Raw genomic sequence first — 72,089 nt, forward strand, 5'->3', positions numbered from 1 at the left:
TGATCTGCTAGGCCACATAGGCGAAAGCTGTCAGGAGAACTACATGCGCCCATGACGTGGGATGTTGCCAAGCAGTTGAAGCAGTTCTTATGTGCCAGCACCGATTCGTAGAGTTCTTACGGGATTATGGCCATGAACGCATGACAATAGCGCAGCGAGAGCTTTTGGCAACATAGCCGGCATGTGCTGAAGTTTTCGTTTCGTGCTCTTCAAAGAAAGGTTAATAGAAAATGTTTGTTAGGTGAGTAAATGTCTTCAGAGCGGGAATTGATGGGAGTCCCTAGACCTGACTTATTATGGAGAGATATACTGGGTGAGGATGGAGATTCTATTTTGCTGGGGGAGTACGCATAGCATTGATATTGGGCGTATGTATATGCCGGCTTGAGTGCGTACATCTATCACCCGAACGTTTTCGTCCGAGCCGGCGTGAAGTTGAATAACTCGTCAGAGTTACCATTCATTGGGGGAAAGTAGGTCATCCTTGGCACAGACTAGATCACCTTGCCTGATATTTATCTTCTGGGTTTTCCAATTGCTCCGTTTATTGAATTTTTTGAGGTATTAATTCTTCCAGCTTGTAGTGAACTGATGGTGTGGAACTTGCAGTAAGATCGTGAGACGGATTAGACTGCCACGATAGCCCGTTAATAGAATATTTAGCAGCTATGATGAGACAGCTTCCTGGAGGAAAGAATCCAAATGGTCCGCCTGGCACCAAAAATATGTTCCCATTATCTGACATAACTTTATGCGGGACTCCGTGTCGACTGAAAAAACGTGCAAATGTTGCTTAAAGTGGCAGTTGTCAGGTCTGAGCACATTTCGAGGTGGACTGCTTTGGTTGAGAAGCAGACAAATACACGGGCATAAGCCCCTGCATAAGATGCTTTTCGCAGAGTAGACGTTTTAGCTTGGAAAGGTCCAGCGAACTCGAAGCCGGTGGTGTGAAATGACAGAGATTGTGGACCTTTGAGGTGGTAGTGCCGCCGTTATTTGCATTTTCGCTTGTCCTTTGTAGATAGTGCACGTTTAACTGTGGAAGATGCACTTCTTCACCTTTCGTTTTAGTCGAAGGATATAATATTTTGTTGTATCCTCCGTGTCATGAGCTGATTTTTAGCACACAACAAGATAGAATGAGTAAAATCCAGGAGGAAGGAGCAGATCGATCAACTCTAAGGAATAATGATAGGGTAGCGCTCGAGTGCTCGGTTTCGTCGATCGTAGGCTTCAAAGATAAGAAGACATTTTTTAACCAGTAGTTTTTGGATTGTAAATTGGCAACATCGCACGGTGGGGTAGCTCATCAATTTAGCTGGCCAAAAGTCAATTTTTCAACATATGCAATTTTTTGTTTAATATACTCCCTAGCGTTCCTAGATGTCCACAAAAGTATACATACCCCAAAACACATCTTTAACGTCAACGGAGCTGACCGCGGTCATCTAAAGTTGTATAAAAATTGTTTGCAGTTCGATGTATTTTTGGATTAAAAATCTTAATACCCTCCTAACCTAAATACTTGTTCACTTGTTTAGCCTTAGTCAAATCTAGTTACATTTTCTTTTAGGACAGATAAATGTGTTTTTAATTCATATGTTAGATTTTTTATACCGCATGTTTTAGCTGAGTTATTCTACTTGTATACTACAAATTTTCAATATTAAATTTTTTTAAATTCTTGAAAACAAAAAGATCTACATATCTTTTTTTTCATGGCATATCATGTCAGTAATTTTTTGGTAATACATAAGATTGTGTTTGTTTTAAAATTTAATAACAAAAACGGTTGCGCATACCCACCATTTTTTGAGTGATGATCAATCTTTTAAGATACTGTCGTTAAAACTAGCGTTTTTTAGTTATCGTGATACAGTTTTATATTCTCCGACAATTCTGTTTTGTGTTCTATTCTTAATAAATGGCTACATTTACTCGTCTTCAGTTGTACAGAATGATGGAGCAACATAATGACAAAACATTTGACGAAAAGTTAGAATTTGTGCATAATTAATTATTGTTACTGAACTATAATAATTCTGAAAGAGAAAGAAATTTTACATCAGTTTCATTCCTAAAGTAGTGGATATACTCAGATATATTTACAACAATGTGAGGTGACAACCCTACCTAAAAATATATTTATTGGAAAGCGGGAGTGAAACACCTTTCCTTTGATACCCTTATTGGCATATCTCAATAAATTTTTTTTTAACTTAAAAAAGGTGGCAACCTTTTGAAAACAACCTCAGTGGTACCACCTAGGTGAAAAGTCTTAAAATGTAATACTATATCGATGTACCAAATTTGATTCAAATCGGTTAAGCCGTTTCCGAGATGGTAGTGGATATACAAAGAAATATAAAAAAGAAGGTAAGGTGGCAACCCTACTTAAAATGTCAAATGCGGAGTAAAATACAATTCGTTTGATACCCATATTGACATACCTCATGTAATGCCAAAAAATTACCCCGGGTCCATCGGAAACCGGCGCCCGATCCTTAGTAATTCTGCGCGGAACACCGTGAATTTAATGCCAAATATTTCCTTTCATAACAATGAAATGAGACAACCAATTTTTGAACATATGTAAATAACTGCCGTTTTAGTCTTCATTGATCAAATACCCCAAGGTGCAACGGAAGGGTAATATTTTTGCTGTATAGCCAGGATAACACGGCCCTTTGCCCGACGAACTTCCTCTTAGGTTAAGATGAATGATTGTGGGATGTCCAGTCCCCCTGCCCTATACAACGACTCGTAGACCCCTTGCGAAGAAGAAAAGCGTTTTAGCGGATTAGGGGTCTTTACTGCATTGAGTTCTTGAGTACGCTTTTTTTCGGTGGTGTGGTAGTTGGGGTCTCTATTTTGGGCCAGAAGGTTGTAGCTTTTAAACCACTTTCGGCCTTTCCACCACTGAGAGCAGTTTGGTAGATCAAGTGGTTTGCATCCTCGTGTTCTAAGATCTGCGGCGTTATCTCCGCTGTGTAAATGACACCAAGTAGCTTTACTAACGTTGTGGATAATTTGTCCGATTTTCCACATAGGTCTTTCAAGTGTAGGGTGGTTTTTCCAGCCATGCTAACACGATAGCGGAGTCTGTGGGATCAGGTTTAACTGGGAACCTTTCGTTTTATTAATTAATTGGAGCGGTATCCACAAACTTCTAGACGTGGGAAACTCACTGATTTTAAGGGAACGACTTTGCTTTTTCCAACAAGAAGATGAGAAGAAATCGTGGTGTCGCTATTCTTTACGCGCAGATAAACACAAGCGGAGAATGCTTTACCTGAGACTCTGAGAGCCCCTTTAATTGAAAGGGTTGTTGGGTATTCGTATGTCGATTATTGCAGAGAGGCTTTCGTGAAAGCTGTTCCATTTATGGAAAGAGTCGGGTTTAACTTTTTATCCCAGCGTTCCCTCTAGCTAAAGCTCTTGCAGGAGAGTTTTATCCAGTATCATTATTTACGATATTTGGTTATTTAGAGTTCTCTGATGGAACAGGGTCATACGAATACGAAAATGAGTCGTTTATGGTATTCCACTTTATTCCGAGGGCCTTTGTTGAGCTTGTGTCGTAAAATCTGCGAAAACCCTTAACAAGAAGGTCAGATTTAGGGATGAATTTTAATATACCTTGAGGATTTTCCATTATTTTCTTAAGCTGAAAACCGGAAGATTTGAATGCTCCGATAACTTGGTGAAGGAAGTCAATAATGGACTGTATACTATATTCGACTGTAGCAATACATTATGGGAGAGTGTGTGGGTAGCACAGTGTTCCGTGTAGAACAAGCTAGCTGGACAAAAACAAAGTTTTTCAGTTATCTGACGGGTAGATCCCAGCTTGTCAAAGTCGGCTCCGAAACTTCAGGTCTAAAACCACTATTGGCAGGGGTACCCCAAGGCTCTATCTTGGGTCCACTACTTTTTAGTATTTTTATTAATGACATTTAATGCATGCCAGCATGCTCATATGCATGCATATGCTGATGATGTCCAACTATATTTGTCGGGAAATCATGAGGGGACAAACGATTTATGCTCAAGATTGAATAATGACTTAACATCCATATTTGAATGGGCAAGGAAAAATTACATGCATGAACAGTGAGAAATCATACGTGTTGCCTATATCTAAAAAACGAATAAGTTTCTCAAGTATTCCGCCCTAAATGTCTCAAACTCGTTTCAAAAGTGACTAATCTTGGTTTTGTTATTAACACGACGTTGTCATGTGATGATCATGTAAATTCGGTGGTTAAGAAAGTATACTATATCTTAAGAAACTTACGAATGTCTGCTATTTATACTCCGGTCAATGTTAGAAGAAAACTTGCAATTCAATTGATTATGCCGATCATTTGCTACTCTGAGCTAGTGTACAGTAAACTGAGCTCCCAGTCTGCTCATAAAATTGATGTAGCATTTAATCGTGTTACACGTTATGTATTCGGCTTAGCCAGATTTGATCATATATCCAGCTGGTGAGCGCGTCTACTGGGCTGCGAAATCTTCGAATATCTGAAAGCTAGGAACAGCATTTTCCTTTGTCAACTTATCATGTATAAGGAGCCTAGTTACCTATATGATAAGCTAATATTCCCCAGGTCTGCTCGAATCAACGACCTAATAGTACCAACTTATAAATATCTAACATCTGGACGGCTATTCCTTGTCAATGCCATTCGCCTATGGAACTCTATTCCAGTATCCGTACGTAGTAGTCTAAATAAAAGCAACTTTAAAAATGTTCTTTATGCTCATTTTAGTTGAAACCATTATACTTCTTGAGTTTTCGCCATCAATATGTATGAGTGTATACAATGTTTTGTTATTGAATTTAATTATTTGTTTATTTTAGATACTACTAAATTACGATAATTCTCTATGTTTGATGTGATTATTTAACCTACATAACCCTTGTTATGACTTTTGTTCTTTTTTACATTGCGATTTATCTTTTTGTTGTACTATAAAAGATCCTAGATCTTATTGTACTAATACTATTTTTGCAATAAATGATGATGATAAATGATGATTAAATATTGTAATGGAAAATGAAAGAAAACAACAAAATAACAGGATTTTTGCATTTGTTTTTTTCGCTTATTATATCTTGAGTAATTGAAGTAAGTAAGCACGAGTGGCCGTAATTTGCGTTCATTAATTTACAAAAATAGTGTTGAATATTACTTTTCATAATAGTTTTAACTAAACACTTTTACATAACTTTTCTGATGGATTCTAAGCTCGAAGGTAAGTTGAATTTTTTAATAGCAATCTCTTCGCAATTAGAATATTTTCAATATATTTAAGATTCCGCTATTAGGAAGAAAAGGTACTTTTACCTACATTTTTAATTTTAGAAAGGGAAAAGTTATATGTACCCGCGTTTACCCGCGCCAAATGTTACATATGTTATAGTCCCAAGTATTTTCTAAATAGTCGAAAGAAAAAACAATTGAGAATTCTTTGCACATCTATTTTTAATTTTTTTTTTGTAGATTTAGTATTAACCATACCAAGAAGGGAGTTTTTTGAAATTTGGTTGAAATATTCGAAAGAATCGAGAAATAAGGAGTTATTGAGTTGTAATTTACTTAAAGCTGATTCAAGAGAAGTAGCTGAGCATTCGTTAAGAAACTTAAGTCAACAAATTTCAAAATATTCGTCCAACATCGATGAGAAATGGAACAGCTCTGGAAGACATCGGGAGCGACTTTGTAATAAAAACTCGGAGTTGCTTTCGAGAACAGATTTATAGTTTACAATTACGATGGATTCAAGGTTGCTATCAGAGCAACCAGCTTCGTCTTCAGGTAACCCAGGACCCGGAAGACAACAGAAGGACTTTCTGCTTTCCAGTCAAAAGACCAAACGTCGTCGAGTGAACCACCTACTGTAACCCAGAAGTGCTGATGAGTTAGTTTATGCGGCAGAAGTATCAACGCGGATGTCCGGAAACAGGAATATTGCTAATATTATAAAAATTTCACAAAAGACCACACAAAAAACGACGAACAAGGTACATGTGAGCAAGGTGCAAGATACTTGAGCAGTGTAGAAGCTTTGGCATACTATGTAGACAGCAAGTCGACAACTCATGGGTACAAAACGACTCGGAAGTGGAGTATCAAGGCAGGCCATAAGATTTATCCATCATTTTATAGTTTAAGAAAAGCTAAGGCAGAATGCTACCCAAATGAGATTGATGTGGGTGAAACAAGTGCCGAAATTAAAGTTCAAGCCATATTAGATAAAACTGTTGAACGTCTAATTTTAGCAAATCAAGAAGTTCTTGTTAGTTTGTTACCTACATCTGTGTCATTTACTTTAATCAGCAAGTGGGGTTGCGATGGAAGTTCTGGTTATAGTACATATAAGCAAAAATTCACATGCACTGCTGACACTGATGAGTTTTTGTTTATATTTTCTTTCGTTCCTCTTCAGTTACAGGACGAAAAGGGTAACATTGTTTGCAGAATCCTCGACCTTCTTTTACGATGTATTGTCGTCCAATTAAATTTGTTTTCTCTAAGGAAACAAAAGATTTTATTGTTTCTGAAACGAACAAAGTTTTAGAGGAGGTAAATGCTTTGTTGCCAACAAAGTACTTTCTCGAAGAATGCGAGGTTTCTGTAAATCACAACATGCTCCTAACAATGATTGACGGAAAAGTTTGCAATGCTTTGACTGAAACTTCTTCCGCACAAAAGTGTTATATTTGTGGTGCCACTCCAAAAGATATGAATGATGACCGAGATAACCTTGGTTTTGGATTGTCTACTCTCAATGCCTGGATAAGATGTTTTGAATGCGTGCTTCACATAAGTTATCGCCTCGAATTAAAAAAATGGCAACTTAGGAATGAGACAGATGAAAAGAGTGTTAAGCAACGTTCCAACGAAATCCAGAATAAATTTAAAAGTGAACTTGAATTGATAGTAGATCAACAAAAACCAGGATTCGGCAATACCAGTGATGGTAATACTGCTCGAAGGTTTTTCGAAAATTCGGAGGCTAGTGCTGAGATTACGGGATTGGATGTAACGCTCATCAAAAGATTCCTTCACGCATTAGCATCTGGGTATAATATCAATATCCAAAGATTTGAGATATTTGCGAGTGAGACTAAAAAACTATACATAGATCTCTATCCGATTCAGGGATGACAACACACAAAAGCCGTCGCGTGTAGCCACTAATAGAGATCTTATGAATATGTTACTTATAAAATCGGATCCCTTAGTTAACAGCTTAAGGGAGATACCCAAGACAAAATTTAAAAGCCTGACTTCAGAAGTCTTACATTTACTGTCCTCCGATAATGTTGAGGAGTCAATAAAATATATAAATATATTGCTGGGGAATTTACTAAATATCGGCCATCTTCTTGGCTTGTCGGTAGAGTTCCTCTCAAAATTGGTCTTCTTCCCAAAAAGCTTATGTGAATGGTTTTTCTTCCTGATACCAAAATTTCTGCAGTAAAGTGCTTAGTGTGTCATCTGGTTTACTTGTTCTTTAATGTGTCCGCTAAGTATCCACCAAAATATGATATTTTAGGCTCTAAACCAACCACTTGTTTTGGCTTGTAGTCTTTGGAGCAGTATATGGGGGGTAGGATCGCTGCCTATCACCATGTCAATTATGGAGGGGGTGAAATGAATCCGATCCTTGTTCTATCAGAGCACGCATCTTGTGATATTCGCCATTGGCTGTCACTGTGACTTACGCTGTTGGAAACAGAGTAGATTCTCGTAAGTAGTGAATAGAGTTGAGGTCATGCATCTCTTACCGGGGCTTTGATTTTGACGGTTAATTTGTATCTTCAACAGGGAGTGCTACCCCTTGGGTTGTTGTATGCTCCTTGCTTCTTTGCTGCCTCGATCCGGACTTTTGAAAGTAGAGTTTTGTTTGGAGGTGAAGTAGCAAATGATGCCGTTTTTACCATACACATAAGTGAAGTAGCTACTACGGTACCTTTCCAAGTGAGAACAAGCTAGAAAATTTGTGCATAATTGTTTCCTTTCACAAATTTGCTTCAGTTTTGGGTGGTGAGAATTCCGAATTTTACACAGCTCATCAATGAGTGGTTTGAACAAGAGAGTTTGCAAGAGGGTTGCCTTCTAGAGTTTTCATGGAGTATTTGGCTCTTATTCCTAAAGTTCGAAGGGTTTTGGGATTTAAAGATCTGTGGGAGCAGCTAAACGTAGAGCTACGGGATTTGCTTGGCCTATATGTACCAAACCTTTCTACTGCTTCGTACCTTGTCTTGATAAATTTGTTGATCTCCGACCAAAGTGTTAGTTCTTTCCTAGGGTCGACTTATTGTTCCTACAGTGCCAGGGTTTCATAAGGGAGTTAAGATGAAGAGAGATAAACGAGGATGGGGTTCCAGTAATCATCTTCAGTTATTAATGGCGGCTTGAATCTCTTGCACTCTTTCACTATTTTCAGAAAAAACTATTTGCATATTGAATATGGCTTTTAACTGACTATTACAATTCTCGTTGCAGAATTTGAGTGCTGCCCAGGCCAGATCGAAGCTCTGGAAATTAAGGGCATATTTTTTATGAATTAGCGCTTCTGCGCCTGAACCAATTTAGGGTGATTTAGGGATACAGCAGTAAACATGTCTTGGAATGGTGGCCAGTCTTCATAACCGCCGTAGAAGGCCTATACCCCATATGCGGGGACTTTCAAGCCGGGCTGATGATTTCCAGAGGGAAGTATGGGGTTGACGTTGACTAGATTAGGCTAATGGTGTTAATCAATTCATTCATTTAGAGTTTTTGTGTCAACGCTATGAGGAGTGTCATCTGTTTGCTCGCATATTATCTTGCATTTTTCCTCCGTTCTGCTGCAAGCTGCTGCTTCATATGCAGATTCCACTGCGTCTACACGTTTTGCGAGTTCTTCCAAGCACATCTTAAGGCTTGCTTCGAACTTTTCTAATTTATTTACTTCAAAGAGCAATTCTTCTCAATAATGCCGTATTCATCATTTTCCGACTAAGATTTTGATGGGGTATTGGGGTCTGCCTGGCAATAGGGTTTGGGGCTTCCTGTTTGTCTGGAATTTTAAATTCTGGTGTATATTCTACCAAGATTTAGTAAGTTTTATCCCATTGTAATTTTTTAATGCTTTTTTAAGAACTTAGTACCACTGTGATACTTTGCAAAGGGGGAATTGCTTAAGGAAGTGGGTATGAGCAGCCATGCGCAGGGCGTCTCTATCGTCCCGAGAGAGTAAAAATGCATGTACGTATACAAAAAGGCGGAGAGTTTGATTTCAGCAGTTAATTCATTCAGTTTGCTTACAACAATGAATCAAGCAGGTTCACGCCATACCACATATTTATTGTGCGTGGTACGCAAAGTTTGCAGCACATGTATGCAATTTTTAATGGTTGTTATAGGCCCCATGGAAAGGGTCGTATGAAACGATTGACAGTCGTTCAGAAGGTATTGTGAGAGATGTCCTACAGCTGCTGCGTGTGCACTGGCTTGTTCCCGGAGCTTCAGCCTGGGGCGGGATAATTAAGCAACTGCAGGACCAAGATTCCCTCTCCCTAATCCATAGTCCTAACAAGAAATCTTTACACTTGCACACTACACAAAACAGCTAACAACTTACCCAGAGGTGAATGTACTTACTGTTCCGAACTCCAACCCTGATCACCTGGCAGCGCACGCATGTATTTTGGACTGCTCTTCACACACCCTACCATGGACTTAAGATGGTAAACAGGCCCCAATAAACCACCCTCACTACCTTCGATCAGACCAAACAAATTTAATTTAGAGGAACATTACAAAAAGTGTATTTATAGAATTCAAGGCATAATCTTAGTATAAGTGTAATAATTGATAGCAATAATTATAACAATTCAAATTCTGGTCTCATGTATTTAAGTGCTAACAATATTTTCTTGTAGGTATTTAAATATTAAATTCCTGGCCTACCTCAACAGCTGATTTGTAAAAAGGGTCATTGGCCTATACTTTAATGTATGTATATAACTTGCACCAAATGCAAGTTACATACCTTCATATATACATTAGTAATGACAGGCACAAGAAGAAAAAAAAAAGTAAGAAAAGGGAGTGAGAGAACAAAGTCTCAGTCGAATTTAGAGAGAAAAAAATCTTCAAACAAAATAGAAGATGTCTAGCACATCCATATGTACATATATATGTATGTATATGCAAACGCTGATAATCCAAACGAAAGGATCAGGAAGGCAAAAAGAAAATCTAAGCCCACATATCTCAGGTGCGCAACCGCGCATAGATCGATATGTGCATATTGATGACAAACAAAGGAAAGTATTTAAATTATGATACTACAAATTGGAAAATATCAATATCATAGAGGAAAATAAAACATCTTCACTTACAGCTTCATACCATAATCCCACGTAGCGTTGAGGCCTCCTCGCCGTGTAGTTATGCTGTAAAGAATTTGCTAATAACGCCTAGTTTCCTACTAACTTTAATATTTCAGATATTTTCCACTTTCTCTTTAGTTTTTATACGATTTCGAAAGTAATACGCAAACAAAAAAAAAAAAAAATTTATCGCTTTGTTAGCATTAATTTTCTCGGGCTATACATGTGTACGGCACTGTAGGCACTTATTTAAGTGAGCGCGAAAAGAAATGAAAATTGAACTTATGCGAGAAACCAAAGCAACAAAGGAAATAGTTTATTAAATGGAAAAGGTAAATGCTTTGATCTCGCATGCTTCCGCAATTATGTATATATATATGTATGTAAATAACTATATGAAGACATGCATATGGGATATGCAATCGATCAAAAACAAAACTTGAAATTAATTTAAGAGATAACAAGAGAGACCGTATGTTGAGGGAGGCTAATTAACATGTACTCTTATTATGAAATACAAAGATATTATTCTAATTAGAATTTGTTTTTATTTTTGATGATTAACCTAATTAAGTTTTCTTAGTATAAGTGTAATAATTGATAGCAATAATTATAACAATTCAAATTCTGGTCTCATGTATTTAAGTGCTAACAATATTTTCTTGTAGGTATTTAAATATTAAATTGCTGGCCTACCTCAACAGCTGATTTGTAAAAAGGGTTATTGGCCTATACTTTAATGTATGTATATAACTTGCACCAAATGCAAGTTACATACCTTCATATATACATTAGTAATGACAGGCACAAGAAGAAAAAAAAAAGTAAGAAAAGGGAGTGAGAGAACAAAGTCTCAGTCGAATTTAGAGAGAAAAAAATCTTCAAACAAAATAGAAGATGTCTAGCACATCCATATGTACATATATATGTATGTATATGCAAACGCTGATAATCCAAACGAAAGGATCAGGAAGGCAAAAAGAAAATCTAAGCCCACATATCTCAGGTGCGCAACCGCGCATAGATCGATATGTGCATATTGATGACAAACAAAGGAAAGTATTTAAATTATGATACTACAAATTGGAAAATATCAATATCATAGAGGAAAATAAAACATCTTCACTTACAGCTTCATACCATAATCCCACGTAGCGTTGAGGCCTCCTCGCCGTGTAGTTATGCTGTAAAGAATTTGCTAATAACGCCTAGTTTCCTACTAACTTTAATATTTCAGATATTTTCCACTTTCTCTTTAGTTTTTATACGATTTCGAAAGTAATACGCAAACAAAAAAAAAAAAAAAATTTATCGCTTTGTTAGCATTAATTTTCTCGGGCTATACATGTGTACGGCACTGTAGGCACTTATTTAAGTGAGCGCGAAAAGAAATGAAAATTGAACTTATGCGAGAAACCAAAGCAACAAAGGAAATAGTTTATTAAATGGAAAAGGTAAATGCTTTGATCTCGCATGCTTCCGCAATTATGTATATATATATGTATGTAAATAACTATATGAAGACATGCATATGGGATATGCAATCGATCAAAAACAAAACTTGAAATTAATTTAAGAGATAACAAGAGAGACCGTATGTTGAGGGAGGCTAATTAACATGTACTCTTATTATGAAATACAAAGATATTATTCTAATTAGAATTTGTTTTTATTTTTGATGATTAACCTAATTAAGTTTTCTTTAAAAATTCATTACCAGTATGTGGCATAAGGGTACTTCGATACGAATTCGAAGGGAGCGTGTCATTATTCTGTATTACAAAATTCTGTAAATTAAAAAAACAATTTTGCTTGAACAAAATTCTGTTTTTAAAATTCTGCTTTCTAAAATTCTGCTTTCTAAAATTCGGCCTTTTCAAAATTCTGCATGTTTAATTCTGGAAGTCAAAATTCTGGAATCATGGCATGGCGTAGCCGGTGTTGGATCGGCTAAGGCTTATTTTTTTTAAGTGCGGCCGAAGGCTGCCTACGCATATACGCAGAAGAGCATCACAGCCACGGTTATACCACACGCTCGGACTTGGCATGGCGTAGCCCAGGGTTATTTTTTATAAGCGCGGCCGAAGGCCCCCTATGCAAAAAGGTGTTCTACGCAGAATTAGTGTGCATGGCGCACTTTTTCGAAATAATTACATGACCTCTTTAACATTGTTAACATTATATTTTAATACAGAATTTTGTAATACAGAATTTTGAAAGCAGAATTTTAGAAAGCAGCATTTAAAAAAAGCAGAATTTGAAAAAGAAGAATTTTGTTTTTAGATTTTTGTACATACAGAATTTCGACACCTACCCGAATTCGAATTGCATTATTCTTTTTTTCTTTTTATTATTATTATTTTTATGCATACTAATAGAAGAAAAATTTATTAATGGAATCAAAATTGTTTTCTGTATTAAAATAATGCAATGTTGCATATATTGGATTTTAACTTCTTTTGTGGTCTCAATAAAAGGTTAAATGTGAGGTTATATTTTCCTCTTAACTCAATAAAATTTCAGACTGTAATAAATATAAAAATTATGCAAAAAAACTTCACCAAAATGATGGCCGGCTGGATGGGAGGAAATAGTCTCCATGTCCGATGCGCTGGGTATTCCGCTGGTCAGGATGCATGCGTCTCGTTTCGATGTGGAGTTGATTGATGCTGAAGGCAATTTTATTTGTGAGCCAGCAGAGATTATAAGCGCGAACAAGAACTAGGTGTATAGAGTTTTTTTGCTGTACAAACCTTTGTTGCAAATTTCTTTTAAATTTACGGAAATAACCGCGTACAATTGCTAAACTATTCGCACGATTAAAAAAGTTGGCCGACGAATTTTCACGTAAAGAAAAAAATCTCTGCTGGTATTACCACGTTCGAAGCTCGATCCAAAAAAAAGATCGATTTACACCGGAAACTTAGCTGAGGTTTTTTTTTGACAGCCAGTCAATCAGCTGGTTCTTAAATAGTATAAAATGAAGAGTTCGGACTGAGGTAGGGTGAGTTGCGCTTCAGTGCATGTACGATAGTTGTACAACGCAGTATATCTGTGTTTTATTCGCCTTTCATCAAGTAAACCATTAAGTTGCGAAGATTTAACTGTTTTCCGATATCACTAAGAATTATTTCGGGAGTTCCGAAAATACTGAAGACATTTTCTCTCATAAACGGACGTATTAAAATTTCTTACAGGTTTCAATAAACGGAATTTCGTCAAATGGTCAAGGACAATCAAGATGCCGATATTGCCTTGCCTAGAGCGAGGATATGGGCCAAGTAAATCTATATACAACTTTTGAAATGGACGTTCGACGGTGTATTGTGCAGTCATTGGATCGTAGCGTGACATTAGGTGATTTACTTTGGCGACAAATATCGCATTTGTTTACGTAATCTTTTACGTTTGAAACCATGTTCGGCCTGTAAAAATTCAATGTAAGTCGCTCTAACGTTTTAGCTATACCTCCATGACATTTATTAGGTGGAGAATGAGCATCTTGCATAACTTTATCTACTAACGTTTTTGGAATCCATAGTTTCCAATTAAAGGCTTCCCGTGAAGGGTTTCCATCTGGATGTTCAGTTCGTTTGTATACACGATCATCCACAATCTGAAGATCAGGAAAACGGCTTTCATTCTCACGGACTTGACTTAATAGCTTTTTATATTCATCGGACGAAAACTCGGACGAATTAACATCAACCAACGGACGGACTCAAAATTCATTAACATATTCAAAATTCTGTCGTGACAAACTCTCGGGTACCACATTTTGCGAACCTTTCCGATGTTCAATTTTAAATCTGTATCTCTGAAGCTTAAGAGACCATCGATCTAATCGGCTGGACAGATCTCACTGACGCATGAGCCATTGCAAGCTGGCATGGTCTGTGATGATGGTGAAGTCTTGGCCCTCCAGATAGGCTCAAAACTTCTTTAGGCTAAGCATTGCCGCAAGGCACTCTAGTTCGGTAATACTATAATTACTTTGAGCCATGTTAAGCTTTTGTGAGAAGTAAGCGAAAGGACTTCGACGCCATCGTCGTTCTTCTGCGATAAAACAGCACCAACACCAAGCTTACAGGCATCGCACTGAATAATAAAAGGTTTTTCATAATCAGGGCTGGCCAAAAGTGGAGCACTACATAGCTTTTCTTTAAGGGTTTCAAACGCTGTTTCGGCTTCATCATTCCACTCAAAGCTTTTACTTTTCTTCAACAAATTTGTAAGAGGGGTGGTAATTGTAGCAATGTTATCAACAAAACGTCTGTACCATCCAGCTATACCTAGAAAACGCCTTAACTGTTTTACATTAGTGGGTGGAGGATAGTTGGTAACAGCAGATATTTTATCGGGATCAGTTCTCAGTGTGCCATCACCAACAATGTAACCGAGATATCTTACCTCCTTTATACAAAATTTACTTTTTTCGGCATTAATTGTCAAACCAGCTTTCCTTAAACAATGAGCAACGTCGGCCTAAACGGAAATGTGCGTGTCGAAATCTTCCGACACGATCAAAAGGTCGTCTAAGTAGACAAACACCTGGTTCTTTAATTGGGGAGGGATTACGCGATCCATCAAGCGACAGAGTGCTTGTGGGGCGTTGCATAAACCGAAAGGCATTACACGGTATCGGTAGAGCGGGCGATTAGGGACTGTAAAACAGGTGTAATCTCTGGAGTTTTCTGCTAAGGGTATTTGCCAAAAGGCACGTCGCAGATCAAGAGAACTAATGAATTTAGCCTTAGGTATTCTACTCAATATACCATCTATATGTGGAAGGGGGTAAGCGTCCTTAACGGTAACATTATTTACTTTCCTAGAATCTAAACACAGACGGATTTTGTTAGGCTTTTTCACTAGGACAATCGGACTGGACCATGGACTATTTGGGCACTCCTCAATTACACCTAATTTAAGCATCTCATCAATCTCTGCATGGAAAAGCTTTTCCACTGCACGAGATATAGGGAAATATCTTTGCTTAATCGGACGGACATTTGGTTGGAGTTCAATAACGTACTCCATTAACAAAGTTGTTCCCAAGCCTTCTTTCTCGAAACTTGGGAAACGATTTTTGGTTACTTCCAGACGTTGGTGTTCCTCAATACTTAAAGGGAGACTGTTTTCCTCTTCTTTCAGTGAAGAATTTGATATCTCGGATACTATGTGGGGTGCTATTTGGAACTTAATCCAAAAATTTATTCCTAAAATTACTTTTTGCGAAAGACTAGGTATCACAAAAAACTTTATTCTTTCATTCTGGTTTTCAAATTTGACATCTAAATCTACTGTACCAAAACATTTCCATCTGCGGTGCAAACTGGTGTTGTATGTTTACGTAACTTAGTTTTCGTGCAAATCTCTTCTGCTAATTCTGAACCTAGACAAGAGACTTGGGCTCTACTATCTAGTAGCGCTAAATATTCTACGTCACGTATACGGATTTTCGCATAAGGTCTCAAGTCGAAGCTCTTTTGTTCGATAGAACAGACAATGTTGTTTAGCTGTTTACGGTTTTGCCTAACTTCCTTCCATAACTCTACAGCGCGGGATGACGAACGAATAAAGAGGGAATTTGCTTTCCGACTAGAAATAAATATATTTTCTCTTATCTTTTTGTAGTTTTGCATGCGTATATCATAGGGTATAATTGTATGAACGAATGGTGGATTTCGAGTATTGTTGTTGGATGGCAACGAATCATCACTGGTATTATTAAAATGAGTTTGTCGTAGTGCTGGATTTGGTAATTTCGTTCAGAAGACTTTCACCTTTCAGGTAAAGTCTTCTCAACTCCGCTAGTAAACCAATTGGCAAGTACAGCAGTTGTTGCCGCACACGAGGTCTTAAGTTGTGCTGCAGGATTTCCACTAACTCAGGTTCAAGCAATGGTGTTTGTAACGATTCTGAAATTTTCAGAACTGCGTCACGATAATCGTCGAACGTTTCGTTTTGTCCCTGTTTTCTACTACGTATCGATTCCTTGATTTCAAAATCACTTTTGTGCTGTTGGAAATTGGTTCGCAGTGCCTGGCAAAGAGAAGGCCAAGTAACCCTATCAACCGACCGACGGTATCGCCAATACCAGTCTTTCGCTTCATTGATAAAACGGCTTTGGACATGCTCACACAACAAACTATAATTACTTCCAAGAGTATGGACTACTTGGCATTCAATTCGGTATATAAAACTGTCAACTGAAAGACGAGATGAACCATCAAATTTAATATCCCAGTTGGAAATAAGTTGGGCTATTCTTCCTGAATTAGGGATACTATTACTGTCACTAAATCGTATTTGATCAATATTTCTGTGAAAGTTCTGATTATAGTTACATCCTAGCTGAGGAATTGCCCTGGGCTAAGAAGGAGTGGACATGTTTGGTTGCGCATTATGAGGCTTGCATTTGCAGGACTAGTGTGGGTAACAGGTTGCGGTGGCTGTGCATTGATATTCAACCTCTCTATCAAATTCGAAACGATGTTGTCAAGCCTTTGGTCTAAAATATGTGAAACGCGTGTTTCCAGATCGCCAAAAAGAGCTGCATGCCTTGCGGATATAACAGCCGAAAAAATGTTTTGGACTCGGTCATCCTCCTCAATGTTGTTGTTGGTTGCTCCTTGTAATGGGACTGCTGGTAAACTTGCTGCGCCCTCCTCTTCGATTCCTGACGTTGGAGACTAGCATTCTGACAATGTTGTCTGCCATTGGAATGATTTCCTTTCTGGTATATTGTTTGACTTTTCGCATTTGGTTTCTTATTAAATACCTTACTGCTGCAATTCGCGTTGTATTGAGGACACGAACTCTTCTTTTTAGGCCACGTCAACAAGCATGTTCAATGGAAAGTATGAGAACAGGCTGTCGTTAAGAGTTCATCATGCTTACGGAAAATCGATCTACAGATCGTACATCCATTACTTTGTCCTTGTGCAGCCATATTTTCGCTGCTATAACGCATAGCCCTCTTCGTAATACAAGACGAAAAAAAATTATCAAAAAAAATTAGAGCTTAGTGCTTCGACTTCGTTCAGTCGCAAAAAATATATATAATTTTCCAATCAACAAACAGTTGGACTTGCTTAATCAAAACCTCTTATCTGTTTCGACTAGCTCCGAGCAGTTAAAAAAAAATCCAAACAAACAAGGTAAAAATTAGCTCAACATCGATTTCCAAAAAAGATTATAAGGGTTATCTAAAAAAGCATCAAAAGCAAAAAAAATCAATCAACTTGAAATAAATTTAAGCATACATTACGATGTATGGGCGCGAAATTCACAGCCTAACATCAAATTTCAAAAAAAAAGCAAAAGCAAAATATAAAAAGGTCTTCAAAAAAATCTGGAAATTTTCTTCAAAAATTTTGGTCTGATAGTCCGGTCGTGAGAGTGTCAGAATTGGTGTCGGATGGTTTCGGAGTAGTGTCGGTACGTATCCATGGGCATTGGTTACAAGGTTGTAGAAACCTCAAAAAAATTAAAAGGAAAGAACAGATATTTTAAAATTTGAATAAATATACAAAGTATATAGAATTATGGGTTATGGAGCTTGTTTACACATATTCACACCGTTCAGAAATTGTTGGTAAGCCAGCTAGCATTTAGCTATACTGCAGCTCAATTCCTAACAACTAAACAATATGAAAATGTACAAAAAATAATATAAGAAAAAAATTAGAGTCGCACTTTTGTCTAAATGCTCTAACACTCGCGGTCAATTCCCAAGGTATTCAAACTAGAAGAATAGCAATTCCAGCGAATATATGTAGATGTATATTAACAAAAGTACTAAAATAAAATTTCAGCAAAAGTATAAAATTTAAACATCTTATCGTGAAGAAACCTGGTCAAAGTCGTAAGCATGGAACTACTAGACTTGAATTCCAAAGATTTTCTTCACTTCACATAAGATTTATCAAAATTTAGCAAAACGGATGGACATTAAAAACATTCCAAGACAGAATAACGAGTAGAGGCCAAAGATTTTTATAGACATTCTCCTCTCGGGCCCCACGTTGGGCGCCATTTTCTGTTATGGGCCCTATGGAAAGGGTCGTATGAAACGATTGAGAGTCGTTCAGAAGGTCTTGTGAGAAATGTCCTACAGCTGCTGCATGTGCACTGGCTTGTTCCCGAAGCTTCAGCTTGGGGCGGGGTAATTAAGCAACTGCAGGACCAAGATTCCCTCTCCCTAATCCATAGTCCTAACAAGAAATCTTTACACTTGCACACTACACAAAACACCTAACAACTTATCCAGAGATGAATGCACTTACTGTTCCGAACTCCAACCCTGACAACTGGCAGCGCACGCATGTATTTTGTATCATGGTCTTAAGATGGTAAGAAGGCCGCAATAAATCACCCTCACTACCTTCGATCAGACCAAACAAATTTAATTTAGAGGAACATTACAAAAACTATATTTGTAGAATTCAAGGCATAATCTTAGTATAAGTGTAATGATTGATAGTAATAATTATAACAATTAAAATTCTGGTCTCATGTATTTAAGTGCTAACAATATTTTCTTGTAGGTATTTAAATATTAAATTCCTGACCTACCTCAACAGCTGATGTGTAAAAAGGGTCATTGGCCTATATTTTAATGTATGTATATAACTTGTACCAAATGCAAGTTACATACCTTCATATATACATTAGTAATGGCACGCACAACAAGAAAAAAAAGTAAGAAAAGGGAGTGAAAGAACAAAGTCTCAGTCGAATTTAGAGAGACAAAAAAATTTTCAAACAAAATAGAAGATGTCTAGCACATGCATATCTACATATAAATGTATATGCAAACGCTGATCATCCAAACGAAAGGATCAAGAGGACAAAAAGAAAATCTAAGCACACATATCTCAGGTGCAAAACCGCGCATAGATCGATATGTGCATATGGATGACAAACAGAAGAAGGTATTTAAATTATGATACTAGAAATTAGAAAATATCAATATCATACAGGAAAATAAAACATCTTCACTTACAGTTTCATACCATAATCCCACGTAGCGTTGAGGCCTCCTCGCCGTTGTTGTTGTTGTTGTTGTTGTAGCGATACGGTTGCTCCCCGAAGGTTTAGGGAGTGATCGATGTGATGGTCCTTTGCCGTTTACAGATCCGGTACGCTCCGGTAACACAGCATCATTAAGGTGCTGGCCCGACCATCTCGGGAACGATTTATATGGCCACATTAAACCTTCAGGCCAATCCGGTATTTTAGTCGCCTCTTACGACAGGCATACCTACCGCGGGTATATTCTAACACCCTGACCCGCTGGGTTACCCTCCTAGCCGTGTAGTTATGCTGTAAAGAATTTGCTAATAACGCCTATTTTCCTACTAACATTAATATTTCAGATATTTTCCACTTTCTCTTTAGTATTTATACGATCTCGAAAGTAATACGCAAACAAAAAAACAAGTTTATCGCTTTGTTAACATTAATTTTCTCGGGCTATACTTGTGTACGGCACTGTAGGCACTAATTTAAGTGACCGCGAAAAGAAATGAAAATTAAACTTAATCGAGAAACCAAAGAAATAAAGGAACTAGTTTATTAAATGGAAAAGGTAAATGCTTTGATCTCGCTTGCTCCCGCAATTATGTATATATGTATGTATGAAAATAACTATATGAAGAAATGCATATGGGAAATGCAGTCGATCAAAAAAAATTGAAATTAGTTTAAGAGAAAACAAAATCAAGAGACCGTATGTTAAGGGAGGCTAGTTAACATGTACTCTTATCATGAAATACAAATATATTGTGACGAATATTAGCAACACTAAGGGATACTATCATCTCTAAGCCGATGCTAAGCAGTGACTTGTGTGCACATCAATAGATCAATCATTATGTCTACATATATGTACGTACACGCAGCGGAGAAGAGACGCACAAACACATGCAGATATCTTATCTGAGATGCTTCCAAAAGTATGCAATTATAATTGCGGAAGTGTCGCTCACAAATACACGCGCATATGAGAAGCATCTGTAGTTATAATTATATAGCAGTAACTAAATAAATTCTGGAAGGGCCTAGAAATATGCAAACGAGAAATCACAGAGTATAAAAGAACACAACAGTAGAGGCACGACAATCAGTTTGATTTAAGACGCTATCTGGCGAGCAATAGTAGTGTTATTTTGGAAAGTAGTCTGATAAAGGCCATTTTGCATTATTGAATAGTGGAGTTATTTATTCAGCAATTTAGTGATTCGAACATTAGCAGAAGGTTGCAAATAAGAGGAATTGCACTAAGTTCCTTACAATATTATTCTAATTAGAATTTGTTTTCATTTTTGATGATTAACCTAATTAAGTTTTCTTTAAAAATTCATTACCAATATGTGGCAGAAGGGTACTTCGGTACGAATTCGGATTGCATTATTCTTTTTATACCTTTCATGAACATGAAATGGTATATTAACTTTGGTAAGATGTTTGTAACGTTGAGAAATATAGAAGATAGGCTCACCATTAAGTATACTGAATTGATCAGGGCGACAAACTGAGTTGATATAGCCATGTCCGTCCGTCTGTCTGTTTGAGCGCAAACTAGTCCCTAAAATTATGAGATATCTCAATGAAATTTGGCACAACGATGTATTTTTGTATTATATTAGACATTTGTCGGATCCGGTAGGATCGGACTACTATAACATATATCTCCCATACAACCGATCGTTCAGATAAAACGATTTTGGTCATTCCTGCCGCATTTTAGAAAGTATAAACGCGAAACTCGGTTATATATATTCTAATATATCATAGAAGATATCCTGAAAAAATTACTTTAATCGGAGCTATATATAGTTATATCCCATACAACCGATCGTTCAGATAGAAAGATTTTTGGCCATTTCTCCCTTAATTTAAAAAGTATAAACGTGAAACTTGGTGATATATATTTTTTAATATATCATAGAAGATTTTCTGAAAAAATCACTTTGATCGGAGCTATATATAGCATATATCCATACAACCGAGCGTTCAGGTAGAAATATTTTTGGCAATTTCTCCCTTAATTTCCAATATAAAAACGTCAAACTTGGTGATATTCATTCCAATATATCATAGAAGATTTCATGAAAAAATCATTTCGATCGGAGCTTTATATATAATATATATCCCAGTTCAGATAGAAAGATTTTTAGCCATTTCTCCCTTAATTTACAATTTACAAGCGTTAAACTTGGTGATATTTATTCTACTATATCATAGAAGATTTCCTGAAAAAATCACTTTGATCGGAGCTATATGTATATAGTATATACCTATCCCATACAACCGATCGTTCAGATAGAAAGATTTTTGGCCATTTCTCCCTAAATATCCAATATAAAAACGTGAAACTTGGTGATATATATTCTAATATATCATAGAAGATTTCCTGTAAAATTATTTCGATCGGGCCAATATATAATATATATCCCATACAACTGATCGTTCAGATAAGGGGGTTTTTTGCCATTTTTATACTCAGCTCAGCAGAGCTCACAGAGTATATAAACTTTGTTCGCATAACGGCAATGCGTAACGGCATAAACTAATCGAGATAGATATAGACTTCTATATATCAAAATGATCTGGGCGAAAAACGCTTCGCAAGGCCGTCGGTTCTATGTACCGGGGAGCGACTCGGGATTTTTCTCGACTAAGGACTGCCATTTCAGTGTAACCCCATTTAATTTGTTGCGTCCCTCCCACAAATTTTCATCCTCCCAGCAGCTCCTTGCAGCGGGACTGCTATATATTCTCTTGCTCCGGGAAGGTATCGAACCCAATCTGGGTCCGTCTCCTGACCCCGGTCCTGAGAAATGGTTTTTCTGCATCTGGCGGAAAATAATATTTTTAGGACGGTCATACTCTTGTCAGTGTGTCTGGTGTAAGGGATGGTTGCATCGGACAGGTTGTTCTGTGCTAGACCCCAAAACCAGACGTCCACGTAACTTCTATTAATCTTTTGTGGCTCCTTACTGTTCACGCGCTAGGACTTCCCGTAATCTGCGCCTTAGCGCCCCCCCCCCCCCCGCTTCCTTCCAGAAGCCCCGCTGCTCAGCAAACCACAACAAGTACCCGCTGTTGCTCGCGCCCCACGGCGCCACCAACTCACACGGCTGCTCCCACTCATACCTACAATATCCGTAGAAGAGTCGGGAGCAATGCCGAGCATCAGCCCCTGCCCCCGTCTTCTTCTCCCCACTTTTCCGACAGCAATTGTGTAGATCAGGGAAACATACTCTTAGTCCCTACCTCCCTTTTCACCGTTTGCCAGCACAGAATATATACGTTTGCGACATCCGCCCAATGCAGCTCCTGCCATGGACGGTGCCACTTTTCTAGATGTTCTGGTCTCCGCGACGGTAACCCCCCGACGGGTTTCATTGCGCCATGTTGCCTGGCCGCATACCCAAACACACCGGGTACCCAAATGCTTACCCAAGGACGTCTAGTCCCAGGGCCACAACAGCAGTCGCGTCCTGGCCTTCCACAACCCAGGCGTAGTCACTTACTCCCAGAGTGCATAGGGGGAGAACTTCAGAACTCTGCAGTTACACTATAATGGATTAACTGGGAAGATCACGGAGATAGTCGACTTCATGAAGCGGCACAACATCCGCATTGCTGCGATTCAAGAGACTAAACTCACAGCAAGATCTGCATTGCAGACCTGTTCTGGGTATAATCTCCACAGAAAAGATCGCGAGAGCGGAAATGGAGGCAGCCTCGCGTAGATCATACACCACTCTGTGCAATATCATATATTTGATCCTGACATCGACCGCAGGCACAGTGCCTTAGAACGTCAAGAATTATCTGTCCAGTTGGGCGATGCAAACCTAGAAATCATCAATATCTACATTCTTCCTGTCACCTGTTGCCCCAGTGGATACCGCCCTGATATCCGCGGCGTACTCACTGGAAACAATCGCGATTTCAATGCCCATTACGATTTATGGCATCCAAACTTGCGGGTGAACAGTAGGGGTGAGATGTTGGCGGATCAAATAGAAGAAAGGACGTTCTGCACAATAAACGGAGACGCCGCCACACGTATGATAGGAAACTGTCACAGTTCGCTGGATATTTGAAGCGTGAGCGCAGAACTCGTAAACTGCGTCAACTGGCAGCCGATGGTAACATTGGCATCCGACCACCTGCCTATACTTATTTCGCTCGACCGTTCCGCCGACTTCATTGTCGCAGAAAAACACACTTTCGTTAACTTTAAGAAAGGAAAGAGGGACGAATACAAATCCTTTACAGACAACCCCTTTGCTGCCTTCCTATCCAACTGATGACCGCCAAGGGGAGCATGCTTTCCGCAAGGTCATTGAATCCGCCTCGGCTCCTTTTATTCCCGCCGGTAGAATTACCGAAAATCGGCCCCACTTCCCGGCAGAGGCCGCAAGTCGTTGAAGATATCATGATGAAATTTGGCACGAACGTTACTACTACTACTATATGTATGCTTAATAAAAATTAGTAAAATCGGAGAACGACCACGCAAATTTAAAAAAAATTTTTTTAAAGTCAAATTTTAACATCTTTACAGTATGTAAGTAAATTATGTCAACATTCAACTCCAGTAATGATATGGTGCAACAAAATACACCATAATTTGTATAGGATACTTTTAATGCCATAAATCGAACAAAAATTTACCAATCCTTGTGAAATTTGGTAGGGGCTTAGACTCTAGGACGATAACGGTTTTCTGTGGAAAAGGGCGGAATCGGTTGAAGCAACGCCCAGTTTTTATACAGAGTCGACCGTCTGTCCTTCCGCTCCGCCGTTAACACGATAACTTGAGCAAAAATCGATATATCTTTACTAAGCTCAGTTCACGTATTTATCTGAACTCACTTTGTATTGGTGTAGAAAATGGCCGAAATCCAACTATGACCACGCCTCTTCGAGATATCGCCATAAAGGTGGACCAGGGGTGACTCTAGAATTTGTTTGTACGATATGGGTATCAAATGAAAGGTGTTAATGAGTATTTTAAAAGGTAGTGGGCCTTAGTTCTATAGGCGGACGCCATTTCGAGATATCGCCATAAAGGTGGACCAGGGGTGACTCTAGAATTTGTTTGTACTATATGGGTATCAAATGAAAGGTGTTAATGAGTATTTTAAAAGGGAGTGTGCCTTAGTTTATAGGTGGGCGCCTTTTCGAGATATCGTTATAAAGATGGACCAGGGTTGACTCTAGAATGCGTTTGTACAATATGGGTATCAAACGAAAGGAGATAATGAGTATTTTAAAAGGGAGTGGGCCTTACTTCTATAGGCGGACGCCTTTTCGATATATCGCCATTAAGGCGGATCAGGGGTGACTCTAGAATGCGTTTGTACAATAGTGGTATCAAATTAAAGGTATTAATGAGGGTTTTAAAAGGGAGTGGTGGTAGTTGTATATGTGAAGGCGTTTTCGAGATATCGACCAAACTGTGGACCAGGGTGACCCAGAACATAATCTGTCGGGTACCGCTAATTTATTTATATATGTAATACCACGAACAGTATTCCTGCCATAATTCCAAGGGCTTTTGATTTCGTCCTGCGGAACTTTTTCATTTTCTTCTACTTAACCCTCATTTGTACTGATGGGTCCAGCCAGACCTTTTTGAACTTTAATTCACTATTTCTATGCCAGGGGATGAGTTTATGTTTTAACGCTTCTTGATATCCTTCGTTATGTATTTTAGCATAATTTTTTTCATGCATACATTTATAAACATTTGTAACTATTTATTTAATTGAATTTTTCAGTGTTAAGGTCATATTGAGTACTCATGGGTCTGGCCCGACCCTTAAGTAAATAGCGTAGTGATTAAATTCGTTGGTATGCATCGGCCTACTTTGTTTTCGGTTTGTGCATGGCTTTCTTTGCTGTTTTGTGTTTGAAGTCCCGTTTTCCAAGATATTTTTGTTATCTCACTTTGCATGTGTCATTAAAATCGGTGTTATCCGTGAAAACGTGTATTTATTTAGTAAAAATGAGTAAAATAGATTTTATTTGTGATAATGCGCCACGTAGTGATCCCAAATTTTATGAGTTGGTTGCAAATGCTTTGGCCGAGGAAATTGAAAACGATAATGACAACGACGATAATGATTGTGCCTCCGAAGTGGAAAATGAGTCGGAATTTGAAGCTTCAGATATTGAAGCTGAACATGAAACTGAAGTCGCAGCAGTTATATATATACCAGTTCAGATAGCGACGATGATTTGAATACTGATGCAAGTAACGACTTTTTTGATAAGGATGTCGTATTCGCTACCATAATGCTACGTTTTCCCGGTGGATCAACTATCAAATCGAGTTCTCCCGTTGAAGTTTTTGATGAGTTTTTACACCAAACATATCATACATTATAATAAGTGAAAGAAACAAATACGGTATGAAAAACACAAATTAATGGAACTTGAGAAATCCTACCAATTTGAAAGAATGGCAAAATCTTGTAAAAGCTTGATGGGTTTTCTTGGAATTCTTAATGCAGCAGGGTTCAGCAATATCAATAACCAGGCGGCGTCGGTTTTATGGAAATTGAACCAATTGCCGATTTTCAGAGCAACAATGTCTTACCATAGTTTTTGACAATATCCCGTTATATAAGCTTCCATGACGGGTGCACTAGATCCTTTCGCTCAGAAAATGCACCTATACGAGATATTTGGTACTTTTTAAATGAAAGCTTTCGAAGGAATAGTGAGATAACTGTTGACGAGCAACTCTATCCTTATGGAGGAAGAACAAAATTTACTCAATACATACCATCAAAACCGGCCAAGTACGGTACAAAAGTATAGAGGACATGTGACGCAAAAACCCATTATCCTTTGATTGGAGATATTTATACTGGAAAAGAAGCCAACGAAGATAGAGCAAAAAACCAAGGAGAAATTGGACGGATAAGTTTGGTTTCAAAATATTGTAACGAATTTACTTGCAAATCCTTTTATTTGCCCTTTTGCTAAGTTCGTATCACTAAACTGTTGAATAAATAACTCCAATTTTGAATAATGGAAAATGGCCTTTATTAAAGTACTTCACAATAACACTTATACTTTGCAACTAGCTGGCTTAATAACCAAACTGATAGATTAAATTAAACTGACTTTCAAAATAATATTGCTATTGCTCGCTAGATAGCGTCTTAATCGAAACTGCCCATAGCGCCTCTACCGCTGATGCTTTTATACTCTGTGATTTCTTCGTGGCATCTTCTAGGCGCTTCCAGAAGTTTACTTAGTTAGTTATAAATTTCTCAGCTACAACTACAGATGTATAATTTCTCATTTGAGTAATACTTGCACAAATTATTGCCCTCTCTTGTGAAAACTCAGATAAGATATATGCATGTGTTTGTGCATTGCCGCTCCGCTGCTCGTATACGTACATATGTGTAGAAGCAATTATTGATTCGTTTATGTAGATACATAATGATTGAATTATTGATGTGAATTCACGTCACTGCTTAGCATCGGCCTAGAGATGGCAGCACCCCTTAGTTTTGCTAATGTTCGTAACAATATGCAAACTCAGGGCTCACAGTAGTTGCCTATAAGTTCTTTTCTAGTTTTAATTTATGTAAGCGTGTAATGAGCTTGGGGCTGTCCTACGTTGGAACTCTTCAAAGCAATAAAGCATGCATCCCACCCGAAATGAAAAAAACACAAGAATAGGGCAGTTATTTCCTCTGAGTAGAAAAACAAGATTCTTTTGCCAGGAGTGTGAAGAAGCTGTTTGCCAGCAACTCTCAAGATGCTATTACATATGTTTTAGGGGCACAAAAACGAATTTATTTTAATTTAAATATTTTATTTTATTAATAGAGTGCCTTACTTAAGTTTTCAAGTTGGTATTAAAGAAAAAATAAAGTGCAGTTTCGATGAATTGATGTTAAATTATCTTTGGGGTTCAGCCAGAACCATGGGTACTCAATATGACAATACAGGTATCCGTCAAAATGAGGGTTAATATGGTAGGTCACACCCATTTTACAAAGTTTTTTTCTAAAGTTATATTTTGCGTCAATAAACCAATCCAATTATCATGTTTCATCCATTTTTTCGTATTTGGTATAGAATTATGGCATTTTTTTAATTTTTCACAATTTTCGAAATCGAAAAAATGGGCGGGGTCATAGTCAGATTTCCGCCATTTTCTACACCAATGCAAAGTGAGTGAGGCGGCCACCGTGGTGTGATGGTAGCGTGCTCCGCCTATCACACCGTATGCCCTGGGTTCAACTCCCGGGCAAAGCAACATCAAAATTTTAGAAATAAGGTTTTTCAATTAGAAGAAAATTTTTCTAAGCGGGGTCGCCCCTCGGCAGTGTTTGGCAAGCGCTCCGGGTGTATTTCTGCCATGAAAAGCTCTCAGTGAAAACTCATCTGCCTTGCAGATGCCGTTCGGAGTCGGCATAAAACATGTAGGTCCCGTCCGGCCAATTTGTAGGGAAAATCAAGAGGAGCACGACGCAAATTGGAAGAGAAGCTCGGCCTTAGATCTCTTCGGAGGTTATCGCGCCTTACATTTTTAATGCAAAGTGAGTTCAGATAAGTACGTGAACTGAGTTTAGTAAAGATATATCGATTTTTGCTCAACTTATCGTGTTAACGGCCGAGCGGAAGGACAGACGGTCGACTGTGTGTAAAAAATGGGCGTTGTTTCAACCGATTCCGCCCTTTTTCAGAGAAAACAGTTATCGTCCTAGAGTCTAACCGCCCTATTCTGTGCACTTGACAAATTCACCATCTTGTTATTTGTCAAGTTTGACAATTTATCAAGTAATTGCTATTCTATATAAAAAATAAAAAGCTTATTCGCTGACAAATTGTCAATAAGTCAAACGCTCTTGATAATTTAATTTATACGGATAAATTTAAATTAGAATTCTGTTATTGTTCGATCGAGAGAAAATGGAAGAACATTTATTACTTTTGCTATTATTGTGGGAAGATCCTCCTAGGGTTTTTGGGGGTCATTTCGAGATGGTGTTTGAGATTCCCTCGGGGTCCTCCCGGGATAACTTAGCGGTCGCTCCGGGATGTTTTTGGGGACTCCCTCGGTGTCATTCCGGGACGGTGTTGGGGACTCCCACGTGGTCATTTGGGTGGCATTCTGCGATGGTTTTGGGGGCTCCATCGGGTCGTCCCGGCGTCATTCATTGGACGTTCCCGGATGTTTTTGGGGACTCTCTCGGGGTCATTTGGGGGTCATTCCGGGATCTTTTTGGGGACTCCCTCGCGGTAATTTGGGGGACATTCTGTGATGGTTTTGGGGATTCCATCGAGTCCTCCCGGGGTCATTTGGGGGACATTCTAGGATGGTTTTGGGGACTCCCTCGTGGTAATTTGGAGGACATTCCGGGATGGTTTTGGGGACTTCCTCGGGGTAATTTGGGGGATATTACGGGATGATTTTGGGGATTCCATCGGGTCGTCCCGTCGTCATATAGTGGTCATCCCAACCATCCCCCAATGACCCCCAAAATGACCCCGAGAGGGTCCCCAAAAACATCCTGGAACGACCGATAAAAGACGCCGGGACGACCCGATGGAGCCCCCAAAACCATCGCAGAATGTCCCCCAAATTATCCCAAGGGAGTCCCCAAAAACATCCGGGAACGCCCATTAAATGACGCCGGGACGACCTTCCCAGAATGTCCCCCAAAACCATCCCGGAATGCCCCCAAATGACCCCGAGGTATTCCCCAAAAACATCCCGAAATGACCACTAAATGACGCCGGAACGACCCGATGAAGTCCCCAAAACCATCCCAGAATGTCGCCGAAATTAATACGAGGGAGTTCCCAAGACCATCCCGGAATGTCCCCCAAATTACCCCGAGGGAGTCCCCAAAACCATCCCAGAATATCCCTCAAATGACCCCGGGAGGACCCGATGGAGTCCCCAAAACCATCCAGGAAGGACCCCCAAATGACCCCGAGGGAGTCTCCAAAGCCATGCCGAAATGACCCCGAAAAAACCCCGCTGATTATTTTTTCCTATTCCCATTTCGGGGTCAGCAGCATAAAATGAGACATATAGCTCCAATTGCTCATGCGTAGCACGTTCCACTTTTGCTTTCCTTGAAAAAACCATGATTTTAAAATATTTGTTAAAAAAATAATGAACAATATTTAACTCTTACGTTTATTCCATTTCGCGATCGTTGCACTAAACAGCTGATTTCGGTTTACTTTATTTAGGTCACCACAGTATGGTGAAAAGCACAGGTCATAGAGCTTTTTAGAGTTGTCAAGTTATGCACAGAATAGAAATATTTGTCAACTTGATAAAAATCTTGATTACTTGTCACCTTATTCACAATTTGTCAAGTGCACAGAATCGGGCCGTAAGCCCCTACCAAATTTCACAAGGATTGGTAAATTTTTGTTCTATTTATGGCATTAAAAGTATCCTAGACAAATTAAATGAAAAAGGGCGGAGCCACGCCCATTTTGAAATTTTCTTTTATTTTTGTATTTTGATGCACCATATCATTACTGGAGTTGAATGTTGACATAATTTACTTATATACTGTAAAGATATTAAATATTTTGTTAAAATTTGACTTAAAAAATTTTTTTTTAAATGGGCGTGGTCGTTGTCCGATTTTACTAATTTTCATTAAGCATACATATAGTAATAGGAGTAACGTTCGTGCCAAATTTCATCATGATATCTTCAACGACTTCCAAATTACAGCTTGCAAAACTTTTAAATTATTTTCTTTTAAAAGTGGGCGGTGCCACGCCCATTGTCCAAAATTTTACTAATTTTCTATTCTGCGTCATAAGTTCAACTCACCTACCAAGTTTGATCGCTTTATCCGTCTTTGATATTGAATTATCTCACTTTTTGTGTTTTTCGAAATATTCGATATCGAAAAAGTGGGCGTGGTTATAGTCCGATTTCGTTCATTTTAAATAGCGATCTGAGATGAGTGCCCAGAAACCTACATACCAAATTTCATCAAGATACCCCAAAATTTACTTAAGTTAACGTGTTAACGGACGGACGGACGGACGGACGGACATGGCTCAATCAAAATTTTTTTAGATCCTGATGCTTTTGATATATGGAAGTCTATATCTATCTCGATTCCTTTATACCTGTACAACCAACCGTTATCCAATCAAAGTGATTATACTCTGTGAGCTCTGCTCATGAGATAAATAAATAATAATAAATATGTATTCTAGAGTTAGAAAACGTATATTTTTCTATTTTTTATACAACGCCTAGGTATTCCGAAATATTCCTGAATTTTACATGAAAGTTGTATTTGTTTGGACCATGATTTTTTTCCGTAATGTGGATTAATAAAAATAATTGAAGTTTACCTTTAAATACCCTCACTACTGTAGGCGCCTTGTGAGGGCTTAGCCGAACTCCATAGCGATCTACTATGAGGAAGCCTTATCACAGTAAGGAGCGCTGCTCTAGTGGACGGTTCTTTCCACGTATTTAATGAGCCCGCCTTGTCGGGTAGGTGGTTGTACGGCCAAGATGAACGGCTCAATATCTAATTTTAATAAGATGATAAGGGGAGGACACCGTGGTGTGATGGTAGCGTGCTCCGCCTACCACACCGGAAGCCCTGGGTTCAAAGCCCGCTCAAAGCAACATCAAAAATTTTAGAAATAAGGTTTTTCAATTAGAAGAAAATTTTTCTAAGCGGGGTCCGCCCCCCGGCAGTGTTTGGCAAGCGCTTCGGGTGTATTTCTGCCATGAAAAGCTCTCAGTGAAAACTCATCTGCCTTGCAGATGCCGTTCGGAGTCGGCATAAAATCATGTGGGTCCCGTCCGGCCAATTTGTAGGGAAAATCAAGAGGAGCACGACGCAAATTGGAAGAGAAGCTCGGCCTTAGATCTCTTCGGAGGTTATCGCGCCTTACATTTATTTATTTTTTTATAAGGGGAGGACTGAGGCGCAAGCCTAGAACGACAAATCGCATTAAGCGATGCGTCGGACTCGGGAAGCGAGTGCAATGGTGATTTAATGAACTTCGTGTTGGAAAAGGATACAAATGAAAACGGAGAAGTAGAGATGAGAACCGTACGGTGCAGAGGAAGTAGGAGAGCTCTGTTGCAGTATCGTGTATCACTAAGAATTGTCCAACGCTTGGTAGCAGTGGTCGACCCAACAGAAGTGGAGATCGAGCACATGGAATGGGCTCGTGGGATGGTAGAAGTAGGTCGAAGGCAATTCAATAGGTTTGGTGTGATAAAACTATAGGTACTGCAACCGGTAAGAGGATGAAGGAGCGTCCGATGGCAAAATGAAAAGGCAACGTTCGATGGAAGGCAGCAAACCTGCTTTAAAGGGGCAGAAAGGACCCAGTCCCGAAGCCGCGAGGCAGTGCAGCCGCATAGACAAGACACGTAGGCTTAAAGATATAAGACAGATGGACCACAATAGCGAGGTAGGAACTACCTCGAAGCTGTAAGTCAGAGGAAGGACGTTAAAAGTGATGATGTGCCAACTACGGAATTAGGAGATAAGCCAACGGGGGATATCGCTGCGACTCCGGCTTTCTAGGAGGTGCTGTCTTGGAGATATTAGCTTAATGTTCGAGATAATGCGGGAACAACCAAATAAACTCCTTCCAACCTTGGGGGTGGTGATATAATGGAGTAAAGATGATAGCGTGCGACAACTTCGCGGGCTTGTGGTGGCTGGAGGAAGTAGTCCAAACCTCCAAAGGTAAGGGACGAAAGCGCGATTTGAGGTGGTGGATAAAGTGAAAATCCCCACGGTATCTAAAGTTAAAGTATGGATACAATGCGTGATCTGCAGAATCAGAATCTGAATATACCGACACATTATTGAAAGGTACTTACTGTAGCTCGCAGCAGAAGAATAAGCAGGCATTTATCCTGGTATCCTGCTACATGGTCTATACTGCGGATGTTCCACCGGTGGAGTGCAAGCGGCTAGTACAGGATGAAGGGCGCAAAGGACGGTTAGTCATAGGCGCGGATGCAAATGCGCTCCGCAATAGGTGGGGAAGAGTTACGAATCTATATTTTATTACATCCTGCAAACCAACTTGCAGATGGCCAAGAGAAGAAGTGTCCCTACATATGTTGATCCAACATCCAGCAATGTTCTTGATACTACAGTGAGCTCTGAACGTTATATATCAAGGCATGAGTGGTTGGTTCTTGCTAGACCATCATTCTCCGACCATACGTATATCAGTTTCAGCATTCCCCTAAAGAGGATAGATAAGGGAGGAACCATAAAAACCCTAAGTCAACGAACTTGACAGAATTCCAGAAACATGCAGAAACAAAATTGGGACAACCCAAAGAGGTTGCCAATTTAGGGGAACTGGAGGAGTCCAACGATTTCCTAACAAAGACGCTTATGACTGCGTTTAACAGGGCTTGTCCTCTAAGAATATTCAGAGGATAAGCAAAGCCATGGTGGATCAATGAGCTGAGTCTTCTTAGAAGGAATGTAAAAGAAATGTTTAAGCTGCTGGGAAAGGTCGCGGAAAGCAACGCGTGACTGGACGAATAATCCTTCTTTAAATATCGATCATGATGTCATGCTCATCTAAGAAGACCACTCCCAATATGACTTCATCAAGCATATCTGAAATGAATTTGTGTAGAACCGTGACATTCCCAACTTATGCCCCTATTACGGTTTACAACTTAACTTAGTTGGGTTGTAATTAAAACAACTCAACTTTAAGGCAACTCAACTCCTGTTTGGTATTACGAATTACAACCTATTTCAGTTGAAGTTGATTTGATGTGATGTTGCCAACTTAAGAAAGTGATGATTTGACAGATAAATGAACAGCTGATCAATTTGTGTCGGAAATATAAGCATTTGCAAAATTGATTTTGTTATTAAAAGCAAAATGGATATTATATGAAATCTACTTTATAATGGCGAAAATGTTGGTGATTGATGTGTAGCGAATACGAAAAACATTCGCGTGATCATTCCAATCCCTTGGAACTATCAAGGACCAAGTAAGAAAATGTTCAAGTGACAAATGATGAGCTTCAAATGAAGTTATTTTTCAGATTTGAAAGGAAGCATTTTGCTCATTACTAAACACAATTAAGGACCATTTCCGCAAACGCGTTCGAGGGGAGGCTTTACCCCTATTTTAAAATGATGCGCCACACCCATATTCCTTGCTGATTGGATTTATCAAAAATGCTGTGGAAATGATTTTGGTGTTGGACTGGTTGGTGTTAGATATTATTGAGGGGCATATTTGCGCGAATTGGATTAAAACCCAAACAGCAAAAATTATATTTTACTCAAAAACAGGATGCCCAGGAGTCTGGCTGAATCCGAACTGCGTCCACCCTCTTCCAACTTCGGAATGTCAAAAGTTATTCAATGTATTTCTTTGTTTTTTTTTTTTTTTTGTAACGTTTTATGAGCCCGTGCACCATCCAACTCCTATCAAAGGTGGTATCAAAAGACGCGTTTCGATATCCGTTTTTAGGATTCGAAAGCGCAAATTAAAAATTTTATTTCTGTCGAAAAATATTTATAAAAACCCACAAAATAGCCTTAGAGGGCCCGAAATATGAGGCCCGATCCACAGTTTTTTTGCGCAGAACATCTTTCTGCGTTGGCGGCATTTGGCCGCGATTTGTAAAAATAACCCTGGGCGGGTCCAACGCCTTTCTGCATTAGTCTGGACAAAAATTTGGCAAAATACAACAACCACATGAAAATTTTAACCGAAATGATATGACAAAAATTTAATTTTTAATTTTTGTTTTCGGATTATAAAATCGGAGGTCGAAACGTGTCTTTTGATACCAACTTTGAAAATTTTTGTTAAAAATTAGGTGGTGAACCGTCTTGTAAAATGTAAAATTTTTTCAAAACAACTGCAAAATTGCATGAATAACTGCTAGTAATCACTTGTAAGATTTTGACGTCTTTGGCAACTACGCCAACACAAGGTTGTAAACGGTAATGCCACAAAAAGTTGTTAGACTAAACAACTCAACCGACATTTTTTTTGACAGGTTGTGTAATCTGTAATCAGGCCTGTTAAATTTGAATTAGCATTAGTAATCAATTAATTAGATTCCTATTTTAATGGACAATGATTATTTCAATTGTTTTTCGTAAAAAGCAATTACTAATTGATTACCATTAGAAAAAAATCAAAAAAAAATTATGATTTTTTCCGATTATTGGAAAAAAATAAAAAAATAATAAAAAATAATAAAATGTAATCAAAAAAGGCGTTTTTGATTACTTTTGATTATTTTTCATTTTTTCGATCATTTTAGATTTTTTTCGATTTTTTTTAATTTTTTTTATTATTTTTAATTATTTGTCTGCTTTGTTGAAATAAAATTGTCGTTTGTTGCATGCACGGAACAATTTCTACGTACAAGTACATTTTAGGATGCAATATCAAATCGTAACCGCTTATCGAGGCAAATATATACATGCAACATATAGGGCGAATGGTATATGAGCGTTGATTTAAACATATTCTGCGGTAAGTATACACACGTGCATAATTTGCTACACTCATAATATAAAATAATAACGATCCTCTATGGTTCATCCTTAAGTCAAGCCAATTTTGTTTTGTAAACAAAATTAATATATGTATCTACTATTTTGGATTACGTTATGGCTATGCACTGATTGTTTTGTACATACAAGTACATTAGAGGTTGTACCGGTATATCGCGAGCGCTTATCTAGGCATATGGGTATATATGTATGTACATACCCACCTACAAATTATCGTCTCTATAAGTGTTTCCGATGAATACCTGGGGAGTGCGTATTTTTTTATGACAAAACAATATGCGCAAATATGTATGAGTAATACTACTTAGGTTGATGGTTGATAGCTTCACTTCACAACTTGAGCGATCCTCTAAGTTTTCATTCATCATCATGATTAGTTGTCTAACCAAAGGTTGATATATCCCAGATAAATTTATTAACATATATTTTCTATAAAATCTTATGTTTTGCATAGTGAGCCATATTTTTAGTATTAACAACGGAAATTACAGAAAAGTGAGGTTTTGTCCCAATTTAATGTACTTCCTCAATGGTACAGTTAGAAAATGTAAGCCTTAGTAATTTCATGTTATTTTTTATTAATTATATATATATGTGTTTCTGTAAACATAAAAATTGCACTAGTTGATGCTTTACAAGGAAGTAATGATGTTATGAAATGTGTATCTAATTAATAATTATTTGCATCAATTAAAAATTGTTTCATTAAATTAACATTGCCAAAAATAACGATATTTCGATGGAAATCAAAACTTAAAAGAAAGTAAAATAAGAGGTATTTATGTACATTCATTATTTAAAAGTTGTTTTAGTCATTATAACAAATTTGCATTTGCTTTCAATAAAGTTAAGATTTCGAATGAAACGTCAGACAAAGACTGACGCCTTGGAGGATTTATAATTCCTGCAAAGGAAAATAGTCGCTCAACAGGAGCAAAAGAAGTTAAAGGCGTGTTGAAGAGTTTTGCAGTTTCTTTCAACGCACTTCTTGTTTTCCAAATATCCATTCATAGACTAGAATCACCCAGCTCATTTTGTGCCAAATTTTTCAGCCCACCTTTTGTTGGAGAACATTGCCCCACACTGGCGATGATATGAAACCAAAATTACTAAAATAAAGCGAACAATATTGTAACGTATTTGCTGGAATTCCTCTTATTTGCAACCTTCTGCTAACGTTCGAATCACTAAACTGTTGAATAAACAACTCCAATATTCAATAATGCAAAATGGCCTTTATTAGACTATTTTCGCCAGATAGCGTCTTAAACCAAACTGATTGTCATGCCTCTACCCTTGCTGCCTTTTATACTGTCTGGTTTTCTGGTTGCATATTTCTAGGATTTTCTATTCTAGAATTTACTAGTTAATTATCAGATATAAAATTAACAGCTATAACTACGTTTATAGCTTCTCATATGCGCGTGGATATGTGAGTAATAATTGCACAAATTATTGCCTTATTTTGTGAGCATCTCAGATTAGATATATGCATGTGTTTGTGCGTCTCTTCTCCGCTACTCGTATGGACATTTGGGTAGACATAATGATAGATTTAATGATGAGCAGACAAGTCACTGCTTAGCAACGGCTTAGAGATGATAGTATCCCTTAGTGTTGCTAATATTCGTCACAATATGATAAACTTTGATTAAAAACAATCAGTGCATAGTCATAACTTAAAAAATAGCGGATATATTAATTTTGGACACAAAACAAAATTGGCTTGACTTAAGTATGAAACCATTATTATTTTATATAATGAGTGTAATAATGCACATGTCCAGAGTGTCGTCAATTCTTGGCAATGGGTAGCTATCCTTTTTCGTGACGTCGTTCAACTTGCGGTAGTCCACGCAAAACCTCATTTTCCCATCCTTCCTCTTCACAAGTACCACAGGTGAACTCCATGAACTAGCTGATGGTTCGATGACGCCGCTGTCGCTCATTTCTTGTACGATTTGACTCACAACTTCTGGCTTCACCAGTGGCACACTACGAGGAGCTTGACGTATCAGCCTCTTGTCAATTTGATGTTTCACAACATTGGTGCGGCCTGGTTTGGAACCATCCTGGTCAAATATGTTTGCGTACTTTAGGAGCAGTTGCTTTGCCTTACTCTGATATTCTTCCTCTAACTCCTCTGTCCATGCCGTAATGTCATTTGAAATATTGAAGAAAGAAAGATGAATCGTGTCCTGGAGCTGTTCACAGTTGGCATCTTCCCAAAATAGCTACTTTGGTCAGTTTGAGTGGTGACTTGAACTCATTGAGTACTCTTACCGGAATACGTCCATCTTGTTTTGTCATAGCCAGGGTTTTTCCTACAAATATGTTCGGTGCTGATTTGTTTGCTGCTTCGACAACCCACAATTTGTTTGTACCACAATCTCCATCAACCTTTGCCCAGATGACTGCTTCTGATTTTGATGGTATTTGCTGACTCTCTTCCACCAGCACTCGTTTACTACTGTAGCCTCTCTCGTAGCCGAAATTAAGTGGTACATCCATGTCCTTATATCGCATCGTCTTGCTTTGCATGTCGATCTTGATGCCCTGGTCTATTAAGAAGTCCACCCCAATTATGATTTCATCAGCAATCTCTGCCACTATAAAATTGTGTACTACGTGACGTTCACAATTGCGACTTCACACGCTACTTCTCCTAGAACCGTGCTGTCTTCTCCAGTGGCTGTACGCAATCTTGCTCCATGCAATGGTCTTATCTTCTTGTTGACTTAATCCGTTCGAATGATGGCATGAGATGCACCCGTATCTACAGACAGTAAACGTTCCTTTCCATCCACATGTCCTCCGACAATAAGATTGTTTGACCTTCTTCCAATTTGCGAGATAGAGATTATGGGGCATTCAATTGAGGGAACCAGTTGTCGCCCCTTGCGGCTGACTCGATTTAGTTTAACGATTGAGTGGACTTGGAGATTTGCTCATCTCGGTCAGCTCTGCGTTTACGGCTACCCACATTGTTGGAACTATTAGGACCGTTGTTGCAATGACGTGCAATGTGGCCTGGGTTGCCGTATATGAAACATTTCATAAATCCAGAGTTTTTCTGTTGTGATCCCTTCAGTGCTTCCAAAATTGTGTCCAACCAATCTGGCCTTTCTACTTCTACACGATGGGCTTTATACGCTGGCTTACTCAAAAGTGAGGCAGTTTCCTGACTCAGTGCATGGGAACTGTTTCAGCAAATGTTGTTCCCGTATTCCATTTATAAAACTCTGGATTTTTACCCTCTTGGTGTATTCCATGGGCATTTTCCAAAAGAGCCAACATTTTAACATCCGAAGCAAACCCTTGCATTGTCTCATTAGCTTTTTGGTAACGGGTTTGCAACTCAATTTGGTATATCTGTTCACTGTGTTCGCTTCCGTATCGCCTCTCTAGAGCGCCCATCAATGTTTCATAGTTCTTCCGTTCGTAATCTGGAATAGTCTGTGTTCAGTAGCAGCAATGCTCCTTCAGAATCTATTTTTTATGCTTGTTTATTAATATTGTAATATTATATAAATTACTTAAACTTCATTTACATTACATTCAAGTGCAATCTGTCGGAATCGTTCGGAGTTTCCTCCGGCGTACCCCAGGGAAGTCATCTAGGCCCTTTGCTCTTTGCCCTTTTCATTAATGACTTGCCACAGACAATATTATATTCCCATACTATAATGTATGCGGATGATGTAAAACTTTGCTACACTTACTGTCCTACCGATTTGAGTTCCTTGGATCTTCTTCAGGCCGACTTGGACTCGTTCCAATGTTGGTGCACAACAAATTTATTAGCTTTAAATTGCTCTAAATGTAAGCATATGACATTTCACCGAGTGAAGCCAGCATTGAAATCTTATGTAATAGATGGTACGCCTTTGGAGCGTATATCTATTGCAAATGATCTAGGTGTCCTTTTTGATCCGAAATTGAATTTTAACATGCATATTTCATCTATAGCCAACAAAGCGTTGGGTTTACTTGGATTTGTTAAAAGATGGGCTAAAGAGTTCGATGATCCGTACCTCACTAAGGTTCTTTACACATCGCTGGTTCGTCCAATACTCGAGTATTGCTCATGCGTTTGGTCCCCTGTTTCTCAAAAGCATATAAAGCGTCTTGAGTCAGTTCAAAAGCAATTTTTGATATTTGCATTGCGCGGCCTTAATTGGGACTCAAGTCTCCACCTTCCTCCATACAGAAGTAGACTTCTTCTTATTAACTTACCCACTAAAATTCCATAAGCATGGCTAAAGAAAATAATGGTATTAAAAAAATTAAAATAAACGACCAACTCTACACAGAGGAAAATGAAATAGCGCAGTCTTTGAATGACTATTTCATTGATAGTATATTGGAGATTAGCATGAATATTCCTACTTCTTTTAGTAATGAAGGTACTATAGATGAGCAAAATGGCCGTAATGTTTTTAAGTTTCAGAAAGTTTCCACTTCAGAGATAGTTGATATAGTAAGTAAGTTTAAAAATAAAATTGGAGGGAAGAAACTTGTGTCGGAAGGAGTCGTTAAAGATTCCATAACGTATACAGGTTTTTTCTATTCTCAGCTCGTTAATGAGAGCTTAGATAAAGGTCTCGTTCCTAGTTTATGGAAATCTTCTATAGTTGTGCCATTAGAAAAAGTGAAAAATACCATCAAAGCTGAGGAGATAAGACCTATTAACACGTTACAATGTGATGAAAAAATTTTGGAAACAGTGGTAAAAAATCAGCTGGTAAAATATTTAGAAGATAATGTAATTATTATACCTCAACAATCTGGTTTTCGAAAAAAACATTCATGTGAAAGTGCTTTGAATTTGGTTTTAGCTAACTGGAAAGAAGACTTAAGCAGGAAAAAACACATATTAGCTGTGTTTTTGGATTTAAAGCGTGCATTCGAGACGATCGACCAAAAATTAATGCTGAAAAAGCTTTCTTGCATTGGCGTTTCTGGTATAGAACTAAAATGGTTTCAAGACTTCCTAATTAACAGATACCAAAGAACAGTGATTGAAACGTCCGTATCGGATAAAAGGGAGGTACCTGTTGGTCTACCTCAAGGGTCTGTGCTGGCACCCATAATGTTCAATATATATATTAATGATATAACTAGCTCCATTAAGCACTGTGAAATAAAATTGTTTGCTGATGATACATTGCTGATGATAAGTGGGAACAATATTACTGAAATATATGCTAAGCTACAAGAAGATCTTAACAGCGTATATGGTTGGTTATGCGTAAACAGACTAAAAGTGAATGTCAATAAAACGAAATTTATGGTTATATCTAGACGCAATTTTCAAAACAATGAGCTACAAAACTTAAATATAAATAACGAACTAATTGAAAAAGTCAGCATTATAAAATACTTGGGAATAAAAATAGATGATAAGCTGAATTTCAACGAGCACGTGGATTATACGGTAGGAAAAATAGCGAAAAAGTTATATTTTACACCTGCAAATATTTAAATAGAAGGTATAAAATCATCGTCTACAGATCTATAATCGAACCTAATTTTATTTATTGCCCAACTATATTTTTCATCTTGCGAGATAGTCAGATATACAAGCTACAAAAGCAACAGAACCGCGCTATGAGATGCATTCTCAAAAAACGGTATGACACACCTATCAGAGACATGCTATGCTCTCTTAATTGGCTTAGCATTAGACAGCAACTTTTTTATTATACCATAAAATTTATTAAAAACATAATAGAAGGAACTTTGCCTGCGTATTTGAGGACTAATATAAAATATGTAAAAGATGTGCACTCTGTAAATACTCGTAATAAAAATGATTTTAATCTGCCGGCTTATAAAACTGAAGCAGACAAATGTAATCTGTATTATAAAGGTCTTAAATCATATAATGAACTACCGATTGATATTAAATCATGTCATTCCAATAAATTTTAACAAAAATTGTACAATTATTGCAGAACACTATCAATTTAGTGCTGGACAGGCGGACTTCCATAGCATCGATAGAAGTGCAGCGAAACTATACTGCTGTGTAGCGCCAAGACTTCCAAGCTCTTGTGCGCATACAAAAAAGGTTGCCGAAGCACATACTGAAACGCATCACTCGATTAACTCAGTGCATCGCCGTGCAGATGTTGCCTTCGCGCTTTACTAACATGCGTAAAATGCCTACATACTACATAATCGCAACGCTTTGTTCGCATGATCTGGAAGTCTCCCATCCATAGTACTCCAAGGTAGGACATAGATGTAACTATTCTAGATTGCATAGTCCAGAAGACAATTATAAACATGTAAAATAGATTTAAGTTAGGCTTAGGAAAGCCGTAATAAATAAATACATTACATTACATTACTATGGAAAATCGGAGAATATTACTAGGGGTATTGTTCATCCATAAGCTCATTATTGGAGAAATTGATTCCGGGGACTCCTCAGCCGCTAGTTTTTTGCGGTTCCCCCTAGAGTATCCAGACACTACGTTCCTTTCTATTTACCCCTTTGTGGACGAAACTTTGCTAAAAATAATCCTCTTCTTATCTGGTGCGCGCACTACAATGACTTGTATAGCTGCATCAGTCTTGAATGTACTTTTGCCACTATACGTAATGCAATACTTGCCTATCTAATTTAAGAGATACAAACTAATTTAATTTGCTGGCATATTATTCCTTCGATAAAAAACAGGAACTATCTCGCTTAAGGATGGAGGAACATTTATCAACATGTCTCATTAAGAAGGAACAAGACAGTACTGTGTTGATTGGAATCTGGTGCATTCCAACAACGTAAAAAACATGCTTTTTCAAGAGTCACTGACCGGAATCGTATGCATTCCGGCAGTATAATCTTATGGGTCAGGCATCGAGCTGATTGGAATCCGGTGCATTCCAACAACACAGGTCATGTTACTTTTTTATGCCTTGTGATGGCGTATCCTCATTACACTACTCTTAGCACTGCCGGATTCCCATGACATGCTGATTGGAATCTTGTTGCATTCCAACAGGGAGATTGGAATCCACTGCATTCCGAAGTCATGCTGAGCGGAATCTGATGCATTCCGCCAGTATAAGATTTCGGCATAAGATCTTATTTCTGCTCATATTTCTTATTATTATTATATTCTGAAATTAAATAGTAATGTTCATTAATATTTCTTTGTTTGTAATATAACATTGTTGAAAGCTCGATATATCTTAAATTTTATCTTTTGAGTTGTATATTTATATATCTTTTATATTATGCAGTCGATCATAGTTTGTCGTCGACTTTAAATAATAAATAAATAAATAAATAAAAAATACATATTCTGTTAAACAATAACTCTAATTACCAAAGTAATGTGTACTATGCTTTATGTTCTCTTAGATTTACATCGCTATATCAGGCCACGAGCCTAACGGGTTAATTTCCATTGCTTTTACATGTACCTTCTTTTTCCATAACAGCAATAAGCAAAAAAGGTAAAAATGTTTTTTAGTTCTTCTACCGCGCTCATTACTGTGTACACGCAAATAATAAATTCAATAAAGAATAATTACACGTTTTGTGACTACATAGCATAAATATTCAAAAAATCGTTTCTGAATTTAACATTGGCGACCGTGACAGGACACGTTAGTCCACGGGATTTAAGTTTGTTTAAAGCGAATCTATATAAAAATATACTAAGTCGGTAAATTCAGATCGCAAAATACACGCCGCGAAACTGTAAACGTACGCCGGTTTTTCATATTTTGTCATACGCTAAGACATTCTTAAAAATTGTGGATAAGTTTCTAAAAAGAAACAAAATTACAAAAAAAACCTAAGAGCTGGAAGCCCACTTGGCAAGTTAGGGACAGTCTATAGCAGTACATGCCTAACATCAAATTAGCCATCAGGTCACCTTCGGTAACTATAACGGCAGAAAGTTCCTCTCAGTATAACCTTCAGTATGACCGACGCGAAAATAGCTAAATTAAAAGTAAAACGTACTACAGCTATTGGGCAACAACAACGCGTAAAAGAATTTGTTGACAAAAATTTAGCCAATGCATCGGTGGAGGAACTTGATACCAGATTGCAGGCACTAGAAAAATACTTTGCAGACTTTCAAACTATTCAAGGACACTTGGAGGAGTTGGAAAATAGTGATACAGAGGCGGTACGTCCAACATATGAAGAACTCTATTTTTCATTACGACCAAAATTAATGACTGCAATAAGCACCATCAAGCTCAAAACTAAAGGTCTGACTGGGGGAGATGATCAGAAGGCATCCTTCCGTGGTAAGTCACTCAAGCTGCCTGAAATTCCTGTGCCTACGTTTTCAGGAGATTACACCCACTGGCTGTCATATTACGAAACATTCTCGGCGCTGGTACATCGCAATGCGGCGCTTGATGACGTCACTCGTTTCCTTTATTTACGTTCCTCCTTAAAAGATGGCGCTCTTCGCCGAATCCAGTCAATGGAAGTCACCGCTGACAACTACAGCGTTGCGCTCAAGCTACTGGTGGATCGATATGAACGACGTAATATCATCGTACGGGAGCATATAAGACAAATTTTCAACATACCCTCTATTGCGGCAAAGGTTGGCCCAATCGCTTTGCGAGACTTAATTGACTCGGTAAGTATCCAATTAAGAGCCTTATCGTCATTGGGGAGACCAGTAGAACATTGGGATGACTTGGTTATTGAGTTAGTATTATTGAAGCTTGACAATGTCACCCTTGAAAAATGGAATGATGAGTGCTCAACAGACCGGCTTCCTACCCTAATGAGCTTTTAAAATTTCTCGAAAAACGTTGTACTCATTTGGAAGAACGGTCATCAGTTCAGCGGCCAAAAATGCTTTCTAACCCAACTCCAAATTCGTCTAAGGGCTCAGCACAAGTTAGGTCGACGCAGCAGCGATCAACTTCTGCTGCTACGGGGACTGCAAGGCCGCAGCGGGAGTGCACATATTGCAATGGCACAAACCATATCATTTATCGCTGCCGAAAATTGCTTGGTCTAAGCCCAAAAGAGCGTTGTGATGCTATCCAACAGCGAAATTTATGCAATAACTGCCTTAAAGCGGGTCATACACATTTGAACTGTGACTCCCAAAGATGCAGAGCCTGTAAAACCAGCCACCACACTTTACTGCATAACAACCAATGCTCGGTAAATGCAATCCCTGCTAACAATCCGGCTCATTGCAGCACTTCTAAAAATGATTGACAATTAACTTCAGCCAACATCCCTCTTGACAGCGCAATGACAACTAAACTCAATGTGTATACCTCTCAACCAATTTCGCTCAATAGCAGCCCTGTAAATGGTTCTAAATCTTCAGCACGTACTTGCAAATTTACGGTCCTACTAGCTACCACACTCATTCATCTGGTTAATAAATGGGGAATGCCAGTAATTTGCCGAGCATTGCTAGACTCTGGATCTCAGCTAAATTTTGTATCAGAGCGCCTCGCTGTCCAGCTAGGCATAAAACGCCAGCTAACCGACGGCGAAATATGCGGCGTTGGCGAAAATAACACTACGGCTCGTCACTCTATCACCACAACATTAAAATCCAACACATCTTCGTATTCAGCTGACCTCACCTTTTTGATACTACCACGCATTGGCGGGGATCATCCCGAAATTTATTTTGATATAACCCGATGAAATATTCCAGCTGACTTACAACTAGCTGATCCTACATTTTTTAAATCCCGAAAATTTGACGTGTTACTGGGTGCTGAAATATACCATGATTTATTAATCAACGAACAGATTCGGTTGACTGAGGATTTACCTCTTCTTCATAACACAAAGCTCGGCTGGATAGTTATTGGACGACTATCTACAACAACACAGCAAAGTTTCTAGTGCAGTAAAGTCACCTCGCCATCGGTGGCATCGTTAGAAAAGTTGCTCCGCCAATTTTGGGAAATCGAGGCGCACACAAACAACACTAAGGTTATGACGGCAGAAGAGAGACTCTGTGAATCCCACTTTTTGTCAACAGTGGTACGAACGGAGACAGGTAGATTTATCGTTCGACTACCATTCCGCGAGCCACCAATGTCATTAGGTAACTCGTTCACAGTAGCGAAACGGCGTTTTGCCTCGCTGGAACGTAGATTGGCTAAAGAGCCTTTAGTAAGAGAGCAATATACTCAGTTCATGCGTGAGTATGCATCTTTAAATCACATGACTAAAATTGGAGATGCCAGCAACATTATGCTAAACAAATGTTATTATCTACTTCACCATTGCGTTATAAAGGCCGAAAGTTCATCTACGAAATTGCGCGTCGTATTTGATGCGTCAGCAAAAACAACTTCAAATGTGTCACTCAATAACATTTTAATGACCGGCCCCACCGTCCAAGCTGACCTGTTTTCAGTTATTACACGCTTTCGAACATATCGCTGTCTTTACAACAGACATCAGTAAAATGTACAGGCAAATATTGGTTGATCCTGAAGACCGTCCATACCAGCTTATTCTATGGAGGGAAAATCCACTAGATCCACTCGGAGTTTATCAGTTAAACACCGTCACATACGGAACCTCTGCTGCACAATATTTAGCCACGCGTTGTCTCACGAAATTAGCTGAAGAAAATTCTGAAAAATACCCCTCAGCTTCTGCCGCGTTATTGTCACAAACATACGTCGATGACATTATGATCGGTTCAAATAATTTAGCGCAAGCCGCAACTCTCTTGTCAGATCACCAACGACTGCTTTGATCAGCTGAATTAGATTTACGCAAATACTTCTCTAATACGCCTATGCTGCTAAAACAAATTCCAGAAAACCACAAGGAACCATTTATGCGAATCGGAGACAACGATGTTGTGAAAACATTAGGTTTAATCTGGCATCCGACCGCTGATACGTTCTCATACCATTTTGCCTTTACTCGGCCAGAAATCACAACCAAACGAACAGTACTCTCCAGTCTAGGGAAAATATTTGACCCCCTCGGATTAATCGGGCCCATCGTAGTGCTAGGAAAGATTTTCATGCAGCAACTTTGGAAACTCCGTATTTCTTGGGATCAACCCTTGCCAGAAGATTTCAACCGGCGATGGAGCAATTATGTACAGCAACTAGAAAACCTGAATTCGTTACAAATTCCCAGACATATACTGTCCTCAGCGGAAAGCAATTCGGTACAGCTACATTCTTTCTCCGACAGCAGTGAAGCAGCCTATGGTGCTTGCTGTTATTTGCGCAGCATTGATGCTAATAACGAAGTCACTGTCAAGTTAATATGCTCTAAATCACGGGTCGCACCAGTATCATCAACATCTATTGCGAAATTAGAGCTGCAAGCAGCTGTGTTAATGGTAGAACTGGTTGAGCGCCTGCTAACATTCTTCCCATGCCCATAAAACAAAAATATTTCTACACCGACTCTAAAATCGTGCTGGCTTGGATAGCAAGGCCTTCGTACACATGGACAACATTCATCGCAAATCGAGTGGCGAAAATCCAAGAACTTACACGCACAGAAGAATGGTCCTACGTCAACACCAAGGAAAACCCTGCAGATATCATATCTCGCGGCATTCTACCGGAAGAATTCGTACACTCAACACTTTGGAACAATGGTCCAGAATTCCTACACTTAGCGGAGTTCATCCGTCAAGAGCAACCTCAACTACATCAGTTTGACGAATTTCCCGAGCGTCGACCTAACAAGCTTGTGCTGCTATCAGCAAAGACAGAGCACAGCGACTTAACAACTGATATACAGCATAATATGCCGCTACATCGGCTCGAACGAATTATTGCCTACTGCTTTCGATTTGTCAATAATGCCCGAACGTCAGCAGACGAACGCGTTAAAGGTCCATTAACCATACTTGAGTTGGAAGCGGCACTTACAGCTTTAATTCTCAATACCCAGCGCAGTTATCTTGCTTCGGAATACAATTCGTTATCAAAAAATATTGCTGTAGAAAAGTCTAGCCGGACCCGAAGTTTGGACCCATTCTTAAGCTCAGAAGGACTCATACGAGTTGATGGACGCCTTCAGCACAGCAATCTTGAATATGGCTCCAAACACCAAATAATATTACCAAAAAATTGTTTAGTAACAAAAATTATAATGTCTTCTTATCATTACATGCATCTGCACGCCGGCCCACAAACGCTGCTCACAATTGTACGCCAACGATATTGGCCTATTGATGGGAAAAATCTTTGCCGCAACGCGGTACATCGGTGCATCAGATGTTTTCGGACTAAACCAACCAAAACTGATCCTTTTATGGGCAGCCCCCAAAGGAGAGAGTACAACCTGGGCGCGCGTTTCTTACGACCGGTATTGATTTCTGCGGTCCTGTCCCAGTGCATTCGCAGATCGGTGGAAGGGAAAAGCGTACGTAGCAATATTTGTATGCTTCAGCACAAAGGCCGTCCATATAGAGGCAGTTAGCAATCTTTCAACGGCAGCGTTTATTGCTGCGCTGCGCAGGTTTATTGCTCGACGAGGTATTTGTACAACGATCATCACCGACAATGCTACGAATTTCGTGGGCGCCAAAAACGAGCTTGCTGAACTGCATCGCCTCTTTTTAAGCGAATCCCGGCAAGAGGAAGTACAAAAGATGTGTCAAACAAATCGTATAACATGGCGGACTATCCCACCAAAATCACCCCACTTTGGCGGCTTGTGGGAAGCTGCGGTTAAACAGGCAAAATATCATTTGGTCAGAGTTGTTGCAAATGCTACTCTATCTTTCGAAGAGCTTGCAACCATCACCGCTCAAATTGAGGCCATTTTAAATGCTCGCCCACTGACACCACTCTCATCTGACCCCACAGATTTGGAAGCATTAACACCGGGTCACTTCTTCATTGGCGAGCCCCTAACTGCGTTCCCAGAACCTGATCTGACTGATGTGAACTACAATCGCCTGTCGCGTTTTCGACGACTGCAACAGCTACAACAGATTTTTTGGCGCAGATGGTCTCGGGAGTACTTGAAACTGCTCCAACAGCGCTACAAGTGGACTTCAAGGGCTGATTCCTTACTGCCGAACACCCTGGTTCTAGTTCAAGACGAGAACTTGCCACCATACAAGTGGTCCCTGGGTCGAATTTTTTCATTAATCCCTGGACGGGATGGAGTTCATCGCGTTGCTGAAATAAAAACACAGCACGGAGTTTACAAACGGGCTATAGCGAAGCTTTACCCTTTACCCATCGAACATTGAAAATACTGAAGTATATTTCAAGGAGGGCGGCATGTTCAGTAGCAGCAATGCTCCTTCAGAATCTATTTTTTATGCTTATTTATTAATATTGTAATATTAGATTAAAAATTCCTTAAACTTCTGTTAAACAATAACTCTAATTACCAAAGTAATATGAACTATGTTTTATGTTCTCTTAGATTTACATCGCTATATCAGGCCACGAGCCTAACGGGTTAATTTCCATTGCTTTTACATGTACCTTCTTTTTCCATAACAGCAATAAGCAAAAAAGGTAAAAATGTTTTTTAGTTTTTCTACCGCGCTCATTACTGTGTACACGCAAATAATAAATTCAGTAAAGAATAATTACACGTTTTGTGACTACATAGCATAAATATTCAAAAAATCGTTTCTGAATTTAACAGTCTGTAAGATTTCAGCTGCAGTCCCTTTTAATGCCACGAACAATGCAGCAACTTTATCATCCGCATTCCAGTTGTTCAGTGCTGACGTCTTCTCAAATTGTAGTTTAAAGACCTGGAAAGGAACAGCACCGTCAAAGGATGGTGTCTTTACCTTTGGATTACTCGCTGAATCTTCAGGGAGATTTATTTGCAACTCCTGTATACGACCTCTCAAAGTTTCTACCTCGGCATAAATTTTGTCCTCGAGCTGTACAATTTTTGTATCCTGTGCTTCCAACTTTGATGTTACCCTTGCTTCCTGTGCTTCTAACTGCGAAGACATTTGTGCCACCTGCAATGATAAGCGCTCCTCTTGTGCTTCCATCTTGGATGTAATCTGTGTCGACATTTCTGAAATACGCGCTTCTTGTGATTCAATCTTGGCTGTTTTGCGTATCTCTTGCGATGCCAGTTGAGATGATATTTGTGACAAAATTTCTGAAATGCGTGCCTTCTGTGCTTCCATCTTGAATGTTAAACGTGACTCCTGCGATTCCAGCTGAGATGCCACTGTCGAGTTAGAGCAGTTATTGCAGCCAATATCATGTTCAAGTCTCTTCTCGTAACTGTATGCGATGTTTCGTTTCTCTCTTCAATTTTTGTTGTTGTCTCGTCGACATCAAGATGAAAGACATACTCTTCCACGTTAGTTCCTTCTGCTTCCATTGCCTCTCGTAGTCGTGCCTGAAGTTCGAGTTTAATGCCGGTTGTATTCAATCCACGGCTCTCCAACTCCTTCCTCAGTTGCTGGATCTTCAATTCACTTAACTTTGCCATGTACTTGTTGTCCTCTGGAATTTATTCAACAATTGCTCTTCTGACACCAATTGTAACGAATTTACTGCAATTCCCCTTATTTGCAACCTTCTGCTAACGTTCGAATCACTAAACTGTTGAATAAGTAACTCCAATATTCGATAATGCAAAATGGTATTTATTAGACTACTTTCAAAATAACACTACTATTGCTGGCCAGATAGCGTCTTAAATCAAACTAATGTCGCGCCTCTACTGTTGCAGCCTTTTATACTGTCTGGTTTCCTCGTTGTATATTTCTAGGCTTTTCTATTTCCAGAACTTACTAGTTAGTTATCAACTATAAAATTACCCAGCTGTAACTTCAGATGCATGATTTTTTAGGTTATCTCAAACCGCATGCGCTTGTATGTGTGAGAGACACATGCACAACCATTTCATATTTTCGGGAGTATCTCAGATATATGCATGTGGTTGTGCGTTGCTTCTCCGCTGCCTATACCTACATATGTGTAGACAAAATGATTGAATTATTGATGTGCATACAAGTCGCTGCTTAGAATCGGCTTAGAGATGATAGTATCCCTGAGTGTTGCTAATATTCGTCACAATACATATACCATTCTCTTCCAGATCTTAGATTTCTTTCACTAAAAGTTTAAGGGATGCTTCATTTCCGTAACTTTTAGATCTATTTAAAAAAAAAAGAGCTGGAAATATAATTTCTAATGAAGAAAGATGGTGCTCATGTATTGAAGGGAAAGTGTGGTAAAACGCAGCAACAGATTGATCTCCTTTATGAGAACCAAAAGGGTTATTATTATAAAATCACCAAAAAAATAATAAATGGTATGGCGTCTTTGTTCGGAATTAGTTTAAGCTTTTCTTTCCAAACTGCTCCATTTACAATACTGTTAAATTTTTCTTCACTTTTATAAGTGTTACATAAAGTAACTTTTTAATAAACGTGTGTTTTGATTCTTCGATTGTGTAGTATGAACACAATCAGAATTATACCAAATGATTTCTCTCACGATGGAAGAAGAAGAAGAGAAATTGAGTTTGAATGTTTATTTCAAAATGTCAGGGTTTTTACGTAGGTAATTAAACTAAATGAACAAAATATACAGAAATGTCATATTTACATTAAATTAGGGTTCACCGCTGTAACTTGCCTTATCCCGTACAACAACAATAAAATATACACTGTAGCCTATTGCTATGTTCCAAGTGACCGGCTTTGCACCGTTCGCCTTGTAGTGGTAGCAATAGAACTATTACATTGCAGTCCATTGCTATTTTCCAAGTGACCGGCTTTGCGCCGTTCGCCTTTAATGGTAGCAATGTAGGACCATCGCCAACGCCATAATGAGTATACAAAGTAACAAATATACAAAACATATATATATAACCAGACCTGTTAAATAATGATTACTAATGGTAATGATTAGCCGTTCCATTGATTATTTTCTTTAAATGCCATTTAATGATTACTTGCCATTATTTTCTATTTTTAAAGATTACTTTTCAATTAATTTAAAAAAATAATCAAAAAAAATCATAATTTTTTACGATTATTAAAAAAACTCAAAAAAAAATCAAAAATAATCAAAAGTAAGGCCTTTTTGGTAACTTTTGATTATTTTTGATTTTCTCGATTATTTTTGATTTTTTTGTGTTTTTTTGATACTTTTTTTTTATTTATTTTTTTTTTTTTTGATTACTTTTGATTATTTTTCCGCTTTGTTGAAAGAAAAATTCTTGTTTGTTGCATGCACGGAATAATTTCTACATACAAGTACATTTTAGGATGCAATATTAAATCGTAACCGCTTATCAAGGAAAATATATACATGCAACATATAGGGCGAATGGTATATGAGCGTTGACATAAACATATTCTCCGGTAAGTATATACACATGCATAATTTGCTACACTCATTATATAAGATAATAACGATGCTCTATGATTCATCCTTAAGTCAAGCCGTTTGTTTTGTATACAAAATTAATATATCCACTATTTTGGATTACGTTATGGCTATGCACTGATTGTTTTGTAATCAAAGTTTATCATATTGTTCGCTTTATTTTAGTAATATTGGTTTCATATCATCGCCAGTGTGGGACAATGTTCTCCAACAAAAGGTGGGCTGAAAAATTTGGTACAAAACGAGCTGTATTACTGTCTGTGTGATTCATGTTCTAGCATGGACATTTGGAAAACACGAAGTGCGTTGAAAGAAACTGCAAAACTTTTCAACACGTCTTTAACTTCTTCTGCTCCTGTTGAGTGACTATTTTCCTTTGTAGGAATTATAAATGCTCCAAGGAGTCGGTCTTTGTCGGACGTTTCATTCAAAACCTTAACTTTATTGAAAGCAAATGCAAATTTGTTATAATGTCTAAAGCAACTTTTATATAATGAATATATATAAATACCTCTTGTTTTGCTTTCTTTTAAGTTTTGATTTCCATCGAAAATCGTTATTTTTGGCAATGTTAATTTAATGAAACAATTTTTAATTGATGCAAATAATTATTAATTAGATACATATTTCATAACATCACTACTTCCTTTTAAAACATCAACTTGTGCAATTTTTATGTTTACAAAAACACATATTTATAAAATTAATAAAAAACAAGCAAGGAAGGCTAAGTTCGGGTGTAACCGAACATTACATACTCAGCTGAGAGCTTTGGAGACAAAATAAGGGAAAACCACCATTTAGCAAAATGAACCTAGGGTCACCCTGGAATGTGTTTGTATGACATGGGTTTCAAATGGAAGGTATTAAAGAGTATTTTAAACGGGAGTGGTCCATAGTTCTATAGGTGGCCGCCATTTCGGGATATCGCCATAAAGGTGGACCAGAGGTCACTCTAGAATGTGTTTATACGACATGGGTATCATATGAAAGGTGTTAATGAGTATTTTAAAAGGGAGTATTTTAAACGGGGGTGGGCCTTAGTTCTATAGGTGGGCGCCTTTTCGAGATATCGCCATAAAGGTGGACCAGGGGTGACTCTAGAATGTGTTTGTACGATATGGGTAACAAATGAAAGGTGTTAATGGGTATTTTGAAAGGGAGTGGCCCTTAGTTCTATAGGTGGACGCCTTTTCAATATATCGCCATAAAGATGGACCAGGGGTGACTCTAGAATGTTTTTGTACGATATGGGTATCAATGAGAGGTGTTAATGAGTATTTTAAGAGGGAGTATTTTAAACGAGAGTGGGCCTTAGTTCTATAGGTGGTCGTCTTTTCGAGATATCGCCATAAAGGTGGACCAGGGGTGACTCTAGAATGTGTTTGTACGATATGGGTAACAAATGAAAGGTGTTAATGGGTATTTTGAAAGGGAGTGGTCCATAGTTCTATAGGTGGCCACCATTTCGGGATATCGCCATAGAGGTGGACCAGAGGTCACTCTAGAATGTGTTTATACGACATGGGTATCATATGAAAGGTGTTAATGAGTATTTTAAAAGGGAGTATTTTAAACGGGAGTGGGCTTTAGTTCTATAGGTGGGCGCCTTTTCGAGATATCGCCATAAAGGTGGACCAGGGGTGACTCTAGAATGTGCTTGTACGATATGGGTATCAAATTAAAGGTATTAATGAGGGTTTTAAAAGGGAGTGGCCCTTAGTTGTATATGTGAAGTCGTTTTCGAGATATCGATGAAAATGTGGACCTGGGTGACTCAGAACATCATCTTTCGGGTACCGCTAATTTATTTATATATGTGTTTTTGATTTCGCCGTGCAGAACTTTTTCATTTTCTTCTACTTAATATGGTAGGTGTCACACCCATTTTACAAAGTTTTTTCTAAAGTTATATTTTGCGTCAATAAATCAATCAAATTACCATGTTTCATCTCTTTTTTCATATTTGGTATAGAAATATGGCATTTTTTCATTTTTAGTAATTTTCGATATCGACATAATTTACTTATATACTGCAGATATTAAATTTTTTGTTAAAATTTGACTTACAAAATTTTTTTTTAAAGTGGGCGTTTTCGTTCTACGATTTTGCTAATTTTTATTTAGCACACATATAGTAATAGGGGTAACGCGCCTTCCAAATTTCATCATGATATCTTGCACGACCGCCAAATTACAGCTTGCAAAACTTTTAAATTACCTTCTTTTAAATGTGGGTGGTGCCACGCCCTTTGTCCAGAATTTTACTAATTTTCTATTTCGCGTCATAAGCTTTATCCGTCTTTGGTAATGAATTATCGCACCTTTTCGGTTTTTCGAAATTTTCGATATTGAAAAAGGGGGCGTGGTTGTAGTCCGATTTCGTTCATTTTAAATAGCAATCTGAGATGAGCGCCCAGGAACCTACATACCAAATCATCATCAAGATAGCTCAAAATTTACTCAAGTTATCTTGTTTCAGGACGGACGGACGGACGGATATGGCTATATGAATTTCTTTTTTCGCCCAGATCATTTTGATATATAAGAAGTCTATATCTATGTCGATTAGTTTATGCCGTTACGGATTACCGTTATGCGAACAGAGTTAATATACTTTTCTAGCTCTGCTCAGCTGAGTATAATAACATGAAATTACTAAAGCTTATATTTTCTAACTGTACCATTGAGCATGTACATTAGATTGGGACGAAACCTCACTTTTCTGTAATTTCCGTTGTTAATACTAAAAATATGGGTCAATATGCAAAACTTAAGATTTTATAGAAAAATAGCAGACCCGGCAGACGTTGTTCTGCCCTAAATTTTTATATCTGCATACATTTTAATAAGCTGGTTCCGTCTAACTCTCTCTCGCCCCTCTACAATTTTTCCTAATCTTTGTATTCACTCCTCCCTCCGTATTTTTCGCTTCATCTATCTCCATCTTCGTCTCATTCTATCTCTTTCTCAGTCTCCTTCTCCTTCTCTATTTTCTGTTATCTCAAGTTTTTCTCATTGTTCTTCATATCTTATTGCCAGTCCCAGAGGGTGATATGTATTTTGTTCCAGTCCCACTCCGAGTCTCAGTCTCAGTCCCAGTCCGTCTCTGGTCTACTTCCCGGAAAAAAGCATCGGAAATACTAATATAGGCAAATTTATATACCAAATTCAGGCAAATCGAATAGGACGTATGTAAATAGGTATGTAGGTATTATTAATTCATGTCTTTATTTCGGCTTCGCATGCATATTTATCAGTTTTGCCAGGTTGGTGCGACTAAATCGAATATCACAATGAAAATTACTTAAAAGCTCTCACCAACACCTTTCATTTGATATCCAAAATACACACACATTCTTGGGGTGCCCGGGTCCACGTTTTGGCCTATATCTCAAGACCCTAGTCAACAATGGGTATGAAAACTACCCTGTACTAAAGCACTAATCAACAGTTTTCATTTGATATCCATATTGCATAAACACTCTCTAGGGGTGCCCGGGTCCACGGTCTGGCCTATATCTGTACTAAAGCACTCATCAACAGCTTTCATTTGATATCCATATTGTATAAACACATTCTAGGGGTGCTCGGGTCCACGTTTTGGACTATATCTCGCGACCCTAGTCACCAATAGGTATCCTGGTCCACTTCCCGGAAGAAAAATTATCTGACATTTTATTCTAGATATAACGCTACCTACATACCAAATTTCAGGCAAATCGAGCCATATATACGATTTTAGAATAAATCGGTCCCTGGTCCACTTCCCGAAAAAAAAACCTTCACAAACACTCTCCGGGTTCCTATTAAGTTATCCTAAAAATTTCATGGCAATCTTTCTATCCGTTCTCGAGTTATGGAGTGACAATCAAAATGTACACTTATTTTTATATATAGAAAATATCCAAGATGTAATCATAAGGAAATAAAAAGAAGTTTTAATCTAATTTACATAGACATATGTTAATAAATTTAACTGGGATATAACAACCTTTGGTTAGACAACTAATCATGATGATGAATGACAATTTAGAGGATCGCTCAAGTTGGAAGTGAAGCTGTCAACCATCAACCTAAATAGTATTACTCATACATATTGTTTTGTCATAAAACAATACGCACTCCCCAGGTATTCATCGGAAACTCTTATAGACACGATAATTAGTAGGTGGGTATGTACATACATATGTACCCATATGCCTAGATAAGAGCTCACGATATACCGGTACATCCTCCAATGCACTTGTGTGTACAAAACAATCAGTGCATAGCCATAACGTAATCCAAAATAGTGGATATATGTGACCCGGCCTATGAAAAGTTGGCTTATCACTAAAAAAGAAATTGCGAGAAACAGCTGTTAAAGATAAACAATACATTTCTTCAGTTTCTTAGTAATTTTTTTTGAGTCATAAGCCACCTTTTCATAGGCCGGGTCACATATATTAATTTTGTATACAAAACAAAATTGGCTTGACTTAATAGATGAGCCATAGAGGATCGTTATTATTTTATATAATGAGTGTAGCAAATTATGCACGTGTATATACTTACCGGAGAATATGTTTAGATCAACGCTCATATACCATCGCCCTATATGTTGCATGTATATATTTGCCTCGATAAGCGGTTACGATTTAATATTGCATCCTAAAATGTACTTGTATGTAGAAATTATTCCGTGCATGCAACAAACAAGAATTTTTCTTTCAACAAAGCAGAAAAATAATCAAAAGTAATCAAAAAAAAAATTTTAAAAAATAAAAAATAATCGAAGTATGTTCGGCCGTCTCACGTACACAGTTCGTAATTACACGCACATAACACGAGCGTCAACAAGCAGAGTACAAAAAAAATCAAATTTTATTCAGTTTCATTGCAAGAATAAAATGAAGCAAGTTGATACCGCATTGCTTGATCATTTAATCATTAAATTTAAATTTAATGGTACACTGAGCATAAATGCAAACTATATTTTATTGATCAGGAAGATGGAGTTTGAAAACGATTTTTTGTTTTGTCTAAATATTTTTAATGATGCTGAGTGTCTTGTATGCAGCCAAGTTTTAAAATGCAAAGACGAATTTCACCTTAAGCGCCATTATTATAACGTTCGTCATCCTGATCTCCTGTTAGTAAGAGGAGTAGAGAGAGATCAGTTGATTGCTAAACTTAAAGACTGTTTTAGGATAAAATATAAATATAAATATATAAATTATTGAATAGAGAGCATGCTGACTATAGTGCTTTGGAAGACAGTCAACTGAAGACAACATATGCAATAGATTTAGCGTTAGCAAAGAAAGGTAGGCCTTTTGAGGATGGGGTTTTTGAAGTGAAATTATTGGGAATTTCCCACAAGGAAATAAATTCAGAATACAAGGATGTGTTACAATTTACAGAAGTCCGGTGGCTCAGTCGGGGAAAATGTTTAGATCGTTTATTTTGTCTTAAAGAAGAAATAGTTCGTTTTTGGAGTCCGAGGCTCTTCCAAAGGATGATCAAATAATTAATACCATTAGATGTCCCGAATTTTTATTACAGCTAGCTTTTCTTACAGATATTACGTTGCAAATAAATAATTTAAATCTAGTTTTGCAAGGAAGAAATAAAAGCATATGCGACTTGCTTCAAGCCATAATTGAGTTTTCCACAAAGCAAATTAGTTTCAAGAACGAAATGGCTTGCCCAAACTTTGTTTACTTTCCAAAAGTTTCCGAAATATATTCAAAATTTCCAAGTCCCCAAAAATTAGATAAACTCATGGAAGAAATAAATCATCTTATAACAAACTTCGACAGTAGATTTAAAGATGTTTTTTCAATGAAATGGGTTTTAAACATTTTTAGTAGTTTATTGACATACTTACTGGAGAATGTACCTATAAATATTCAAGATGAGCTATTAGCAATGAGGGAGGATTTAGCTATTCCATTGGAAACCGGCATTTCTTTTTGGAAAGATATTTAGCCTAACAAATACAGGGCCACTAAGGACCTTGTATTAAACATGTATTCAATGTTTTCGATAACATATATATGTGAGTCTACATTTTCGTCAATGTCTCTTATAAAACACAAAACATCGAAGCCAGCTAACGGACAAGCACTGGGAAACATTGCTCAAAATAAATTGCTACAATAAGGAAATTCAAATTGAAAAATTATTAGGGTTTCACAATTTATGTAAATAGTTAACTTTTTAAACCTTCTGTAGTTTGTAATTATCATTATCATCACATTATTAGTTTATATTTCATAAAAAAATTAATATTGATTTCAAAATGTAAAAAACTTAAATAATCAATACATACTCCCCTAAGGAAAAGTTTACTACGATCACGTAAAAATTACATATACATATGTAGGTATGCTACTTTCTTATTTGAATTACCAACTTATTTTGAATATTCATAGTAGGTACACGAAGTATGTTAGCTTTATTTTTCTGAACACCCACATATGAATTTAAAAAAAAAATTATTTTTAATTATTGACAAAAAAAAAGTTAAAAAAAATTAAAAAAATTTGTATTAATATTTAGGTATTTTTATCTATTAAGTTATGCATACAACAGATTCTTTTCGTATTACAGAACTTACTTAAATTCATAGTGCTTGAAGCACTCGCTTTATTTCGTTGAAAACCCATATTTTAATTAAAAAAAAAGTTATTTATTTATTGATAAACAACTTCAGAAAAACTAAGCACAAAGCATACACACATGTTTTTTATTAATATCTAAGTTAAGCCACCTTCATAATTTTACTATTAATACAACAGATACATAGGTACATTTTGAATTCCGAAAATGAGCTTGAAGCGCGTTAGCTTGATTTCTTTAAACACCCACATATGAATTAAAAAAAAAAAAAAAAAAAATTTTATTTTCAAAAAAAATCACCCTCCAAAAAACTTGAAAAAAAGTTCAACTATACACCAAACATAAGATTTTTATGTTTTCCTGTCAATTTAAGTTACGTCGACCACGTCAAAATTTATCTGTTAACTTATACAACATATACATTTTTTCCAGTGCAATACCACCAACACATAAGCATTTTTGAGCGAAACAGACTAATATTCCCACATATTGCGTCCTCTCACCGTGCCGGCCACTGATTTAAATACATATATTCTTACATGCAAACGTACATATTACAATTATCAGTTTCATTGCCTTTATTAGTTATTCGCTCTCTAACTTGTTAGCGCGGGTGGTTGCTCGTGTACATATACACATACATATAGTCATTCAAAGCATTAGCACCCCAGTGGGCATTTTGGCATTAACCTCTTTAGGAACACGTTACTACAGCAACGTCATAAAATACGGTCACTTTTTTATATCAAATCGGTGCGCGTATCATGCCCTTTCACTCATTATATATATTTTCAAAATCCTAATAATTCCTTTGCTTCGCGTTAAATAAACTTTTGTAATATCCCAAAATGGCCTTAAGTTATTATTTATTTTCTCAGATCAAATCGCCCAATTCAATGCGGAATATGATGAGGCGACGTTACAAGAGCAGTCTAGTATTTCGTTAGAGACTTTAAAGATCGAATTACTTGACAGCTGGTCAAAAGCAAAGGAGGCGTATAAGAACTGTTTGCGCGAGTTTCAAGATGAGAACGAGGTTGAAGCTGTGAAAGCTAAACAATCAGCATCCCTTAAAGACTATATGTCATGTTTCTCACGAATAAGTGACGCCTGCAACATGCCGCGGCAATCGTTGCTCCTGTCCAAGCCTCTGACCAAGTGCCCACCTCTTCGAACAACCTACGGTTACCGCCATGAGATAGGAGATATCTCACGTGAACTATGTTTCGTGGCCTTCATTCCGTGATATTTTCACGGCTATTTATATAAAAAATAGTCGACTTAAGCGACGTTGAAAATTTATGTCACCTTCGTCACAAAACAAGTGGCGAAGCACTGGAGATAGTGGAAAAGGCTCCATTAACTAACGCTGGCTTCAATATAGCGTGGTCAAATTTGCGGACTACATACGAGAACAAACGAGTTCTATTAAGCAGCCATTTGAAGACGCTATTTTCGCTCCAAGTCATTCAGACTGTAAGTGCATCGGCACTAAAGTAGCCACAGCGCAGTATCAATGGGTGCCTCTCAGCCCTGGAATTTTACGACATCAAGGTCAATGATTGGGATCCAATTTTAGTGTTCCTATGCTCAACACGCCGGCCGGAAAAAACGCTGAGTTTATGGGAACAATCACTAGTGGACAAAACAGCTTTACCATCGTGGATGCAAATGGATGCATTCCTTACACATAGATTTAGGACTCTGGAGTCAATAGGAGATGTAAAATGTTCAACGTCGTCGAATAGTGGAACCCAACAACAAAAAAATTTCTCCAACCCAATGGGCCCAAGGAAGGTGGCACTGAAAACAAATGTATCCCCGTCCAACTGCGTGTTATGTCCCAAGCAACACAATCCCTGACGTTTATGCACAAAATTCTTAGCGCTATCTGCGAATGGTAGGTTTTCGGCAATTAAAAAGCACAAGTGCTGTTTAAACTATTTAGGCCACCCACTTAAAGATTGCAAGAGTCAGTACTCGTGCGCTAAGTGCAACAGTAGACATCAGACGCTACTACACAGAGTGACTGTGAGCTCTCAAACTGCGAAAGACTCCACAAGCGCATCTTCATCACAAGCGTTTCATACAAATATACAGTCCTATTCGCATAGTAGTTTACCGTCGAAGGAAGAAAATTTTAAATATTCAAATTTGTCTTCAGCTCTACTTGGAACCGCAATGGTTCATATTTGCCTCTTAGGGTCAACATATGTAACTCGGGCTTTAATTGATACAGCTGCGTTCATCTCAGAGCGAATTCGGAAACTTTTGAAGCTGCTGTGCTGAAAAACTAACGCGGTTATTTCGCGACTAAATCAAAAAGTTTGCAACACTACTTCGAAAAGTTGCTCGTTCGTTTTGGGCTCACCCCGTGACCCAAATATTTTCTTAGAAACCAATGCGTTCGTGTTACCAAACATCACTGACACCTTACCCTCAACCTCAATAGATGAAACGATATTAGATCAACTGCCTAAAGTACTTTTAGCAGATTCGAATTTCGTCCAAAGCGGTCCGTTGGTTTGATAGGAGGAGACTTATATCCTAAAATCATGTTAGATGGCGTAAAGCGCAGTTTGCATAAAAATTTTCTGTCCCAAGAGACCGTGTTCGGGTGGATAATCAATGGAGCATCTTCCACTGCACAGATCTCTTGCTTTACTACTAAAGTCTCAATCGGGGAGGACATCTCGTTAGATTGCCAACTGCGAAAATTCTGGGAGATGGAAGAAGTTCCTAAAAGAAACCTTCAATCCTCAGAGGACTCATTTTGCGAGGAACTTTATTCGAAGGCCACCACTTGGGACGCGGAAGGGAGATATATAGCGTCCTTGCCATTCAAGAGTTCTTATCCTACAGACTTACAGCTAGGAGTATCTCGAAACATTGCATTGCGTCAATTTTATCGTAATGAATCTAGACTCTTGAAAGATGTGCAGGTAAAAGAAGAGTATGATAAAGTCGTAAACGAATATTTGGGTTTATGGAACATGGATAGAACGGATCCTCAACATTTTGAACATTTGCCAGCCAGTTCTACCTCCCTCATCATGCTATTCTGAAGCCTGAAAGTACTTAGACCAAATTACGGGTGGTTTTTAATGCATCAAGCAATACGTCAAACGGAGTATCGCTAAATGATATTTTACAAATAGGTCCCGCTCTTCAAGCAGACCTAACGCTCTTAATAGTTCGATGGCGAATGTATAAGTTCGTACTTAACAGCGATATCCACAAAATATACCTTCAGATCTTAGTCAACCCTGCGTACAGGCCTTATTAAAGGACTCTCTTTAGAGACGACCCTCAGAGTAACATACAAGACTTTCAATTAAAAACGGTAACCTTGGGGGTTAATTGCGCACCATATTTAGCAATTATGACGCTTCCACAACTGACCCAAGATAACCAAGATGTACATCCATTAGCAGCTCAAATTCTGCGAAAATCAATGTATGTAGATGACGTATTGGCAGGGCTCCATGATATATCTACTGCCCTTCAGGCAAGAGATGAACTTATTGCGACATTAGGCAGTGCAGGCATTTCGTTGAGGAAGGGGTCGTCCAATTCGAAAGAAATTTTAGCAGATCTTGCACAAGGTCACTTGCTCGATACGGATTTCCTAGAGTTAGAGGAAGCCAGAGCCACGAAGGCGTTAGGTATACGATGGAACGCGAAGTCCGACCAATTTTTTTTTTCAAGGTCCAAAAATATTCTTACGAATTTACCGCAATTCCTCTTATTTGCAACCTTCTACTAACGTTTGAATCACTAAACTGTTAAATAAATAACTCCACTATTCAATAATGCAAAATGGCCTTTATTAAAGTACTGTAACGACAGCCTTTGAGGATTTCTCTGACGACACGCAAGCGGGTATATGAACAGATGTGTAAGCAACCGCTAACCAAATCCCCTTCTCCGCTTTACGATATTAACAAAGCTGATATTTGATTGTGAGTGGGTTGAACTGTTGCTTGCACATATGTGTATACCCGCCGCGAATGGGTCGATCGCGGATTGGTTTGATCAAAGCAGGAAGGCGATTCCTGACTTACGGTGTCCTAAATGCCGCAAGGGTTAGTGGGTACAAAAGGGGGTCCCGCTGATCAACAGCATTCAAAAACGAAAAGTCGCGGTCTTAACTAGTGCCAAAAGTGGAGTGAAAATTTTTATATTCCAAGTGCGTTTAAAGTGTGGGTGCGCGAGTGACAAAGTTTTTTTCAAAGTGCAGTTTCACGCTAAAAGTAAACGCGAGCGAATAAAATAAGAGTGAACCTTGGTACCAGGGAATCCTCCCTAGGTGCACCACAGAACAAAAAGTACCGCCACCACTGGGCGTGGAAAAATCCCCTTAAGAAAACAGCAAAGTCACCGCGCATGAAGCCAGCCGAAGGCCACGATATTTTTTTCACATAAATTTATACAAAATGACACGAAAAAACATACAAAAAGATACAAGTTATTTGGTCGAAAAAAACACGCAAAACAGCAACAAACACCAACCACACATACAAAAGGGGTCAATTGTCCAATTAAGGGATTGTTTTCTGGCCAAAAGGGCAGCCAACGAGGCTATATTGGCCAAAAGCGTCCAAACGGATTAGCCCCAGAATCGACGAACACCAGCACACACAAGCACACGCACATAACACAGTCAGCAAACTTTCAGCATAGCTACATTCGAGCTCAAACATATAATACAACACGCAACACCATACATTTTTCACAAAACCAAGAAGAGGTAACATAATACACTTGTATATCCACAATACAAGAAATTTTGGCAACGGGTTGTATCAGCTCATTAGCAACATATTTACACTTTTTTGGCCACGCAACATCCGTCGTCGCTAACTTGTTGCTAAACACTTAGTGGCACAACCACCCACGTAGCTAGCAACATAGAACACGGCATCATCGGCCACATTCATCCACCTTTATTCACTACACTGAAACCCAACACATCACTAATTTATCATTGAAAAATCTGAGAGCGAGAGAAGTTAAGCGCGACTCACCCGGAGCGGGCTCGCCAACTTAAATATTTTTATCTACTCACCACAGTTTTAATTTATATTTATTATATTAGGCCGTACAACTATTACTTCTTTTTTTTTTTTGAAAAAGGTGAAAGGTTATTTGAATTTTGAATTTTTATGAATTTAATTCATTTGTTATTTAATTAATTTTTTTGTTATTAGTTCTATAATTTAATTCGTATACGTCTTTTTGCATCCTTGATTTTTCCTACCCTAGTTTCACTGTCAGCAATACATTATTTTTGTCGAAACTCACACTAATTTCTGGGCATTCGTACCCAGCCCATCGCAAGAAATTTACTCGCAAACACTAATTTTTCTTTTGAATTGTAATATTATCTTGTTGTATAAACCAAAAGAAAATTTTTTTCTATCCAAAAAATTTTTGGGATTCCTAATTATCACATTTATTTTACTTACACTTTCAATTTTTATTAAATTGATTTATTTTTGTTAATATCCAGTCGGTACTCCTACTGTCTGGTCTCCGCGATTTTTTATAAATATTTTTTTTATTTTTCTCACTTTTTATGCAGAAAAGTAACTCTATTTTAACGTAATTTTGTTCTTCGCGATTTTTATTATTTGGAGTTTTTATAGCAGTGTATAAAAGTATGCACATGCTTTGAACTGAAACGCAAACTAAAGACAAAAGACATTTGGGCATAGGATTAGCCGTGACCACGGTCAATCGGCCAAAGACCTGTAACAGAACATAAATTCCATTGTTTTGCATATGTTGTTTGTTTTTTAAACGGTTTTATTTAGCTTGAGTTGACAGGCAGGCCCCACGGCCGTTCTGAACGAATCTTGTAATTGAAATTTCAGTAACTTCCCGATAAGCTACAAGCTGGAAACTTGGAATATAGTTCAGAACCCGATGACAATGCAATAATAAGAAAAAAAAATCTCCGCTAGGTGGCTTAAGGATAGAGATACTCGCAAAGTTCGCATTTATGGTCCGATTTGGCTCATATTTGGAACACATAATACATGCAAGAATAGAAATCGACTTGTGAAAAAAGCGCCGCTAGGTGGCGCATGTATAGAGATATTCGCAAAATTCGCATTTGTGGTCCGATTTGGCTCACATTTGGAACACATAATACTTGCAAGAATAAAAAGCGACTTATGAAAAAAATCGCCGCTAGGTGGCGCAAGGATCGAGATATTCACAAAAATCGTATTTGTGGTCCGACTTGGCTCATGCTTGGAACACATAATACATACAAGAATAGAAAGCGACCTATCAAAAAAAATCGCCGCTAGGTGGCGCAAGGGTCGAGATATTCACAAAAATCGTATTTGTGGTCCGATTTGATTTGGTCCATATTTGGAACACATAATACATACATGAATAGAAAGCGACCTATGATGCCCGATTTGGCTCATATTTGGAACAAATATTGCATACAGTCCAGTAGAAGTGAAATCAAAATATTTTGGAGTTGGAGGAGGGACAAGCATACGTGGCGCAGAGTCGAGTAAAGCTTTTGGAAGGATTATGTATTGAGGACTTGGTTGTAACAAATTGTCAGGAAAGAGTCCTTGTAATAATGAGTCACTAAATGAACTTAATAGAATGAGAAATAATAGGCAATTAAATAAAGACTAAAAACTTGAAAATAAAATAATTAAAAAAAAATGTTTAAGTTAAACGGTTTTATTGAAAACAATACTTACATGAAATAATAATAATACGAAAAGCTAGAAAATAATTAGGTAGGTCTAGTTACTACACTCCTTATCAATCTAGGGCGTTGATCAGACAATTAAATAAAAGCATTAGACGCGTCATATTTCTATTGATAGTCATAAGTAAAACCAACTGAACCTTAATCAGGTTATGCTACGCCTCACATTTTTAGAAATTTCACGCACCCAACGCTTTTATTTAATTGTCTGATCAACGCCCTAGACTGATAAGGAGTGTGACGACTGGTACCTGGGACCTACCTAATTATTTTCTAGCTTTTCGTATTATTATTATTTCATGTAAGTATTGTTTTTAATAAAACCCTTTAACTTAAACATTTTTTTTTTTATTATTTTATTTCTTTTTTACTTTCAGCTCCGCACAACGATTTGGTACCAACTCGGAGTTCTGAGCGAGTGAGTTATTCATAATAGAAAGAAAAAATTCGTACGCACACACACCTTAACCCACGTAAATTTGTAATAACAATCCCAGAGTAAAGTAGCACACACCCACACATATAGTTAGTTCAACATTTCTTTGGGAGCGAGCGCACACACAAGCGTACAGATATACACATGTTTATGCGTATGCTTGTACACAAATGGTTAGATATGTATTAGGCCGTGTCTAAGAATTAGAATATAAAGTACGTGAAAGAAAGGAAAAGTTAAGGAAAATTTGGATTAAGTATTAATAGGTAGAAGTAATAATTGAATTTAATTCATATAGTAGTAAGTGCATAGAAAGAATAAGTTTTCGAGATAGCTATTTAGGTTTTCAATATACATTTTTTTTTTGAAATAGTTTATATCAATAAATTGTCACTTGGAAAAAAAGTGTTGCATAATTAATTTTTGTTTGCATACATGGGCTGAAATTGTGATCTTTTTAGGTAAGTAAACCATGTCTGGCTAGAAGCTGCAAGTTGTTGGTGCAGGTGTTGCCCTTGTGCTAGCTGATGGTAAGTTGGGGTATTTGAGTAAGTAATGGAAGGGACGTAAAGATTTAGAAACGAACATTTTTCAGGTTTAAGGGGTCTCTACTCGGGAAACGGAGCCATAGTAGAGTCCAAAGGCTGTTCACATCTCGTGAACAGGAGGGGTGGGAAGGCTCCACCTGACTCGGACAGGTTTTCTCCCGCTTTCCTATATTTATTTTTCTTTAGTTTGTTTAGATAATTTCCCTCAGGCATGAACTCAATTTTGCTATGTAACTGTTGGGGAAGGAGAAGGGGCAAGAACCGCGCCTCAAAGCCGACGAGCCTCAGCCGGGCTACTACCATGCCACCCCGCCACTCCTCCTCTCGCGCACCAGGCAGTTACGTAACAGTACTTCACAATAACACTTATACTTCGCAACCGATAGCTTGCTTAAATCAAACTGATTGTCGTGTCCCTACTGTTGCTGCTTTTTATACTGTTCGGTTTCCTCGGTGACATATTTCTAGGCGTTTCTATTTCTGGAATTTACTAGTTAGTTATCAGCTATAAATTTTTCAGCTATAACTACAGATGCACGATTTTATAGCTTCTCTCATAGCCCATGCGCGTGTATATGTGAGTGATACTTGACATAATGATTGATTCGTTTATGTAGATACAAGTGACCGTCTGCTTTATTGTTGTTGTGGCTTCATTTACTTAGTATCAGACTAGTGATGCGACTATCACTAAGTGTCACTAATGTTCGTCACACTGCCCTCCACCAAAGTCTGATCGTCCCGATCAGGCAAATCTCTCGCTCTAAACGCCAGCCTTTCCAAATGAACCATTTTCATTTTGGTTCGTGGTTTGCCAATGGTTTGTATGCGGTACACTACATCGTGGATCCGTTTTACAAATTTGTATGGGCCTTCCCAATTACACTGTAATTTTGGGGACAAACCTTTTTTTCGTTGTGGGTTGTATAACAGCACCAAATCTCCTTCCTTAAACCCTTCCGAATAAATTGCTTTATCGTATCTCGCTTTCATCTTGTCGCTTATAATCTTTGCTCGTTGCCTTACCAGATCGTGTATCTCTCTCAGCTCTTCTTTCAAGACACCAGTGGATTTCTTGACATTTCTCTCCGCATCGGCATCTATCCCAAACTCCAAATCAGCTGGCAGTTGAAGGTCATTGCCAAAATTACCTTTGCGGGAGTTTGGCCCGTTGTCTCATTCACTGCCGATCGGTAAGCCATCAAGAATAATGATATGTGTGTATCCCACTTCTTATGGTACTTTTATACAACTTTCCTTTAATGCTCCTCCAATGTTCTATTGAAAAGTTCCACCATACCATCGGACTGAGGATGCAATGCAGTTGTCCGTGTTTTTGGAATGCTCAACTTCTTACACATTTCTTGGAACACAGCTGATTCAAATTTCCTGCCTTGGTTAGCATGTAACTCCATTGGTACACCATAACTTGCAACCTAATCGTTTGTAGCCACTTCTGCTACTATTTCCGCTTCTTGGTTTGGGATTTTGTATACCTCTAGCCATTTACTGAAACAATCCATAACCACCAGTACGTATTTGTTTCCGCGGTTGCTAGTAGGAAATGGACCTGTGACATCCATCGCGATCCTTTCAAATGGTGTACCTGAAATATACTGCTTCATCTGGCCATGACTTCGTGTTTTGGGCCTCTGGTTTTCCAATCGAACGGCTGTAGTATGCAATTACATTCTCCTGTCCATCGACCAGTTGTGATAAAACGTCTCCTATAGCATATCCACTCGCATCTGTATCTAGTATAAATGTTGGTCCTGGAATCGGATATGCCCACACTGGGACAGTGCACAAACGCTCTTTCAATATTTGGAAAGCCACTTCTTGCTCCTTTTTCCATTCAATAGCTTTATTTTTTCTTGTAAGCTCATGGAGGCTATGGGATACGCTGGAAAAGTTTGGTAGAAATCGGCGGTAATGTGTGCACAGCCCAAGGAAACTTCTTAATACATGCAAGTTCTGTGGTCTTCGACAATCCTTTGCTACATCTATCTTTTCATTTACTGTACAGATACCTTCTGTCGTTAACTTGTGACATAAATAATTTACTTCCTTTTTAAACAGCGAACACTTTTTGGGACTTAGTTTCAGACCAGCGCCATCTATTCTCTCGAAAACTTCCACCAACTTCTTAAGATGTTCATCAAAGTTCTTACCCAATACGATGATGTCGTGCAGGCACACCAAGCGTGTTTTCCAATGTAGTCCTATCAGTACCTGCTCCATGAGTCTCTCAAAAGTAGCTGGTGCATTACAAATTCCAAAAAGCATCACTGTAAATTGCCAAAGACCATCACCGACACTGAAGACTGTTTTCTCTTTACCTTCCTCCTTCACCTCAACTTGCCAGTAGCCGCTTTTCAATTCCAGTGTGGAAACCCATTTCGTACCAGATAGCGAGTCCAGAGTATCGTCAATTCTTGGCAAGAGGTAGCTATTCTTTTTCGTGACGTCGTTCAACTTGCGGTAGTCCACGCAAAACCTCATTTTCCCATCCTTCTTCTTCACAAGTACCACCGGTGAGCTCCATGGACGAGCTGATGGTTCAATGACGCCGCTGTCGCTCATTTCTTGTACGATTTGACTCACAACTTCCCGTTTCGCCAGTGGAACACTGCGAGAAGCTTTACGTATTTTACTCGCGTCTCCAGTGTCAATTTGATGTTTCACAACATTGGTGCGGCCTGGTTTGGAACCATCCTGGTCAAATATCTTTGCGTACTTTAGGAGCAGTTGCTTTCCCTTACTCTAATAATCTTGATCTAGCCCCTCCGTCCATGCCGTGATGTCATTTGAAGGATCAGTCTTGCTAGTTGAAACGTGTTCCTGGAGCTGTTCACAGTTAATAACTATTTCAGCCTCTTGGCATCTTCCCAAAATAGCTACTTTGGTCAGTTTAAGTGGTGACTTGAACTCATTGAGTACACTTACCGGAATACGTCCATCCTGTTCTGTCATAGCCAGGATATTTCCTAGAAGTATGTTCGGTGTTGATTTGTTTGCTGCCTCGAAAACCCACAATTTTTATGTCCCACAATCTACATCAATCTTTGCCCAGATGACGGCTCCGGATTTTGGTGGTATTTGCTTACTCTCTTCCACCAGCACTCGTTTACTGCTGTAGCCGCTCTCGTAGCCGAAATTAAGTGGCACATTCATGTTCTTATATCGCATCGTCTTGTTTTGCATATCGATCTGTCGATTAAGAAGTCCACTCCAATTATGATTTCATCAACAATCTTTGCCACTATAAAATTGTGTAGTACAGTGAAGTTCCCATTTGCTACTTCACATGCTACTTCTCCAATTGCCTGTGTGTCCTCTCCCGTGGCTGTAGGTAATCTTGCTCCAAGCAATGGTCTTATCTTCTTGTTGACTAAATCTGATGGAATGATGGAATGGGATGCACCCGTATCTACAGTCAGTAAACGTTCCTTTCAATCCGCATGTCCTCCTACAGTAAGATTGCTTGATCTTCTTCCAATTTACTAGATAGAGATTATGGGGCATTTAATTGAGGGAGCTAGCTGTCGCCTCTTGCGGCTGACTCGCTTTAGTTTGCTCATCTTCATCAGCTCTGCGTTTACGGCCACCCACATTGCTTGAACTGTTAAGATTGGCACTGCAATAACGAGCAATGTGCCCTGGCTTCCCACATTTAAAGCATTTGACGGCACCATCGTTTTTCTGCTGCGTTCCTTTAATGCATCCAAAATTGTGTCTACCCAGTGTGGCCTTTCCACTTCCAAGCGATGAGCTTTGTATGCGGGCTTACTCAAAAGTGACGCTGTTTCCTGAGTCAGTGCATGGATACCGTTTCCGCGAATGTGGGTTTTGGGTTTGCATATATCGCTCGCTTCCTTTCTACGTCCCGTATGCCATTTATAAAACTCTGGATTTTTACCCTCTCGGTTTACTCCACGCGTGCGTCCGCATTTGCCAAATGAGCCAACTTTTCAACATCCGAAGCAAACTCTTGCAAATTCTCATTAGCTTTTTGGTAACGGTTTTTCAATTCTATTTGATATCTGTTATCTGTGTTCCGTGTTTCCTGTGTTCGCTTCCGTACCTTCGTTCTACAGCAGCCATCAATGCTTCATAGTTGGTCCGCTCTCCTTCGGGAATCGTCTGTAGGATTTCGGTTGCTGACCCCTTCAATGCTACGAATAGGGCTGCAACTTTATCTACAGCATTCCAGTTATTCACTGCTGCGGTCTTCTCGAAATGAAGCTTAAACACCTGGAAAGGGACAGAACCGTCAAAGGATGGTGTTTTTGCCTTTGGATTACTGAAACTGCTAGGCGATTTAGTTGCAACTCCTGTGTACTACCTCTCAATGTTTAAATCTCGGCATCAATTTTGTCATCGAGTCGTAAAATTTTTGTATCTTGCGCCTCCAACTTGAAGGAAAGACTGCGAGGATATCTGTGCTGAAATTTGCGCCGACATATCGGATATTCGTGCCTCTTGTGTTTCCATGTTAGTTTTAATCTGTGTCGACATTTCTGAAATACGCGTTTCTTGTGTTTCCATCTTGGATGTTATACGTTTCTTCTGGGATTCTAGTTGAGATGCTATACTTGTCTTCTGTTCTGCCAGTTGAGATGACATTTGTGACGCCGTTTCAGAAATGCGTGCCGCCTTTATTTCCAATTGTGATGCCATATATGTCTTCTGTTCTTCCAGTTGATATGACATTTGCGACGACATTGATATTACTGTCGATGTTTGTGCAGATATTGCAACCAATATCATGTTCAAGTCTGTGCTGGTAACTGTCTGCGATGTTTCGTTTTTCTCTTCCATTTTTGTTGTTCCACATCAAGATAGAAGATATACTCATCCACATCAATTCCTTGCGACTCCATTACCTCTCGTAGCCATGCTTGAAGTTCGATATTATTGCCGGTTGTATTCAATCCACGGTTCTCCAACTCCTTTTCCAGTTGCTGGATCTTTAATTCACTCAACTTTGCCATGTCCAAGTTGTATTCCCAATCTTCGCAATTTATTCAAAAATGCCTCTTCTGATACCATTTGTTACAAATTTACTGCAATTCCTCTTATTTGCAACCTTCTACTAACTTTCAACTGTAACTATCACTAAACTGTTGAATAAATAACTCCACTATTCAATAATGCAAAATGGCCTTTATTAAAGTACTTCACAATAACACTTATACTTCGCAACTGATAGCTTGCTTAAATCAAACTGATTGTCGTGCCTCTACTGTTGCTGCTTTTTATACTGTTCGGTTTCCTTGTTGATATATTTCTAGGCGCTTCTATTTCTAGGATTTATAACTAACTTATCAGCTAAAAATTTCTCAGCTATAACTACAGGTGCACGATTTTATAGCTTCTCTCAAAGCCCATGCGCGTGTATATGTGATTGATACTTGCACAAATGATTGCATACTTTTGGGAGTATCTCAGATATATAAATGTGGTTGTGCGTTGCTTCTCCGCTGCGTGAACGTACATATGTGTAGAAATAATGATTTATTCGTTTATGTAGATACAAGTGACTGTCTGCTTTATTGTTGTTGTGGCTTCATTTACTTAGCATCAAACTAGTGATGTGAGTATCACTTAGTGTCACTAATATTCGTCACAATATGTATTGAAAGATAGCTACACCAAGCGTGAAGCGCTCTCGCTCATAGCAGAACTTTTTGACCCCGTAATTGTTTCAGCGTGGCTTAACAAACAACCTAGCTCTTGGACTACCTTTGTCGCTAATCGAGTGGCAAAGCTACAGGAATTCGTAGGTTTTAGGCATTGGAATCACGTCGATTCAGAGGATAATCTTGCCCATTTTGGTAGCAGAGGAGCATATCCTCAAGATTTGAGCTCAAATCATTTATGGTGGCACGGGCCCTCTTGGTTAGTGAAAGATGCCGGTCAATGGCCAACATACGAACCCGAAACGGAAGACGTCACACTCGTGGCCAAGGGGATACAGGCACACACCTCACTCGTATCTAGTTATGAGAACCCCCTTTAAAGATTTTCTTCGCTTCCACGAGCACTTAGGGTTTTAGCATATGTTTCCGATTCTTCAATCGGACTAGCAAGCACACTCGTCAATTTCATTCGTACCCCTCCATCTCGGGCAAGGAAATCTCAAAAATGCGTACTCCACTAATAATTATTTCCCAAATGAATCATTTTCCGCAGGAGCATAAGAATCTCACGTTAAAACTCCCCATACACCCAAAAAGCAAAATTCTAACTTTGAATCCGTTCTTAGATAACCACGGTACAATTCGTGTCAATGGTCGACTGACAAACTCGCTCATGTTATCCTATAACGAAAAATGTCCGATTCTTTTGCCCTATAATTGTACGTTGTCAAAGTTGTCAGTCCATTTCATTCACAACATTTCTTTGCACGGTGGTAATCAGCTGA

This window comes from Eurosta solidaginis, chromosome 1 (genome assembly GCF_040869045.1).
Source record: "Eurosta solidaginis isolate ZX-2024a chromosome 1, ASM4086904v1, whole genome shotgun sequence".
Taxonomy (NCBI): domain Eukaryota; kingdom Metazoa; phylum Arthropoda; class Insecta; order Diptera; family Tephritidae; genus Eurosta; species Eurosta solidaginis.